The following is a 60,948-nucleotide window of genomic DNA, read 5'->3' as shown; positions in this document are numbered from 1 at the left end:
TAGGGAATCCACATTGTAGGGCAAAGTGATGCCAGCATAGTGCGATGAGCTACTAAGAAGGTTCCTTGGATGCATTACTTGCCATTCTAATGTGCAATAACGATTATCTAGGTTTGTTCTTAATATATTTTTCTTTGTATAGCTGTGTATATATAGAGAGATATAGCTTGCATGGGATGAAGATTCTTCAGAAATGGCTATTTCATCTAGTTCAGGGCTCTGTCAGATTAGTGGCAGATCATTTCAATCCTTTGAGTTTGAATTTATTTACAATATTTTGTGCTTTTGAACTTTTCCTTTTTGAATAATGTCCAAGAGAATTCCCCTACAGATCTACAGCCATGATATTTTGGAAAATGTCATTTTGAGATGAGTAATAAAAGAGTTCTCTGTTTCCTAATACAATTTGATCAATTTGTGGATACTTTTTATTACGGCTCTAGATTAAAAGCTCTTAACAGAATGTCTAGATCACCCACATTGGCAGCTTGAAATAGTTCTGGCTGGTCCATCATAGACAGAGCGATTCGAAGTGCTGCCCAAATATTGCCTGACAGAGCAGGATGGGGAACCTGTTGTTGATTCCTGCTCTTTCTTTGCAAACTGAGAGCAGTGAGAAAATTGCTGACAGCCTCTCTGTAGGGGAGAAGAAAAAAGAAGCAAACAATATAATTTGCTTAACAACTAGAGTCAAACTTTCTAAAGTTCTGTGCTAGACTCAAGTATATTATTTTACAATGCAGTTTAGCAGTCTCTGTGTTATTCTTGCTTGATTTTCTTTAAACAAGTGGACGTGGCTTGTAGTAATGCAGAGCTCAGTCTATTCATACATCTAGGGATATTTTCTTCATTGCTGTGTAGCTTCCCTTCATCTTAACTCTCCTAAGCTGACAGTTGGGACCCTGGCATATCACCCTTGATTCCTGAAGGATGTACTGAAAGTGTTTTTGATGGCATTAGCTACTTGAAGCAGTTTAACTGAAGTTTACCTTCTAAAGACAGGCTCTTCTGTTTTCTTTTAGAAAAGCTCTTAAGCACAGGACTAAGTTTAAGTGTGAGAACAATCCCACTGATTATAGTAAGAGTACCTGCACTTAGAGCTAAAAAAATGCTTAAGCAGCTTGCTGAATGAGGGATTTATTTTCTTTTGATAGAAATTGAGTAGTTCTGTTATGTAGAATATGTGGATATAAGAAAAGCATCATTGCTTTGTTAGTACTTTGTAAAAAATAATTACAAAATTTTACAATAGCTAAGATTATGTAGCTATATTCTTATTTTTCTTTCTTCTTAGATAGCTCCAGCTAGAAAATGAATTTTTCACTTGGTAGTTATGATCCCTGACTTTTTTGTTTACATATTTTTGTAACTTACCTGTATGCCCCTAGGTTTATGCAGCTTATCCCTAAATTGTATCTGGACCTAATGAAGCCAGGTTGTATTTCTAAAGCACGTGTGTAGGCCTCGACAGCTTCTTCGCTTCGATCCCCGTTTGCCAAGGTTGCTCCAAGACGATTCCATAATGTATAGTCCTAGTGAGAAAATGAGTTTTCTACTGTAGGTGTCAAAATGGGACATAACAGTTCACTTTTGCTTGCAAAGTAAGGAGGACTGCAGAAAATAACTGTATCGTATCTTCTCTTAATTGACATGGAATGTGAGGTTCTGACTTAGGCAACTTTATATAACTAGTACAATTAATCAGCACACAGCTAGAAATTGGACGTGTATAAATCTGCTTCTAAATGGGACTGTCTTGTAATTAACATTTCTATTTCAGGTATTAAAATTTTAATGGCTGGAGTGACATCTCATTAATATTAGCCTGATCAAGAGGGGAGAAAGAAAATGGCCTGTAAAGTTAAATTCTTAAAAATGTAAAAGCATAAAATGTACCTCTGGCCGAACAGTTAAAGCAGCACTAAATGCATCTATTGCTCTGTTAAATTCTCCATTCAGGTGGAAAAGAACTCCAAGTCCCGTCTGCAAGTCAGGGTCTATCATATCACCATTCTGGTGAGCAGCCTCCAGGTACAAATCCTTTACTTCTTCAAGTAATGAGCTAGACAAGAGTGAAAAATAATCTTACAGTTCTTTACAAATATTGCAATATTGATTGTATAGCCAGAAATTAAAATCTGTGTAGTGGATGTATCAGAAGTGATATACTCCTAAAATTTTAAAATACCCTTCTTCAACTTCATCATGGCAAAGATTTACTTCCAGGTGCTGTTGTAAACTCACGTGTGGAACAAAAAAGTTCACCTATATAATGAAGAAAACAAGTCTTATGAGAAGCGGTTGAGGGAACTGGGGTTGTTTAGCCTGGAGAAAAGGAGGCTCAGGGAACACCTCATCGCTCTCTACAACTACCTGAAAGGAGGTTGCAGCCAGGTGGGTGTCGGTCTCTTTTCCCAAGTAACAAGTGATAGGACAAGAGGAAGTGGCCTCAAGTTGTGCCAGGGGAGGTTTAGATTGGGCATTAGGAAAAACTTCTTCACTGAAAGGGTTGTCAGACATTGCAACAGGCTGCCCAGAGAAGTGGTGGAGTCACCATCCCTGGAGATATTTAAAAGACATGTAGATGTGGCACGTAGGAACATGGTTTATTGGTGGACTTGGCAGTATTAGGTTTACAGTTGGACTGGATCTTAAAGGTCTTTTCCAACCTAAATGATTATGTGATTCTATGAAGTCAAAGTGCAGCTATGAACCCAAGTGAGATAACATGAAGGCTTATTAAAACTATTAAAATTGGATGAGTTTCTCAGACATCAAAGAGTTCTTTACTGGCAAAAATAGTAGTTATTCTTAAGAGGAATAGATCAAGTGACTAGCCAAGACCCCCGAAGAAACATGCCAAAATTTAAGACTTCTGTACCCACTGTAGGCTTCATAAAACTTTTGAACTGACAACACCAGATGTCAGCGAGATGAGGCTAAAGTAGAATAACACACTTAGCAATTAAGCAGAACTTGCATATTTTATTTTTGCTTATACTAAACTATCCTGTCAACCCAGGGCTTGTTAGTGATAAGGGTAAGATATAAGGCCTGTCTTAAAAATGACAAGCAGTGAGATAGCCCTAGTGTTTTAGTTCTATAAATCACATTTATGCCTTTAATGACTTTATCATGCATCTTACAATTCAGAGATACTTACTTATCGACCTCATGAAATCGTGACAAAAGGCTGCCAACTCATGATTTTTTTTTTTGTTATTTAAAATGGCTGCCAGCTCCCATTACACTATGCAAGGCTGAAATCAGATACAATGATTACACTTTCTCTTTGGTTAGAACCAGGATGGCTCTTGAACAAGCAGATGCTGCCTCCTGGTATTTTCAGTGAACTGAAGCCATGTCCCACTGCAAAATGGCTATCATTCCTGGATTCTAGTGGCTTGGTTGGGAAATAATAAATATGATGAACAGTAGGAAGAACACACACATGTAGAGCAGGATATAGGCCCGGTATGGATTTGGAAGCAGCTGAAGAATGAGGATGCGAGATGTGGGAATATAGAGACAGCAGACAAGGTCAGACAAAAGTGATGGGAGTTGAGGGGAAGCCTCTCTTTTTAGCTGTTTTTTGGGGTTGTTTTTGCTTCTTTGTTTTTTTTAAATTCCAGGAATGATATAAGATATAGCCTTCAGTCGCTAAACCAAAAGTCTCTTGCCACTAGAGACATTGAGTCTTCCATCACAGGGAACAGGCTGGACTTCTCAGAGTAAGGGAACACAGCATGCACCATAATTTCTAGTGATATTAAAATTTCCACCATCAGGATTTATACTGCATTTACCTTTCATCTGATGTCTTAGACATTCTCCTGGTAAGTGCTGGGGACCCTTTTTTGCTTTTCACTATATACTTGTATTTTGGATTTTGCTTTATCCAGTTTCTTAGAGCTTGATAGGCTTCTTGTTGATGGCCAGTGTTAGTATAACTTACAGCCAGCGCCATCAGAGCTTTTAGGTTGTTTGGCTGTAGTTCCAAGCACCTAGGCAGAAAATAAAAATATATTGCGAGGTTTTTTTAGCCCAACACAATTCTTGAATTCTTCCAAAATAATCTGTGTAAAGAAATCACTCACACAAGTAAGATCTACCCAATAATATTTTTAAAGAGGAGACTTTGTCTTATTTTTCTGTGATAAGTACATTATGCATATGTATACACAGACGTATGCATGCACATTGCATGCACATATATGTACATAAATGTATGCATACAAGTTTTGTTTTCATCCTTCTGGTTGTGAGTAAATGTAGGTAGATTCATTTTTATAGTCTCTTTCTAGTAAACAAAGAGAAGCTTTATGTAAATTCAAGCGAACAGTTTAATATGGTTTGCAGCTATATAAAAAAGTATTTTGAAGTCAAAATTTCTTCCATCCCTATGAATCTTCTCAGTCATCCTGAATTCTCAGTTTTTCTTTGATAAAGCTGGTGCCAATCAATGTGAGTAGTGGTTATATACCATTAACTGAAAACAGATTCTAGTCTATTTTGTGAACATCACTGTTGCTTGTTTCAAAACTGCAGGGATGAGCTAGCCCTAAATCAGGCAACCCCTTGAATTTATATCCAGGTAAGTTAATAAATTACACATAAACAAGTTAGAGTATCCTTAGGTGAAATGACTTGATAGTTGACATTGCTAAGGCAATTGAATATGGAGAGGGTACTTGCTTCAAATGGAAACATGAAAACCCATTAGGGAAAGATAGTAATAATGCTGATATTTTGGAACTGACATTTTACATACAAGCATACTGTGATCTTCACATCTCTATCAACCTAAAAATGTTGTCAGTTTAGTGTTCAGCAGCTGAAGAAAGCTCGTTCCAATTAAGAAAACCTCTTCATTAAAGGACAGGCTACAGAAAATATGCCAAGTGGTTAGGTATCAAAAAGGCACTTTATTTGCATTATGCCTAATTCATGTTTATCAGGCTATGTAACTTTCTTCTTGTGGAACTACTTAAATTACTAGATTAAATATTGCACTTATTAAATAAAACAGAAATATCACTGACTAGTCATCCCTCTGAAGTCACTGGGAAGATTTCTATAGCTATGTCAATGCTTTATTTAATTAAATAAATACTTCATATTACAAGGTAAGTATGACATTAAATATACCTAGGCCTCTATTACCTATCAGACCCCTTATTCAGCAATTATCTTCATCTACCTTTGGAGGGCGACAATGGCTGCCTGCTCATTTTCATTCTCTGCCTGTGTTATGCCCAGGAACTGCCAGGCCTGCAAAAATAACAATCATTGTGTTATTTTGTTATATATACACAACTACAAACAGAGTTACAATTAATATCACTGTTAAGCAGCAGGGTGAATAAAAATAGCAGATCTGTCCAGCACCAACTACAGATTTTTCTATGGCGCGCATACCAACAGTATGAATCAATGCACTTTTGTGTATCTTTGGGCCTGATAATATTCATAATCAATGAATGCAAAGGTATTCTGTCAGTGTATGATCACATGCTGATTTCTTAAATTCGAGTTACTCTACATTTTACATGTTCTTCACTGTTTTCCATAAAATTCTAGCAACATTTATTAAGTTGTATAGGTTTAAGGGATTCTAGAGAGTCTGGGAATTCTCCTTGCTTTTCGAAGTACCGCTGCTTAATTTAATGTAGCGGTAGATTCAAAGAGACCTAGATACTTACACTGTAAATATTTTTGATGTTTCACAGAAAACAGACTTTAATATATACTTACTGAAAACATCAACATCGCAGGAATGGATATAACTTAAAACTTTGTCAACATTCTTGTTAAATGAAAAATGTTCACCTTTTCAGTAGGAGTGTTTAAAAGATAGTTTGAAAACATCAGGAAAAGAAGGAAAGGTTTGAAATATTGTCTCTTTTGAATGATTTTAAATGACAGCTTGGAAATTCTACAATTTAAAAAACGGATTCTCATCTTATGAAGGGCTCACCTTTATCTATTTCAAGCTATACACTACTCCAAAACCACCATTAGCGTTCAGTCTGTTTCAGTCCATCATGATTAGCAAAGGTTTGGGCCATGAAATCATTCCATCATTGCATGCTAAAGGGAGTCCCTTTTTCCTTTATCAGTAAAAGGCACATGAGCGAATACCTCTGCATCATTGGGTTCTTGTAGAATAGCAGCCTCCAGGTATAAGATTGTAACTGGCAGGTCGCCTTCTTTCATTTTTTTCAGTCCTTCCTCAAAAGCACCAGGCCAGTCTTTGAAAGGATTCTCAGTATGGAAATAATAACCCTGGAGAAGAGAGATAACAGACCCATGATGAAGCACTGTAGCAAGGAATGGCAACTCTATAAAATTAAATGACTTACTATTTTCCAACTGGATGTAAACATCCTTTGTTCTGTGAAAATGGTATGAGCTCCCCCATGAAATTTCAATGACAAAAAGTGTAAAAAGTTAGCATCACTGGACATTTATGTTTCTGCTCTGTTTATTTTCACTTTATCTCTGAAGTTCTACTTACTGGTACTGATGTTGGGCTCTGCTGCTTCCATCAAAGATAATAGCAACAACTCACACTGACTGCAGTAAAAGCAGAACTGAACCTAGCATGAGCCCAGTACATCCAATTTGATGGTAAAGAGCACACATCAAGCAGTTGGCTCCCTGCAGTGCTTGTAACCTGATGTCTGTTCAGTTAATACCCTGAAATCTTCAATTAACCTTCAAGATATAGAACAGTGTTGCAAGCACCTGAGTTTATTTTAGTGTTTCTTTAAGTTTTGCTTTTTTCTCTCCCTGCCATTGCAGTGTAAAGGGTGTATGCTAATATCAGCTAGATAATATGAATCAAATTAAAACGTACAATGGAGGGAATGAAGAGAGACACAATCTCTATCATTTCTATCCTCAATAGTGTTTGAATGTGCCAGCCCAGATTTTTTTATTTGGTGCTTTTCCTTAAGTGCCTGTCTTCAAAAATGCCCATAATCCAGCAGTTTGCTTTGTGATCCTTTCAGCTGAATTCAGGCAGTGTGCAAGTCTAAGTGTATTCTCAGTATGGTAAGGACTTTTAAATCTACCCTTCTCACAGACACTTAAAAAGGATGAGCTCTTTTTGGGTAAAATTAGCTTCCATGTCCAAAGACTTTTCTTGGGTTCCCTTGAATAGCTGAGGCTCATCTCAAAGTTTCACAGGAAGGATGTACTGTATTAAAAAACTTTGTGTTACCTTCTCAATGGTTGAGATGGTCACCTGCCCTGTTGCTTCCTGGTTCTCTGAAATCCAGTTTCTGCGGGCCATTTCTTCCCATTCTGCTTGCATTTTATCCCAAAACTCTGTGTCTGACTAGAAGAAAAAGAGGAAAAAAAGGGAGGAAAGTTAACAACAAAACTTTAAAATAAAATGGTAAGCTTTTAATTTCTTTCTACCAGTGCTCTGAGTCTGGCAATTTTGCTGAGCAGTATTAATTCCATTAATAAACATAGTGACTCAATACTACAGCTCATATTTGTAATTCCGTATAATTAAATTTCATCTCTTATATTGGAATGCATTTCGTCAACAGAAAACTCTTTATCTCAGAGGCAGCGTATGTTCTATTTGAAGCAGGATTTGCAGCAGCTTACACTGCATCTTATTGATGCTAACAGCAAATTGTTACATAAAATTTGAAGGAAATGAATGCTGCTAGTCCCTGGCAAAAAAAAAAAAAAAAAAAAGAAATCAACTAAGCATACATGCTAAAGAATAACAATAGATAAAACCGTTTAAAAGAGAACAAGCATCCCACTTTGGTACATTCACCATCATTTTCAACTGTGTAAAAGAGTAATGGCAAAGCTTAGACAGAGGGTGTTTGCACAACAGAATTAATACAAATGAGGCTTTTTGCCATAGTGGAGAAATCTTAATATTGCATCATATACTGTGCTAGTGAGAGGAATCTGTAAGAGATTACAAAATTGTACAGTAAGATTAACATTCTGCCTAAAGAAAAGAGGCAAAAATGCATATACAAGAGAAACATAAATGATGAAAAAAGAATGAGATTTAGGATGTGTAATGACCAGAATGAGGGAACCCCTGTGGCTGCTAGAAAATGATGTCAAGAAACAGAAATAGGATTAAAAAAAAAAGGGGGGGGGAGAATCCAAGTTAAGGTGCTATTTTTTACAGCCTCCTGACATCAGTCATAAGCCCTGAATAGCATTTCCATAGCAGAATATATGCTCAGTACTACGAGCCTTTGCAAAGTTCTCCAGTTCCTACAAGGTCATGGCAGAACTTTGGTGAACTGTCACTACCGAGGGCACAGTTTCTCAGCTTATTTATGTCAAAGACAACAGAACAAATAATTCTATTGAGGTTTAGACAGAACTACTTGAAAGTGAGGTGCTAATCAAAATTAATTGAAGCTATTATAAACTGATCCAGATAGTTTTGTCTGAATCTTCATTACAAGACTGACCGCTTTGCTACTGCTCCACAGACAGGCATGATTTGCAAAAATAGAGCTTAGTCTGTGATTGCATGACTTGCTACAACCCTCCTTAAGTGCTTGCTAAAAGGAAAGTACAGACTATTACCATATCTAGAATGAGTCAGCAATAAGAACATTTGAGACTAGGTGTGAAGGACTGGGAGGACTTGCACTGGCTAACATTAAGTGTGGTTGCTGTAAATCATAAGGCTCTTTACAAATCATAGAATGATTGGGGTTGGAAGGGACCTTAAAGATCATCTAGTTCCAAGCCTCCTGCCATGGGCAGGGACACCTTCCACTAGATCAGGTTGCTCAAAGCCCCGTCCAACCTGGCCTTGAACACTTCCAGGACTGGGGCATCCACAACTTCTCTGGGCAACCTGTTCCGGTGCCTCACGACCCTCATGGTGAAGAATTTCTTCCTTATATCAAATCTAAATCTACCCTCTTTCAGATTGAAGCCATTATCCCCTGTCCTATCGCTCCATGCCCTTGTAAAAAGTCCCTCTCCAGCTTTCTTGTAGGCCCCTTCAGGTACTGGAAGGCTGCTATAAGGTCTCCATGGAGCCTTTTTTTCTCCAGGCTGAACAACCCCGACTCTCTCAGCCTGTCGTCATAGGAGAGGTGCTCCAGGTCTCTGATCATCTTTGTGGCCCTCCTCTGGCCTTGCTCCAACAGGTCCGTGTCCTTCTTATGTTGGGAGCCCCAGAGCTGAACGCAGTACTCCAGGTGGGGTCTTACAAGAGCAGAGTAGAAGGGGAGAACCACTTCCCTCAACCTGCTGGTCACACTTCTTTTGATGCAGCCCAGGATATGGTGAAAATGGCAAGGTACATTCCCTCTTTAGAAATATAACAGGCATTTCCCTTCGGCTCTTACTGTAGCATGTGCCTCCTGATATCCAGCACTTTCTTACAGGAGACTCATAATTGTCTGAATTATGCGATTATTTGATCTGTGAAGGTACCTGCTATGTTCCTCTGTGGACTAGGAAATAAACATGAATCGTTTAGTCCTGGAAAGGAGATTTCACTCTTTGTAATAGAATCGAACAGAACATGACAACACTGTGATACAACAACTTCCAACGTTTCAAAATTTGCTTTTATTCCAAATTTGAAGGAAATACAGTCTTTTAAATAGTTGTGAGATTGTGCTGAAATGTCCATTTAGGGTTTGAAAAGGCTTGGATAATGAATCAGATCGCTCCCTCTTTTACTCTTATCAGCCATGACCAGAGGCACTTGAATCCCTTAAACGTTCCTGTTCCACAGATCTCTCTATCAGTGATTTTTGCATTCAGTGCAATTCTGCACTGCATTGAAGAAAAAATTACTTGGCTGTGTTTTTACTAGCAGTAATTTTGAGACTCAGGATTGAGGTAAAGGAGTGGAAATTTTCCTTTCCTACAGATTAATATTAGTAAAACTACTGAAAAGTAATTAGTAATGCCTTTTTAAACAGATTAATTTATAGAACTAATTTTTTTTATATATATATATGATGTTTATGTTAGAATTTTTGCTTGTATTTTTCCCACAAAAACCCCTTATGAATCAATGGTTTGGAAACATACCAAATCACATTTCTGCAGATTGTAAGCAAGCATATAAGTGGCTTTAGGTCTTAAGTTCAAATTCTGCTGCTTGATTACGTACTTATAATTCACACAGAAGTTCACTGTGTGCATATCATGAATTACTATGCACTCATGTAGCCATGCTTGATGTCTACCTGTAGTCAGTCAAAGGTGGGGGGATAATGTAATGGGGAGAAGACCTGCTTTGCTATAATGTCTCAACTCATCATATGCTACTTGGACACAGGCCAGAACCCAACTGTTATTTTGCAACTATAAGCAAAGATTTGCTTGTTTGGGCCAAATGGGCTTAAGTCCCAGCTACAGCTTTCTAAGTACATCCAGCATGTGGGACGTCTGAAACTGGTATGGCAAAACTGCACTGAGCAACTGGATCATGCACAATTATGGCACCTGATAAAGCGCTATAATATTGCTGTGACAAATAACAATGTCAATAGTAGAGCAGTTTAATGTCCTTGAGAAAGAAGACTGTAAATATTACACAGTCTTTGTTAAAGGCCTAAGTCTATTTCAGCTGTTGTTAGTAGCAAATTTTTCATTGACTCAGAAACAGGAGGGTTAAATTAATATTGAGTGTTTCTGAAAATCTGGCTTTGGATCAAGACTCCTAGATCTAATTTTAAGTCTATTTGCTATGTGACTGGTTTCAATTACTTCACTTCCATGTTTTTACTACATTAATGCTGGCGAATTACTTTGGACATACCAAAAGTTTACAGAGCAGTTGAACACATCTAACACATTCTCAGATCATCTGCAGCAGTTAAGTGGAATGACAACCAGGAAGAATGTTCATATCATCTGAGTACTTCCAAGCAGAATATTCTGCATTTTGTCAAAGAGGCTATTTTTACTCTTAGTGTCTAAAAATATGCTGAAGCAGTTAAACAAATGGGAGGCAAAATATTTCCAGGCTGTTTACTTCCTACGATACAGTGAAGGGGGGTGGGAGCTGGAGTGTACTTTCTGAATATTGATGGCTAATTTTTAAACTTACCTAACTTAATAACTCTAAGAATAGAATTTTGCCTGTCCTGTACTGCCAAAAATTAATTTGCAGTGTTCCTTCTTGACAAATGTATAAGAAACAAAGGTTCTGTGGTTGTTCTTTCTTTGAATTACTGTATCAACGTACTCTTCAATGTCAAAGACACAGGAAGTTAAACTTATGTGCTAACTACATAAGATTTCCTTAGCTGATATCTACTCAAAACAAAATCTGAAGTATGCTTTTTAGTAAAGTTTAGAGATAAAAAATGCATATCGAGGCAAAGATTCCCATTGTGATTTGAGAGAGTACCAAATAAAATGCATCTGAATGACTCAAGCTCCTAAATTGCAGTTTAAAATGTGGTTTAGGCAGTCTTAGGCACATCCAAAAGGGATGTCGAAATAGTGAGACAGGAATATCACAGGTACAGGAAGGATTCTAACTGGTATGCATGGGAACCACAAAGCTGATGATTCTGGACTGTTTTCCTAGGCTAGAGTAAATTCATCCCATCTTCTTCCTATGTATTTTGTCACATAATTTAGCTGTAATATGTTCTGATGCTACATAACAGTATATTATACAGCAGATGGCTCGTGTGACATGGCGTAAATACAATGATGCTGAGGAGGACAGCTCAAAATTTCTTTCACGTAAGCTCACAAAACAGCGTGGCATCTGCGGTTTAACCTCTACATCAGGGAAATATGGAATAAGAAAATATCAAAACTGCTTTGTTTCCATCTCTGAGACATTTCTCAGCTGGAAGTTTTTGCATTTTCTTGGTTTCATTTTTATTTATTCTAACTCATTACCAATAGGACGGTGGATGATAAAATAATAATTTTAACAGAATATAGGTACAGGATGGATCTGAATCCCCATGATGGCATTTTAAAAAAATTCAAAAGTACCACTATTTGGTAAAACACAGCTAATCATTAGAAAGATTCCATTAAATCATATTTGGTATGGCACTTGGAAATCATGAAGACTTCAGGCTATTTGTGCTTCCGTCCCGTGTATAGCAAAGGGATGAGGCAAAAATCAAATCCAATTTCCAGAATGACAGAAAAGGTAGCCAAGTCTGCAAGCACCCAATCACTGCAAGTGAATCTGGACCCTCTCTAATAAAAAAGCTAATTTACTTACCTCTTTATTCTTAAAAGATTCCCCAATGGCATAGACATCTTTAAACCTTCTTAAGAAAGAATTACCTCACAGATCTTCATTAATCTCAAAGTTTGACGTCTTAAAACCATTCCCAAAGCTCTAAAGTGAACACTGGGTGGAGGATAAAGTTTGGTGTCTTCATTTGCTGAATTGTTAATTAATTCCTTTCAAACTAGGCCACAAAGAACCTGAGATTTGCTTCCTTTTCTTGATCGATTTTCTGGCTAATCTTACCACTTGGAGCTTTCCCAGTTGAAGAATATTACAGAAACATCCAAAGCCTGAAAGATGAATTTTTGAGCTGTATCTATTCTCTGCTTAAGAAAGCACTAATCTTTCTGAGATGGGCTGCAATTTATTTCAATCACTCTAGCTTCCTTAGCACTTCATTTTAGCTAGGATGAAAATGCAGCTCTTTTCACATGCAAATGGCAATAACTGCTCTATAAGGTTTTGAAGAATCCTTTCCTTTACATTTTAACTACCTGGTCCAAATTTTTATTTTAAGCAAATGAATAACTTAAGACTGCCAGCTACACAGTTAGGGAAACATTTAATTATATTCTTTTTAATAGCTGTTTCTGAGACTACATTAAAGCATTTTAACAACCTGTCTTTGTTGCCTCAGAATGACCTTTTAATGTGGTTTTTTTTTTTTTTTTTTAAATATACTCTCTTCTTTACCTTACTTTGTAAAGTAATTCAATAATTTTTCTAATTTTTCTTTCTCCTGAAGATCTGGGAACTCCCCATCACACATGGTTTCTGGCAATTGCAAGAGTACTGACATCATTTGCTTAACCACTAACCATAACACAGAGATGTTCACCATCAGATTCCCTGTGTCTCAATCACAGATTACAGTACAACATGTGCCACCTTAAGGATCAGTCTGCAGTGCAATTAGGAACATCTAGAGCATTTTAAGCAGTGGCAATCTGAAAGCAAGTCTCTCCTTTCCTGCCTGGAGCAAACACATATGATGTGTGACATCAAAAAACCTATTGTGCGTCACGAGCAGTTGTTTATAAAGAATCTATTTGATCAGGAAAGAACAATGCACTCAGAAAATACAAGAAACATGCATTCAGTGTATAATTTATGAATCAGCTAACTTACTGATTGTGTCCATTTTAGCCTTGTATGCTGATAGAAGAATTTTTTTGTGTGCAGTAAGATCCTAAGAAACCTCGGTAGAAACCATGCAATCTTACCTTAGCATATAATGAAAAAAACCAACAAATCAAATTAATTTCTTAAATAGGAAATTTTGTTTCTAGCTAGAAGCCAGCATATGATTTAGACCTAGTTTTGTTTGTAATCAACCAATCTAGAATAGTTCAACTGCCAACACTGGAATTACAATGGTATAAAACTTGAGTTAGAGGAGTATTAAAATACAGACACTGAAATTTAAATTTAAACACATATATCCCTAAAGCGCTTTAGATGTTTGGAGTCTAATGACTTTTGTCCTCAGTGGAATGCAGCTGTCTTGGGTCTTTGTGGTGATGGGATTTTGAAGGGTTACTGACTGAACCCCTGAGAAGATACGATGCTCAAGATTGATGCTTGTATCTAATTTTTTATTGGATTCTGTTAAAACAAATGTATGCCACCTTGTCTCTAGATAGGATCAGGATTTCAATTGGAACTAGTGGTATAAGGTAACACGAGGCATTTTTCATGTTGGAAAAGTAGTAGTTAGTGAAAGAAACAGAAGCGCAATAGGAGAACTATCCAAATACCTGCACCTTTTCAAACTAAATTGATTTACCAGGAAACAAGAATACTCCTGTGTTTAACATTCTGCCACTAATTATAAAGATACGTTGGTGCATGGTTACTGCTATACATGCAGTTACCCATAACAGCAGGTAATCATTCTGTTTATCAATGATTCTGAATTTCAGTTTCACTGTGGAGAACTGGTTTATGTCTGAGTTTAAATAACTGATTGCAGACATTCAGTTGCTGGGGAAAAATATGCTTCACTCTTATACTTTCACTTTCAAAGTACTTACATTTATGGGGAACTTTTCTTGACCCACTTGCTATAGCAATATAAAATCGAGCTTGAAAAGTTGGTTCAGTCTAATCTTCATTTATAGCTAAGGTTTTGTGGCATTTTTTTAAGAGAGAAACTGCTACTTTAAATGAGCAACTCCAGGGAACTTATCTTTTTTCTGCTTTAAATAATCCAGTTCCAAATTTCTCCTATACTTGTGCTGCAAGATGAATAAGAAATCCATAGAACATTAGCTGAAAATGAAAACATTAACTGAAGTAATACCTCAACAGCTGCCTTTGCTCTTTCAAATTCCTCCTCCAAGGAGTGATTTCTGGAGAGAAGAGGCCCTCCCCAACGCTGCTCCTTAGTTGATCGTGCCTAAAAAATAAAGGAATAAATCAGAAAGGGATGATATACTCTCTGCCACATTTCTGAGTTATGTCCTTAATTGCCTAGAGCTCCAAATGGCCTTTCTGTTGGGCAAAACTAGTTGTCTTCCTGCATGAATTCCTCTGAATTCTCTTACACTGTAGCAGAGATCATTCCTCATGGGAAGCAGAGTAATTTATCTTTTCCAGACTTTTCTTTTCACTCAAGATGCATGAAAGATAGAGACATCCAAGAAAAGACAATGCAAGAGTTGGGCTACAAAGGGAAGAGCTGGCTATTTTGTATAAGACTTTTACCTTAATTGTTCCTACTCCTGCATTATGACTGTGGCAATGCATTCCACTCACTATGCTCCAGGAAGAAAGCATCTCATTTTCGCTGTATATTTTGTGTTTTCCTTTCAGCTTCTGCTTTGGGATCACACTGGAGAGCCTGATTTGCTATGGATTTCACTGGAAGGACAAATTCGTTTTACAATCAGCAGCTCTCTCTTCTGTGCCTTACTATCAGTCAATCCCATTGGAGGTACATAACAAGTTTCTCCCTGTTCTTTTACTAAAACCTTTTTTTTTTTTTTCACAAAAGCATAGTACAAAACCAAACAGTATTCAATGATGGCATAGAAAAGCACAAAGTGGCCTAATCTTGCTAAACAGAGCTCTGACTGCTAATCCCTTTCCTTGCACTTGTCAGAGGTTAAACTCATTAGCCATTTGCCTGACAGTGGTCCCAACTGCATTAATTTATATGATCATATTTCTGATGACCGTACTTGTAATATTCAATTTCAATGTGCCACATTGCTAAAAGACTAATTTTGCTCACTTCAGGCTCATTGGGCTGTATCTGCAAGTGTTGGAATGTGCACTGCTGGGATGAAACATCCAACACATTCCTGGGCGTTCATGTAAGTACTGTGCAATACATGGTCAAACACGTATGTCTGTGTGTGTACACAAGTTTTTTTTACCTAGAAAGATGGCATTCGTTTGCCAGTCTAGCCCTAAAGTTTCTATTTTGTACCTGAGTCTTTGATGTCTCAGGTAGAGACGGATGAGCGAAATGTATATTGGGTTGATGATACACATATGGTTAAAAAAAGAACGATACAGCACAATTTCTGTGAGAAGCACACGGTGGTGGGGCCACTCTGTGCATTCTTCTGTGTTGGCTTTTGGACTTTGCTGCAAGTGACAGGAAGCACAGAGCATGAGGGAAGGTCTACATGAGGATCTATAGTTTCTGTTTTCACATCTACTAGCTCTGGTCCATGTTTGGAAAATATTTTTTTCTTTGGTGAGGCCAGGAAGAGATTTCAGGTTGTCATTGAAAACATAGCAAAACCCAATCCTATATACTAAACAGTTATTTTACTGATTAATAGCATTTAGGGCAGAAGAGTTAACTGGTTCAAATCATCTGTTTGTCTATATATTACCTGACAGTATTTGTCACTCAACATCCACAGAGAATAAATTGAGGTTGTCTGGAATATATGTCTTTGAGGAAGGTGCTTGGATTTAATTTAAAGTTATCAAGAGACCTTCATCTTATTACTTTGCAAATTTGTTTAATTGCCCTCCTTGTTTCTCTTATTAATGATAATTTCTGCTTCCAACTATCACTTCTTATTCTTTTTCTAGTAGTTTAAAGCACTTTTTAGTACCCCTTATTTTCTCTGTGGAAAGAAACTGATGACTTTAATCAGGTTTTAATTGTCTTTTAAATGATATAAAGAGATGGAGATCTTAAATTATCTCATTATGAGGCATTTTATTCAGATTCAACCTTTTTTGTGTCTCTTTTACTCTCCCTCTTTATTTTTTTATAGCTTTATATTTTTTTATAGCCATACAGTCAACCAAAGTGAACCCTATATTCCAGTACCTGTCTTGCTGTTTCTCTGTACAGAAATCTCCCACTAATTATGTCTGCTTCTACACACTCTTCTTGCCACAGTACTGCACAGGGAGCACTCATGTTGACATTCTCGTACACTCTGAGCCATAGATTCTTTTCAAATTGCCTTCCAGCATACTGTTGTAAGAAGAGCCTGCATTCTTGTTCTGAAATGTATGACTTTTCAAGCGACTGTATTGGAATATGTATTTATACAGATGTCTTGGTCTCCAGCTCATTTTTATGACTCTTTTATACACATTTTTTTCAGTCCACTGTTGTATCATATGCAAATTTTATCAGGAATGGCTTGCATATTTATTTTCAGATCAATAATATTGAAGATCATGGTTTCTCTTTGGAATCACAGAAGAACCCCCATGTGATTACAATTCCTAATAACTACTGTTCTTGACAACTTAAGTTAGCCAGTTTTAATTTGTTTAACAGCTGCTTTATTCATACTGCATGGTGCTAATTTTAAAATCAGAATATGGTATGTTAATTCAAACATCTTGCAGAATATCACCCAGCAACTTTTATCAACCCGACCTGTAATCTGATCAAAGAATTAAATTTGGTTTTCTTGACACAAAACTCTGTTGATAGACATTAATTATGTTCCTAGCCTATTCATTATTTACGACTTGGCTCTTGCAAACTATTTGATTACTTCTGGCAAACTATTTGATTACTTCTGCTTTTTAATCTCTTGTTTCCAGTGACTGCAATTTCCTTAGGTCAAGGACAATACTGTAAATAACAATGTTCAGACTGAGTAGTACTGCAGAAAGGGAGAATGAGCTTGTTGGGGCAGTAGAAAGGCGAGGGGAAAGAGGACAAGAAGCACAGAAGTCTCCTCCTCTGCCACATGTCAGAGTATACACATTGTCCCCACATAATCACCACAGAAATATACCTTCTCCTCCATTAAATGCACATCTGCCCTCAACCAGGGGGAAAAAAGAAGTAATTAACAAAACCCACATAAGCTGCATTTACATATAGACAATGCAGAGTCATATTCTGACTTGTGATACCCAGAAGTGAAATACCCCACAAATAACAACCATGCTGCCTTTCGTTAGTACAGGAAGAGAGGGGATGGGAATGGAGTGCCAGCATTGGAGAACTTCTCATCTCCAGCTGGTGATGGGGTGGGACTCTGCAGCTGCCTCCCTTAAGGGGAGCGCAAGGTTGAGGTATGGGTCAGGGTGGAATGGATACATCTGAGGCGCGGACACTCTGCATACATGGTGGTTTGATATGCTCACCACTCTACAATGGAGGTGCTGTAGCTGCTTGCTGGCTGTTGTCTTCAGGGACAAAATCTTCCATTCCAATGTATTTGCACACACTTTCCTGCGCTTGTAGTCTGCTTATGTGCTGTTGGACCTTAACTGTTGGTGAGAGGCTTAAATCATAGTCTTAACTTTTGAGCAGGTCTTCAAATAGTGAGCTAAACCTGTCCCTTCTAACTCTTCATTTCATTAGAGTAACTGGCATATCCAAAGAGAGCTAGGGCCTTTAGTCTTACTGTAGCTATTTGGGAGAAGTGGGGAATAAATTTTGCATTCTAAATATTGTTGCCCCAAACTGCAGATTTCTAAGGTTTACAGGCTTTGCGCTACATCTTTGTCTAAGAGTGCTGACATATTAGAATTAGGTACAGTTTTTTAGCATGTCATGGTTTTTGTGCATGCATTCTGAGTGAGCAATAAAATAATCTAAAATGCCCAGGGAGGTATTCAGAGTTAAAACATGAGCAGACTTTATGCATATACAATTGAACATATTATCTCCCTTTGCAGTTTGTAATTATAAGAGAAGAAATAAACCTTCAAAAAAACCCAAACACTGTAGGATATCTCAGTGCTAATAAAAGCGTAACAAGGAACTTTCCAGAATGGCAGATAAAAGAAAGAGCAAAGACGTTTTGGGCCAATGCAGTTTAAGAGTTAATAATAGGTAACGTATGATGTGAGTAGAATACTGAAAAGCAAGACGGCCACATCCGATGACAGCCACCATGCTATTGCCCCTTCCAAGCATCTTTATTCCTTATTAATTCAAAGCTTGTCTTTGTGATTTTCTATTGGCATAAGTGCTGGTAAACACAGGATTTTGTTAAGAAGATTGCATAATTTTAATGAAAATATGACCTAGTTACTTAGTATTCCACTTTGAGGAACTAAATCTAACATGTCAAAGATGAGTGATGAAGGTGATTGTCTGAGAAATTGCTGATGGAAAACTGCAGGAAGTTTGACAAGATGAAATCTTTAGGGTATGGCAGAATCTGTTGCATATGCAAAGGTTACCCTTAAATGAGGTAGACAAGATCTATAGAGGACAAAGTATGGAAAACATATGCTTTGATAAAAGCTGTAACGTGATTTCTTTTACAAGCAGATTAAGAACTCAGTCAAGACAGATGAGCCTGTTTGCTGGGAACTGACAACTGTGACAGTCCAAGTGTAAGCAGGATGAAGCAGGCAGTAAATGAAAATACTAAATTTCTAAGTAACCAACTAGAATAAGAATGCAATCTCACTTCAGGTCATTTCTCTGCACTACTAATTACCAGTTCAACAACGTTTCAAGACTTGAATGGATCACAAGTTTGATAAAAAGCAGCTTATGATAAAACAAAACAAAACATTAAATATACCAGAACAACAGATAAGAATTTTATACTCTGCTTCTCTTTCAAGTTGGCTGATTCAATGACACATTTTTTTATTTTGAAATAGCAGTCATTTTACAAAATAGTATGGAGTCTCAACTGACCAAACTTATACTGAATTTAAAATGTGGATTTTTGCTTCTGCAGTTATTCTAGTGGAAGATAAACAGGAAACAGACCATATAAAGTAGAAATGTTGTATACTAAATTTGTAAGTGCTTTTACAGAAAGCCACAGCACTTAAATTCTGTGACTGTCTACTTGATTTACATGCATCTCTGTTGAGTACAAACTTCCTGGCATTTAGATCTATTAGGCTGAGGAACAGCCTCCTAAAAAGGGGTTAGAATTACTTAAAGATAATCTGGACACAGCTTGTAAAAACACACTGTCCATCTCAAGTGGATGATATTATGCAATACATCTTTTCCATTACTAAGATGTACAAATCTATTGCACAGAAAGGAAAGACACCATGTATTACAACTAGTGTTAGGCTTTCCAAAGGGGAAAAAAAATCCTGTTTGTAATGTAGAGATGGCAGGGAAGTAAAGGAGACTTCTCCTAACCAAAACACAGGAATGGATCCTGATAACTCGGTTCTATTTCTATTTTCTGCAAAAACTGGTGCATAGTCTCAGGAAAGACATTTGGCATTTTAGTGTCTCATTTTCCATTTTCCAGTGAGGCTATTATTTTCCATTAATTTCCAGATTTTCCATCTGACAGAAAGATTTTGAAGTCCAGGCCTAAAAATAGCTGTGGAAGAGGAGAAAATTATTTTCAACTAAAAGTTAATCCACCAGACAACTCTCTCTTCCCCCTGCCAGTGGCATTGTCTGAACTTGAAATTTTTCAATTAAAAAATAAGAAGCAGGAAAGAAGGTGTATAAGCACATTATCTATGTGAATGCATATATGTTTGCACATATATATGCATACATACATACCTAAAACCATACAACTCTAAGTAATCACTTCCATGAGGTTCCGTACAATATACAGTATGACAGTGGAACTGGGCAAATCTACAAACTTTCAGCCCAGAGCCCTCTGTATTAGAGTTTCTTCTCCAGCAGTAAAAAGCCCTTTGACCACACTGCTTTCCCACCTATGGAGATAAACTGCTAATGAACGTTGGCCTAATGATTCCTTCCTGTATCCCTTAGCCATTTCCCAGTTCTGGGGATTCCTGGTTGACCAAAAGACCTTCAGAATAGATATATTACAGGGAGAGGGAACCACGAGAAGTTTGAATTTCAGAACTGGAGGAAGGAAAAAAAGACAGTGCTGTAAATTGTAGTTTGAAGTCTTTCTCTCTGTACAGGAAGGTCACAGTTCACTGCAGTATTAAACTCTGAATGTTTGAGGTGCTGACATAGTTAAGTTAGTTTCATGACATACTAATTTGAAAGCTGTGTGAAGATTCAGCTGTATGAGTCTTTTAACTGATGATCCTGAAAATACCCCTTAAATAGTTCTTCCAGAATGTGAATGGTTAGCCAGTGGGACAATTCCTACTTGCCTTTTTATTGTTAATAAATCTACCAAATCCTCTTACCTGTGTTGCAGGTGCAAGTTCTAATTCTGACGTTGAATCAGAGTCCAAGGCACTCTTGACATTAGTCAGCTCAGACTGTGATCTGTTTTCTGTGGACCTAGAAATAATGCATTTACATACTCATCACTGCACACTAAGACATGCTGCCTTATGTCTTTCAGGTTCATAAGCACATACTGATTCATTAGGTTACTTCTTTTAACTGTCTTGTTTAACTTGCAGTTATCAAAAGTGCCTGAACTCTTCTCAGTGTTCCAACTCTTATGCTTTTCAGTCACATGCAGACAATGGTTAATACAACAGAACAGAGTCAGGCCTGATTCACCAGTAGAGCCCTGGGTATATATTGGCATGAAACTAGTATAATGGAATGAAGATTTTGCTTCTATTTCATAGCCAGGCAAAATGAGGTTAGGCAATGACACAAGACTGTACCTGCAGTCAGTGTCTAAGTATCAACCATCACATTACAAGACTTCACCTTGGCATACGTGCATTTTTGTGCTGCAATATCCTAATATTCTTTCTTCCTAAAAAAGGAAATCCTGGTGAGCAAAATGAAGTTAACTGAGCAAAGCTTGTGTAAAGCTCGGAGTTAATGAAACACACAGATAAAGGGCAGGTTAAGATAGAGGATAAGCATCATTTGGTCAAAAACTGCTTCTAGCATATGAAAATGCTAATTATGGTTATGCATAATGTAATGAATGAGTGTTGCTTACATATCAAGAAGGCAGCAGAATTAATCTACATGAACCGTTCCCAAAGGCAAAGTCCAATTCTTCCCTCATTTACATCCCCTGCAATTTTAGTTGAACTGTGTGAAAGAGATACTACTTGGCTTGGATATTTTATCTTGCCTCTTCCAGTTATACACAGAAATTCTACCCTCTTGGTAGCAAAACCAAAATACACTGGATATCCTGTGACTGTCAAATCCCTGCCAAGTATCAGTTTTTACTCATTTTACTCACATGTTTGTCATTGGTTTTGGATCACTGCATGCCTCTGTAGAATTCTCACCACCATTTATTTAGTAATTGCACCTGTTACTTTTCATAACATTAAAAATTGCTGGCAAAATGTCATTTTATAATGTACTTGCTTATGATACGTTGTCCAAAATGTCTGCCTGAACACATTTAATGTAGTAATATCAGATTTAGTAATATGACTTGTCATCAAGCGAGCATTTCTGTCCATTAAGAGAGCTGGACTGGAAATATTTTTGTAAGGGAAGAAAGAGTTGTACCATAAAAGCTCTTTTGATGGAGCTCTAGATGATGATGGTGTTCGCTCCGTAGAAGTGTGGACCTTGCTACTCCTGTCTCCATGAAAATTGACGTCATCCCATTTCTCTAGCTGTGTCTGAATATCAACTGAAAAATAAGAAAAGAAAATATGAATCTTAAAGAAACTACTGCAGAAAATTTTATCTCCTCTGTTAAATGTAGGTTATAGAGAAAATGGTGCCTTCAAAGACTATATTTTAGTTAAGGTCCAATATACAGAAATGTTGTGCACCTTTCTAGCTGATATTCTGTGAAAATATTTGGGAATTCACAATGTTTTTCTAAACATATTAGCATTCATAGTCAGACTGTCAGAGGAACTCTCAACTTAAAATCAGTGATTTGTATGTAATTTAGGTCTGTTGATAAAATTATATTAAGTATTTGGTAGTTTTGGATATTTTTAATTTCCTAATTGTAGTCAAATGGTAAAAATAAAACTTCTTTTAGTAACTGCCATTTAAAAATTACTGTGTAGGCAACTGATATTATTCAGTCATATGTCAGACTTGCTTTGCAAAAATCAAATGTTCAGCTCCTGTTTGAAGATATAGTTCTCTAAATGAATTTCTGTGCTGATGAATGGAAAATTTGCTACCTTGGTATAAATTACATTTACCTTGCAAATTTCTCAGTTGCGGTGCAAGTAATTTAGTTTGGATGGAACTAAATTAAATTCACCTTTTCCAAAGCTCATCTATAGATCATGCTTGGCAGGATATTGAGTTGTGTTTGGGATTTTTTTTCAATCTGTATAAATATAGCTCTTTTGTCAAGAATGGATTTTTTTTTCTCTTATATGCATAGATAAAGCAGTATTTACAAATATCATGTGCATTTCTGACATCTGCAGTTCTGAGAAGGACATCCAGTATGGGCTGCCTCTGATTTGTGTCCTTTACCCATTTCTCATGACACCCCTATAGATTTTTCTGCCATTTTACTGACCCTGACTAAATTCTTTTTTGAAAGAATCCTTTCAAAACTTTATTTGCACATTTAATAACAACTTAATAGGTATCATGGCAAAGGCAAAAGCAAAATGCGTTTACAGGGACAAAGCGTTTCAAGTAGTTTATAACGTGGAACAAAAGTTACACTCCCTGCTAAAATGCGGTGCAACAAAAATCCTGGTGTTGCTCGTTATTTTGTGATAGCAGCAAGGAGAAACTTGTGCTAAGCAAGGCTATGTAGCACTGATAAAATAGCTACACTTACCTAAATCTAGTGAAGACTTGTCTGAAACTCTGACAGCCTGGACTTTCTGCTCAGTATCCACACTGATAAGGTCAGAATTGTCTGTCTTCTTTCTGTGGGTTGAAGCTTTTAAGCCTTCACTTCTTGATGGATTCTCTGATTTCTTTGCTTTGTTTTGGGTTTGTAAGACAGGTTCACTAAGATCCAAAAGATCCAGACCTGTTGATAATACTTAGAGACAAAATGCTAGAATTTAATGTTGTTTTAATTCAAATAGCTCATTTTAAAAAATTTTGTTTTAATTGGAAAAAGAATTACTAATGTATTTGTATTTGACTAGAGTAGATGTATATTTCCTGGATGATGGGCAGCATATTCAAATATGACTAGGGATTAAACAGGATGCAGTTTAAAAAAGCTTGATTTGCATAAAAGGATTTTCCTCCCAAAATCTTAAAGACATCTTAGGTCTTACTCCACAGATTTTCTTATGTTGTGAGGGTTCCCTGCACAATTGAGCTTTTAGATAAGATTTGGTTTAATCTTTCGATTTATCAAGTACTGGTAACAGCTGCTTAGGGCACTACTGTTGTGCCACATGCCATTACGGAAAAAGCTGAACAGTAGACAGCTTCTTGGGTCATAAAGGAATAATGATATGTTCAGTAATGGTTTCTACTGATGTTCCTGTTTGTCTTTTGGGGTATAACTATCGACTACAATTCTAAATTCTACTGCTATACCTATTAGGAACTATATCAGTAAAAAAGGCATGCTCAGTTTCAGTTCTTCATTTAAAAGTTGCTTAGAGTAACATTTAAAATTCTTTAGCACATAAAAGATAGAAAAACTCCCTCTTTATCATCGTTTTATGGGGCAGGTGTTTTTGACAGATCAATTTGTATTGCAGTGCTTTATCTGTGTTCTTGGTAAATCACTGAATTTCATCAATCTTCATAGAATTTTTTATTTTGTTATTAAATCTAATTAACCCCCCCAAGGCAGATATAGGATCTGAGGATACTTACTTTTTTACAACAAACACCAGTCTTAAACAACCTGAAATATTTCTATTCACCCCTGTAATATCTTTAGCTATATATAAAAGGGAAGAATATTATTTACAATTGTTATTTAATTCAGTGTTCCAGTTTTTGTTATTAGAACTTGCATATTGCTTTAGACACATACTAATTAGATGAGAACATAATCACCCAGCTGTCAATTAGTCATTTTAATAATTTGCATGTATATATAAATTTTAATTAAATGGCTTCTAACAAGCCAAGTCATTTTATGAGACAGCAATAGAACGTAGTAGTGCTATGCTGATTGTATTGTATCTCAGTTGATCTGCTCAACTGCTTTGATTACCTTTGCACAAATACTGAATAGGAGGAGGCCAGTTTCTAAAAACACTTCCAAAGGACAATATCCTTCAAATACAGTTCAATATAATTCAAAAGGCTTTCAGAATTCACTCTTACTTTTTATTATCTGCTCTACTACCTCACCACAACACAAAGGAGCTAAGAAATCTGTTAAATACTTTCACTAATAAAGTGTCCGAACTCAGCCTGGATAAACTTTTTTGATATCTTTTCCCTTTTCTCTGACATCCCATCCAAGTTTTTATTGAAGAAAATCCTTCTAGAGTAAGGAATGCGTTTGGTTAAAACTAGACTAAACATGGCTTACCTATAGGTTAAAATTTTGCAAAAACAAAGATTGAGAATTGGTCAAACTGACACGTACTTTTTGTTGAACTTCAACAAGTTCCCCTTAATTCAACCCCAGAGATCTGCTAGAATACATGTGATTTGGATCACATCAGATTTGCCCTCAAATGTAACGAACAAAGTTTTTTCTACTAATAGATCAGGCAATTATAACTCATAATTTTGTGCAAATAGTAACAAATCAAGAAATCACTTGACAAAAATGTACCATAATTAAGATGAAACTAAAATTATCTCTCTAGTGAGAAGTAAGGAACTTTGTTTACCTGCAGTATTTGATGTTACAGGCCTTGCAACAGCTTCTGGTTTAGTTTCACAGAGAAAGTCATCAATGGAGGGGCTCAGAAGGGGTCTGCTTTCTTGTTGCTCATTCACCAGCTAGCAACAAAAGAACCCAGGGTCACAGAGTGTTGTCGGCATGCAGAATTTAGAGAAATAAAATATATTCTCACAATATCATGCACTTTATTTTTGATTGTGAGAGTAAGGGATTGCAATTAGAAGATGTACAAATAGCTCTGGGCTTAAAATAAAAAAAAATTTAGTCACTCTTCTGGGGCAAAATTATATTCCAGTTTTACAAATTGCACAAAAATAAAGCAGCAAGGTGATTTTTCCATAGCAATTATTGCATACTATTGCTTATAGGGCTAAAATATACAAGGCCTGATATATCTCCCTTCAAATCAGTGGGTGAAGTTGGCCTCCTCTATCACCAGCAGACTAAGCAGGGATATTTTAGTATTGGGAAGTGGTCTTTTTTTTCACCAGTAACACGCTTCCCCACAGAACTTGCACAATACCATTTCATCTAGCAAATGTGCATTAGCCCATTAAACAATAACCCGCTGAGACAGAAAACACTTCTCTGCAATACAAAGACATATGAATGACAGCGGATGGAGCCTGGTGAATGTATGAACTTCCTGCATGAGTTTTGACTGTGCGAAGACTCTTAATACAGTTTTTATTTATGAGCGGTTTTCCCTTTTTATTGTAATTGCATGAATGCATTGGTTTTCTGCTACCTAAAAGAAATCTCTATATTACAGGTTACTTCATGTATTAGGGATTAAAAAGACAAAACAGTAAAACAGTCTCATAAATAAAAGTCTTCTCTCTGCAATCTATCTCTGATTGGAGGATCAAGACCTAAGCTGAGCTGGATGGATGTCTGATGGTGTGGCCTGCATTTACTTTATCTTTGATAATGTGAAAACATGTTTTCCCTCTGACTGTTGCTTTCATCTGGAGCTATTTCAGCTTTACTTTTATCATCTCTGCTCTCCTTCTCTCTGTCCTGTTCTCACTCTTTTTCTGTTGTTGAATTTTCAAAATTTTCTCTCATATATATTTGAACTTTCAAATTTAGGATGGCGAAAATGGTATTTACTCATCCTCATTTTATATTTGTTATATATTTTATATACATTTTATATATTGTTATATATTTTATATACATTTTATATACTGGCATTTAGCTACTCCAATAGCAGGATTGCCTCTAAAGTTATTACAGCAAAACAGCTTAGATTCACTGTTGTTCGGTACTTGATTTTTGTGTTACAAAGTTGCAAGAAAATACTGGAGCTATTGAAATAAAAAGTCCATTATTTTGATGGGTGAAATACTTAAGCTGGTACCTAATGCTGACTGACTGTATAATACATGCACTTATTCATTTGCCCAGGACCTTAGAGTTTTGCACTGAAATACCAATTTACATGAGTGAAATGGAAGATAGATGAGTGATTGCTCGCCCAATTGTGCAAATATGGGCACTTAATTTAGAAATCTGGCAATAATACTGTCCCAAACTAATTCTGCATATGCTAAACCCAGACTGCAGATGCAGCTTACAGAGGACTTGATCATGTGTTTTTTAACTCTCCAAATTGATTGTCCAGGTTGCTGTCTCATTCAACACACAGAAGTTAGTTGCTTTATTTGGTAAATCTTAACACTTTATTGGAAATTGCATTTATACCAGCTGCAAACCTTTGATTTCCATTAAACGTGGCTCTACAGTACCCACATTATCTCCAGGTCTATACTTCTACCTAATACTGATATTTAAGACTTAAGAGGACTTTATTTTTCTGTTTATGATTTGGTGACACTCCTTACTAATTTCTTTTGGTGAAAAAATGAAGGTGGATGCCTAGTTAATTCTTGTCCAAATTACTTTTAATATTTTTAACGTTTCTTTATGATCAACTCCAGATATCAGCAAAAATTGCTTGAATACATTTTCCTGTTTACATTTACACATCCCATACTAGGAACTAGCATCAGTAACAGCTGCTGCACTTTTGCAACAAGTTGCATGTTCGGGTGAACACAGCATCCAGCAGGAAGATTATCAAAGCCTCTGGATCAGCTGGATCTTCAATGATCTATTCTGTGAAATACTAACAGCATAAAGAAAAGTCCTACACCATTTGGAGGAGGACAGGAGGGAAGAAAGAAGGCGTTCTATAGGAATCACTGTAAATGTAAAAACTTCATAGGAAATATTCTGTTTCTGTATCTATAAGAGTGTATCAATAGGTACATTATGGCGTAAGATTTGGGTGCTTATCAAGTTTCTCATTACATTCCATGGAAATTTTCTTTAATAGGAAAGAATGGGAGAAGGAGGGAATTAAGAAGGATTATGAGAACCAAGACAGCCAAGATCACTCACTGGCAACAGTGAAGACTAGAAAATCTGAAGACCAACTGGAAAGGCAATTTATTGCCCAAACCTGTTGTGGGGATAGGAGGATAAACTCCGGGAAGAGCAGCAGTAATGCTGAGAATCAGAATCGTGGAGGGGAAGAGGACTAGAATCAACAAAGCTCTGAATTTCTTCAGGCTTCAAGTGAAGTATGAAGTAGCAGATGTCTGGCAAATATTTTTTCTTTTCAAATCAGATCCCTAGAAATTTCTTTATTATGTTGTTTATATAAGGAAGACCTGCTCAGCATCAGGCCTTCATTAGTTTGCTACCAACAGCATGTTGTTTAAAGTCCCTTGATAAAATTGTACCACCAAACTGAAAGACTGATGGTAACATCCACTTCTTCATAATCAGTTTTGCCAGCAAACACCAAGATTTAATTTTACTAAGTTGTGTCTTCTTTCAGCTGCATTTGCAGCATTTCTGTTTAATTAGGAAACAAATAGGTTCCTCTTCTCTGACTCTCTTACTTTGTGAACATATACACTAAATTCATCAGACGTGGGCCACCCAAATGATCAAAGGAATAAAGAACACATTTTACAGGGAGACTGAAAGAGTTTGACTTGCTTAGGCTAATGAAATGAAGATTGAGTAGGAATATAATTATTCTTCATGTATACGTAAAGGGAGAGTGGTTAGATGACATTGGAGGAGGAAAGTTATTTCAGCTATAGAGAAAGGCTGGCACGACAACAAAGATATCTAAACTGGCCATGAATAGATTTGGTCTTGGAATGAAAAGAATCTTTCTAACTATCACAGCAGTGACGTGTACGGACAGTATATTTTTAGGGTAGGGGGACAAAAAGCCTAATTATTTAAAATGGCTTTTGAGAATCTTTCTGCATGGCTGTTTATGATGTGATTGCTTTTGAGAAGTGGACTGTAGCCCAGAAGATCCCTCTCAGTCCTGTGTCCTATGGTCCCATGACTAAGGACTGGAAGCTGTAGGACTGTCTTATTAAAAGGATTGTTCCTGTGAAAAATCATGTTTTCAACTGAAATATTTGAGTCAAACCAGATAGCAAATACATGATCAAGTCTACTAATTCTCAGTAAATACAAACTACATATGTACAGCAATAGAACATATTAGAAAAAAATATGTTTTTGACATGAAGCAGACATTTCATGATGAATAAAACCTTCACAGGTTAAAGAGTGCCATGAGCTGATATTTTTGCTGTAGTTAAGCAGGCAGTGGCGTAGGTTTCTGACTTTACTGGGGATGCAATGCCAATTGGTGAGCCCTCGGCCTCAGACTTTGAATTTCATTTTGCTGCCTCATATATTGTACCAAATATATCCCTAGTTTCACTCTGATCAAGTTATTAGAGTTATATCAGGCATGAATTTGGAGCAGCGCTATAAAACATTCATGAGATGAAAACTATTATCTATATTAAAGTAATAATTTATGGTTCTCAAGCACCTTTCAGGGTGAATATCACAGAATGCTTTAAAACATTCATGAATCAAGCCTGGCACCACCGCAGAGTTGAGAAGTATTATCTCTATGCTGCAGATGAGAGAAGCAAAGCGAAATTAAGAAAGCTGCCCAACGTCACCCGGCCCTGGAGGAAACGGTGTTGGGAGCAGGAGCCAGGCGGCTGGAGCTGCACCGCCGCACAGTGTCTGTGTGTGCAGTATTTGTACACACGCCAAGTGATATAGACAGCCTGTGGAACTGTTGATTTCTGAGTAGTAATTTAGCCAGTGGGTGCCATAAATTCTCATAATGTCTCTAAGAACTTAATTTTCTTTATAAAATTTATTGTAATTACAGAAAGAGCCCACGCATGCCTTTAACTGAAGGATATCTAAAATCAGTGGAGAGTGATATTCCCTACTACTAATCCATCTGAAGAGATTCATCCCTAGTATAAAATACTCCTTCTAAATTCCAATGAATTTTCTGTGACTGAGTTCTGCTGTTAGACAGCACAACAGAAAAAGCTACTTTTTCTCACCCCAGTGCTGCTATTGGAATTTTTAGTTCCACAAATACATGGGGTTTTTTTGGTGCTTTGGGAGACACATTGGGAGAGTCAAAAGTGTCATCTGATGGCTGGTATCAGCCCCACTGCTTAAATATACTCCAAGCGAGGATTATTTAGCAATCTGAGACAAGGCACAGAGGCAGGGTCAGGCGGTGGCAGCTGCTGTGCTGGAGGCCATGTCTGCCATATTTCCTCTCAGCACAGGCTGGGCAGTCCAGCAGCCCAGAGCACTAAGGGCAATCACCCAGTCTCCATCTCCTGTGCCTTGTCACCTGCCCCATCCCCAGCTGTCTGCATTTATTCAGCTGATGTAGTTTATTACTTTTAGCTGCCCTTGCTGATGAATTTTCCTTTCCCCAGGACTCTGGCCTGGCTAGTGGTTTCCGTGCTGCCCCTAGAGCTGCTGTGAGATGAGGAGGAGGTGGCAGTGGCAGCTCATGGCCGTTCCTTCTCTAGATGATCCTCAGGCCTGAAGGGTAGGTGGTAGCCTAATGAATGGTGCTGGTTTGGGGTCAAAAATATCAAACCCTAGGTGGGTCTGGGTGTGGGTGTGCTGGGGCAGGAGGGGAGGCATTGCTGTGGAAGAGGTGCAGCGCTGGCATCCTGAAAGGGAGCAGTAGCCATGAGAGGGATTTTTTCCTTCTAGCCAATACCCAGCCTCATCTCAGCTTCCCTCAGTCACCCACCCAGCTCCTCTTCCTCTGCTGTGCCATTGCCCCTAAATTCTCCCAGGCCTTATTTTCTCCCCTTGCCTCCATGGAAGTGCCCTTCCTGGTAAAACGCCTCCCTGAAGCCTCGGCCCCAGGGCCTCTCCTCAGGTCTGGCGCTGCCCTAGGGAGCCTGTGTGGGGCACGGTGAGCGCCCGGCTGCTACCGCGGTGGCAGCTCTGCTCTCCTGTAAAAACTTGTTTTCTGCTCATCTTCAGGGCCTTTGGCTTATGGTTTTAATGCGGGTGCCTCTCGCAATGCTGGTATCGGTGGTGGTGTGTTTTACTACGCCAGAGACAATGTGCGATTATGTATATATACAGCAACTGCTGTGGCTTTGGTTTTGCTTTGCTCCTAGTGTCCATCTTGCGTTGTAGTAAGCATTATGAAATACCTAGGGAGTAGCCCGATTTCAAATAAAAAAAGAAAAAAGGGGTGGGGTGGGCAGTTGACAGGGCTCTCTATTGTGAAAACTTTCCACAGAGCACCTTAGTTCGGCCTTAAGGCCGAGGGAGCTGGAGCACACCTGGTGCTCAGGGGAACGTCTGAGAGGACAAACTTCTTACCTATTGTCACATTTACAGTTAATAATGTTCACCTGCACAACCTGCCCTGCTCATGGCTACGAGCGCTTTGCCTGCTTTCTCTTCCTGGACTGCTGGGCTTACGCTGTGGGAGTGCGCGGAGGCTGTTAGTAAGGTAAGGTCCTGACATCCCGTTTTATACACTCTCTTACTACATTCTTGATCTGTTTGTAAAGTGCAATGCATGCTGTTTTGTTTCTTTTTTTAATGTTAGTAGGACGTAACATAATGCTGGTCTTCAAGATAAATTATTTGGAATCTAAAGCGGGGGGGTTCCAGTCAGGCATAGGCAGCTAATTAGCACCTATGTTTTGAGCACATAGTGAACTAGTTCTCTTAAATTAAGTGCCTAAATTCCTTCCCTGTTCAACAGGGAGAGATAAATGTCTAGAAAAGCAACTCCAGAGGGAGATCCTGCCTAATTTAGGCTGTCCCTCATGAGGCTCTCAAAGGCACCTAGCTTTCCCACTGGCTATATATGGAATTTATTTTAGAAGGACTGGTTCAAGAGGCACCTAAAATTTAGGTGTAATTAGCTACCCAAGTTAGTTGGATTGGATTCTACCTATTTTGTCACCTGAGGCTGATTGAATTACTCAAGGCACTAATTTAGGAAGCCCCAAACTACTAATGGGTAATCCCCTGTACAGTTCAGCAGCTAAGCTGCTCCTGGGCACTTACGCGTCTTGCTGTACTGCCCGCTCAGTGTGCTGGTGGGAGTGTGGTTGGGCTGCTGACTGCATCAGTGAAATAATCTGACCTCAGACCTGAGCTCAGGGTGTGGTAATGAACATGTGGTAATAAGCATGGCAGAAAGCAGGAACCTTTTAACTCAGATTTTCTATTGGGGAAATTGTATTTCTGAACTTTACTCTGAGAAACTTGTCTGCTGCTTGGGTGAGACTGGACAAATAGGTGAACGAGTTAGATTAATTTGAATCGTTTGTAAGTGTTATACTGTTCTTTTAACTTAACCAAAGGCATCTACTAAGGCATCAACTAACTTCAATCACTAATTACTTGTACGATACAAAGCAATGGTTTCTTGACAGATAGGTTCTCTTCACACATCTGGCACATCGTGATCTTTGGTGGCACTCACTAGAGTAAAAGGAAACAAGTGAATTAATTTTTAATTTTAGCTTTTTCTAAAAACTGATAAATGGGAACCACAACTAGAAATTGAGGTTACTGTTCTCTAGAGCATAACTGGCAGTACTGGCCTGACAGTTGGGTCTGTGGATCATTATCTTGGCAGGGTAAGAACTGGAAGACCTCCTTTTCTGCTTGCTGAGGGAGCTTTGGAAAGGGAACTCCTGACAAAATTACTAGTCTCGTGCTAAAAGTTCAAATTGCATGAGTTATGTTTTTCTTCACCCACTCTTCCAGCATGTTCATAAATATTTCACAATCAAAATTATCACCTCACATGCTTTATTTACTATTGCATAGAAAGTGTGATCACTACTTGACTTTTTGCATCATCCTTGTGCCAAGGTCATGCTAATCTTTTCTCTATCACTCTAGCGTGAATTTATGTCCCAACAAAACTAACATGCCAGCCAAATATTTGATTTTCACAAGAACAGAGAATCAATTCACAGGGCACACAGTATAATTGACTTTCATCTAATGTGAATTGCAGCAAGCTCTAAAACTGAGACAAACTCATTTCACCCTCCTGCAAAGAGCAGTTTGGTGTTGCTGCCTCTCTGAAGACTAGTCTTGCTCAGCAGGTGATAACTGGTGCTCTGTTGCTAAGTAGTAGGAAGTGTGTGGAGTGGCCTGTGAATGAGAGGTGACAGTATCTTACCTGAAATCACACAAGCCAAGTGACCCCCTGGGACTTATTGCAAACAACTGACAGAGGGCTTGTGTGAAGTCAGAAGCTGTGGGAGGATTACTAGAGACACCTTATTGGGTATTTAAATTCATATGCCAGCTGTGTTGTTTAAAACCTGTGCTTGATGTCTACATTGGTAAACGATAACATGCTTATGTTGTGTCTTCATAAACAACAGTGGCATTGCTGGGTGATAACTCTTGCTGTGATCGCTGTGTCACAGTAGCATCCTATCTGTGTTCGGAAGTGCTGACTTACACGAGTTATAGTGTGTTGCTGCAAGGTAGAACTAAATATCTCGCAGTTCACCATCTCCTTCCCTCTGTTCCTCTTGGTGTGGCTGAAGGAAACTAAACATGGGAATTGTAGTTGTATCTGGCTCCTGTGTTTTGGCCTTGCTCCAGCAAAGCACTTAAGCATGTCCTGCAAAACTCAAGGTTAAGCATGTGCTTAACTGTCTTGCTGGATCAGAGCCATGGGGGAAGGGGAGAAAAGTTACTTTTGTTGTCATATTTTGACTGTAACTGACAATTTGGCCTTTACTACTCATAAAAATGTGATTTACAGTAAATCTGTCCGTTGCATTAATATCTGCATGCTCTCTGCACTTTTTAAGTAAAGGAAGCTGTTTACTCAAATGGAGTGCCTCCCTTTTCTGGGTGTTAGATGACTTTATTTTCTCTCACTTGGCTCTGCATTGTCTTTGTGGTGTTACTCTGCAGATTTGTGTTTTAGCCTCTCCCCCATATCATTATCTGAACTGGAGAACTACTCTACAATGGTGATCAAAGACAAAATTAACTGATCGTCATAGATGCTTAGAGATACTTAAAGTAATACAGTCACTAAGAAGTTACAGAATGTTCCTTTAAAGAAATTATTTCTGTAATGTTAGTTTATGGAAGTACCTAGCCTGCTAGTTAACTGAGGGATTAACAAATTTGACCTGTTAAGTACAGGTTGAGAAAGTCCTGTAGAACAGGAAAGCTACAGAATGCAAAGTTATCTGTTGAGAAAGCCCTGAAGAAATTCATACTGTGGGAGACCTGGAGAGGCACAGATGTTGTGATTGGGAACAAATGGCAACTCGTGATGCTAGATTCTGGTTTCTGTATCATTCATTGAAATTACTTTTTGTATGGCAACTCCAGCTATGAAGAGGAAGTCAAGACTTTCAGAACAACAGTTCTCAAATGCTTTTAAAATAAGGTCCAGAGGACAGAAATTAGGAGTCTTGTTTCACTCACATTGCGGGTATTACATTTGTACTCTTGCAGCATCTCTGGGGGCAGCTATGATGATTGCTTACAAAATACTAGAAAATTAGTGTTTTTCATTAGCTGAAAGTAAAGAAGGCTGCCAGCACATGGAACTGAGCTGCATGTACAAATCCTTTGTGAACCACCAGTGATCCATAGATAAGTTCAAGAGTGTCAGCAGTAGTGGATTGTATACAGCCTCATGCACTATTCTGGGTATGGTACATGATCAAATGTCAATTTAGATGAAAGATGCACAACTGCTGCTTTTTTAAGACCAAATCTTCATGCTGTAGCAGCATGAAGACTGTAAAGATGAAGATGAGAGAATTAACAATATCAAATATATAATGATTTATCACAGAATTTAGTTTTTGTAAAGCTTATGCTGTTTCTACTTGTCTTCAACTGTGTTGAAAATGCCCTTTGTTCATTTCCCATGCAACAAAATTAATCTTTTACTGTACCCTTGCTGTATCTTTGCGTATAGGCGGTAGTTCCTTTGAAATCACACAGATTTTTCTTGTCCTTTCTGTGGATTTTTCTTTTAAAACAGAGTTCTGTAGCATACCTAGAATAAGGCTGTGGTTTTGCATGCATTACTGCGGGCAGTCATAGGAAGCAAGTCATAATTTCTTGTTAAGTTATACAGCCTTTCTCTGTAGGGGTCTGTCGTGGCATGTGTGTTTGCTTTGAAATGTTTTTTGCAGATTGAAAAGCTTGATACTTGAAAGCTGTTTGTGGATTTTTTTGGGCTTGCGATTCAGTAGAACAGTTTCCCTGTACAAACAGCAAGTTCATTGAGTATAGAACAACAGTAGTACATGGCCTGCAACTCTTTAACAGGATAGTATATTTTTACTTAGAGTATTCATGAAGAACCAACAAATTCCTGAAAATTAATTCCTATGCATAATTCATATTAAAAAAACAGGGTTAAACTGGCATAATATATTATTCACAAAAAATTTTGTCCAACTCTTTCTGGGCTTATGGAATGGGAAGGCATTTTAAAATGTATGAAATGGTATAGTTAATTTTTTATTTTATGAAAAAATTACACCATCAATTCCCATGGTAATTTCAAATTAAAACTGTTATTTCATGGAAATTGTATTTAATTTATGTGACAGAGAAATCTGTATAACTTTAGGCAAGCAGCCAATTTATGACTTTTAAGCATATTGTCAAGGCAATTTTATTATACTCATGAGACTATTTCTGCTGAAATTATGCATACTGCCCTAAAAGCAGTAATAGTGTTGAGCAGTATTTAACTTAGAGGTAAAGAATCAATCAATATTTGTACTGCTAAGCATGCATTTATGAATTTTGTATTTTTTTACTCTTCTTGTATTTAGCCTGTTTTAATAATAGATGAAAAAGAGTTATCAGTAGGACTTAAGAAGTGTCCCCTGCTAAACTACTCAAAAAATTTTATAACAAATCAAATGAGACTTGAGATGTATGGAAAATACTGCTAATGAATTTATCATAACTCCTTTAAAAAGAATATAAAAATATGATCTCAGGTCTAGTCCACCTAAGATCAGTGAGGAAATTGCCACTGTTCTCAGAGCAGATTGGAAGGTACAGTGAATTATTGCAGTCACAACTTTATTATTGTCATTACCTAAAACTGCCATGATTTTTGCCTTTTTTTACATTAATGCATCAGTTAGTTAAAATGGAGCTAATTCTGGTTTAGATTGATATGAAAGAGAATAGAAGCTAATTACATTAACTTTAACTTTCTGCCATTCTATTATAATGTTATTTAGTAAACATTTATGGAGTGGGCTGTAAGTCAATGCAAGTCTAATGCAAAGAAGCTTAGAATGAATGTGATTGATTCAAAAGGAACTGTTAAATTTTATATGGAAAACTGTGATTATGCAATCAAATTCATGTAGTGAGTCCTTGATACACATGTCAGAAAATCTACTAACAACATTGAGAGCTGAATAGTAGCTATCTTTACTCTGTTTTCTTTATAAAGTTGAAAGGAAGCATTCAAAAGATCTTTGGTCAGAGTTAAAAAAAACCAAAACACAAAACAACCCCAAACAAGCAAAACAAAAAACCCAAAACACCAGAACAAAACAAAAAGCCTAACCAAGAAAAAAAGAATCAGTAGAATTTAGGCAGTGGAAGCTTTTTGAGTATTTTACTTGCTCAAGAGCTTATGAGTATAAATGTGCTTGGATCAACAAGTGGCATGCAAATGAAGTTCACGTTAAAAAAAAAAAAATTCTTACTCTGAAAACTAATTAATACCTCATAGAGAGACTATAAAAAAGGTCTTAAGCATCTGGTGGAATTAATCAGGGTGTAGTCATATGAAACATATCTATTTTCTTGATAACTTGTGCTGTAGCCTGCATTTTTCATAGGATAGGATGAATTTCAGCATGTCTCCTATAATGTAATTTCAACTTTTTGAAGTTTCCTCTTTCCAGTTCAAATTCTAAAACTAAGTGTTCTGTAGGTTAACTTTTTAAATTATAAGCAGTCAATATCACAATTGTACTCTGAGCAATGTCTGTGTAGTTCTTGTAAATTCTAATTAGACACCTCCCATGTTTTTCAGTTATAAACAGAATTGGGGAGAGCTTTCAATATATATTTTTCATTTCTTATTGGTGAATTTTTCATGGACTTCCATTTTTGTTCCATATAATACCAGAGTATATTTGCCCCAGGATCATCTTGGACATGAATCACCTCCTGCAGGTGTTATTTCTTTCTATTACATTTATAGGGAACCTACCATCACTAGCTTTCCAATTTATGTACTCTAATGAAGAATCTAAATTATGTGTGATGGATCTGGGACAAATAACTTCTGTGACACTGAGATTTGTTTGTTTAAAATCAGGCTGGCAAGGCACTTAAGCATGCACTTTTTTAGGGCTCACTACAGCAGTTAGTCATATTTTAAAGTATAAGTGTGGATCTAAGTACTTTATTGAATCGTATCCTTTGAAGTTAAATGACCTGTAGTAAATTGGGAATTTCATAGCTGACTGTACAACTAAACTTTGACTCCAGGGGATATTTAGGTTTAAATTTCTCATTAGAAAGTAATTCTGAAGTGAGCTTTTTTCTCCTGAAAATGCAAAGAAACTGAAGAGGTTAAACAAAAATTTTATTTTGGAATTTTAATCAAACTTTTATGCATGATTTTTCTCATTTATTTCTCTGCTTCAGTTAGAAGTATATTGGCTCATAGCTTAACTTCCAGTTAATCTTTGAACCTTCAAGCAAACTTTCTTTCACTTTTTCTAGGTTCTATTAATATAAAAAACCCCCTTTTTTTAATTTGTTCCAGTCTCTTCTGAATTATCTTTAAAATGATAAAGGGAGACAGCAACATGCAATAGAGTTATGTTCTACAAAATCCCATTAGTACTGGAAGCTCACTCTCTGTTGATGCTTGAAGTATTACATTTGGCAACTACCGAATGCTTTCTCAAACCAATAGTGACTTTCACTGAAAATAATTGAGACAGAATCACAAAAAAAATACTGAAAGGCCTACTCAATTACCAAGAATACCCCTCTGCTTATTGTAGTACACTCATTACTGCTGGAATGACGGTCAAGATTCCCAGCTGCCATATATTGGCATAGCCCCACTGGAGTCTGCAGTTTTTGGTTCACATTATTTAAAGGTTTGCCTCCAGATCTGATGATATGAAATAATACCTGATGATATAAAAGAATCTTTCAGTTGGAAAGTTCATCAAAATTTAATTCACAGTGAGTATTTATCAACAAGTAAGTGTCATATATTATCAGCAGTGCTTTGCTAGGAATGTAACAATAAAATGTGAATGTTTTTCTGACTTGTTCTGTGTTGGATAAGTTTTAACATTTTCCAAAGGAAGAGAGCAAAGCAGCAGCTCTTAATATAAATTCAGGGGCCTCCCTACATTATCACTATTTCTCTCAAAATGAGGATTTAGAATCTCTTCTTTGTATCTCAGATTCCCCTTATGCTTCCTGTGGAGTCTGCTTCCGTAGTCAGGCATGGTTAATCTTCCATTCACCAAAGATTTTTGGAAATGGGAGATTTCACTTTTTTTTTTTACTTTTAGAAAAGCCACTACTCCTCTATCTAGGCTTGATCCTTGCATTTTACTTGCAGGTTTCTTGCTTAGTTAGTTGTAGGGATGGAGCAACATAGATACCTAATGCAAATAATGACTTCCTAAGATACGCTTGTGCCTGTACTGGATTTGGTTGTGGTGATAAATTTGGAAAGGCCAGGCCTTGTTCTCATGACCCAGTGTGATTTGGCTTGGGAAACTTGTCTGCAGCCAATTTGGAACTGGTGTGTTTCACCCTGTGAGCAGCAACCACATCCATCTGTTTCATCATGTGAAGAGCAGAGACAAACACTTTGGGGGTGGTGGTTAAATGTATGCCGCAATGTAGCAGCACGTTATTTTGAATGAATGGTTTGAACGAGAGGTTTACATGGACACGCTAAAGAGGCAGCATCTCAAAACAACATTACAGCCAGACAGTCAGGATACAAATGATGTATGTAATATGGTCACATAACTGCACGTCACACATACATGATGCAGAGATGGCTATGGAAAATACTCACTTTTTCACTTGATTCTGCTTCCTTTTGGCTTCTGCACCCCTTTGGTGCATAGCAGGGAAGTAGGTATTTGTGTTTAGTGGAAGAAATTACACTAACAGACACAAGCATTTTACTCATAAATTTATCATAGACTATTGCTGAGTAGACTGACAGACAACCACTACAAATGGTGCATTAAACATTTAATGAACCCAGGCTGAACTCCTGGCCCTGTTGAAGCCAATGGAAGTTTTGCATTCTTTTTTGGGGGGGAATGGGGGTGGGAAGAGGGGGCAGTGTTTTATGTAGGTTTCTAATTGTTTGTTAATCACTTAGTAGAAAATTAGAAGTGATGCCTTAAAGAGAGCATCCTTTTCCTTTGTGCAATTACTTCATAGACATTAGAGTTCACCACAAGCGAAATACGGTGTTCAACAGGGGCTGAGGAGGAGATTGCCAGACCTGGTTTCCAAAGTAGCAGATGATTATTTCTATAAAGCGCATTAGTGCAGTGCATCTGTGATGCTCTGTAGAAGTATGTGCTGGCCTTGTGTCCATCTTAAATACTTTCAAAAAGTACAGTAGCTGTTATGCTAAAACGTGAAAGGCTCTCACGTAAGAACAGCTTTGTGGTAAGGTTACTTCCATTAAGCCTCCTGATGAATAGGAACGGTTTGTGTGTACTAAATATTAACAGTAAACTAAATGTACTTGCTTGGGAAACAAATTCATGTATGTGAGCAACAGGAGGGAATAAAATCCACTCTTGTAGTGAGATGGAAGTGCTGTGTGTTATGGTAGTGTTCAGTCACTGTCTTCGAGAAACTAACGAAAGCACCGAAGGCTCGATGGGTGCTCCAAGGTGTAAGGTTTAGTGTGCTGACATTATGTCCTTCCTCCGACTGAAGCTGTAGAAATGAAGGCAATGGGGTGTGCAAAGTAATATATTCTGACCTGGACCAGGAGTAGAATCCTGGTGAGAGCTTAGGGATGGGATCTGAGATACCGAAAATGATACTACTGTGAAATGGTGGTTTCTTATTTTGTGTATGCATTGAATATGAATACTTTATACATGCATTCCCAATGAATATTTGTGGTGTGAATATTGATGGTGTGAATTATAATTGAAATTTTCAATTGGCTTTAAATGACTTTCTGGTAACTGACATATACTGTACTTTCTACAGATCACTTTATTTGGGGGAAAAATGCATTTTTGTTTGACTTTTCATGTCAAAACATCTCAACCCCCAAGCGATGACATGATTTACCCCACGCTATTGTTCCCCGTGTCAGTGGGGAAACGTGATTAGGTGGGTGTGAGGTCCTCTAGCAGACGGGTTCCACCCGCTCCGCTAAAGCGGACGTGGCGCCGAGGGGCGGTTAAGGAGCGGGTGAGGTTCCCTCGGGCTGCGTGCGCTGTGCTTCGCGTGGGGCTTTGGCCTCTCCCGTGCGGCCGGGCCACGACTCGCGCTGTGTCCGCGGCCTCCTCAGAGCCCCGCGCTCCGCCCACCTGTGATGTCATAGTAAGGAGGGGCTTTTCTTCTGCAGACTCCTCCCTCGGAATCTCCTTCATCACCATGGCAACAGCCTTATCTGCCGCCCTAGAGCCTTTCCCCTACAACAGTGAAATCAACAATGGCGCGAGTCAGCAGCGAGCCTGGCAACAACCGCTTCCCAACAACACACCCCAGAACCATCCAGCCGTTAAACTGCCGGCGTTTACGGCTGGAAGCGAAGCTTGGTTGAAAGTAGAATACACAAACGCTGTTTAGAAATAATAATCAATTATCTGTGAACCCGTTAGTTAGCGATGCGGTTGGGGTCTAGCCGTAGACTTGTGACTCGTAAGAGTTGCCCCAATGAAGTCAACGGGATTACGGCACTGCCTCGCTTGGGCAAGGCTGATGGGAGACGCTCCAGTGTGAACGGAAGGATTTTGGACCTTTTGCAGGACAGGATCTCCATGGGAGTAAGTCTGGAGGATCAGCCCCTTGATTTAATTTTAGATACCCAAAAGTTTATATCCGAAATACCTGGGTTTTGCTTAAAAATAGCATCAAGCTGATTTTGCAAACAAAGCACAGATCCTTGTAATTCACTGAGGCAAACTCTCCCTGAAATTTGGATGTGTAACCTGTAGGGCTGGGCCCGCAGTGTTTACAGCTCTATAACCTTTCAAAAAGCAATTTACATCTTATAAACAGTCTGGTTTTTTGCTAACAATATACGGAGCCAAATTCTGCCATCATAGGCATTGCTACAGTTCTCCCAAAAATGGTCATCGTTGTTGAACTTACTGTAAGGACTTTTTTTTAAAACTTCACTTCTCTTAAAATTCACTTAATACATTGTAAATATTCAAGACAAAGTTAAAATATTAAAATATTTTAGCCAAACAAAAAATGTGCTAACATTATGTGCCATGCTCTCTTTGAAGCCATACTCTTTATTTTAAAAGGGTATTTATCTTCTTGAATTCACATGGATTTCTGTATTTTGATCTTTGCTCTTGCAAGTGACAGAAATTCTGAGTGTACACATAAAGCATAGCAGCGGAACTGTATTATGCTATTGACCCTGGGCATGTCCTTACTATTATACTTGAAAAGCTCCCATTGATTTCCAGGCAAGTTTTAGCTGTGCAAAGACTGCAGGATCTGGCTCCATAAAAGCAGTATTTTACATGAGACTTAAATATATTTAAATACTTAAAAGTCTGTTAACAGAAGGGGTTCTTTACTACCATATTGTATACTAGAATTACTTTCACTAGCACTGTATTCTGTGTCCAATAAAATATCCAACACTGTTGCTTACACGGAACTACAGGTTGTTTCAGAAACACTTCATCGATTGCAGGTAAAAACATTACATACCATTGTGGTTTTTGAACAGATTTTATTAATTGTCAGGTCAACCTTAGGTTAGCTTGCTTGTGCAACACACCACAGTTACCCTACAGAGGGTTCTTTGCATGCTGCAAGAAATTCTCAGAGCAGAAGTGTCATAAATGATAAGCATGCTGGATTTGCGATGCCTTTGATATCCAAAGAACTGCAAAGTCATTGTAAAATTTAATATATTTAATTCAATGAGAATTACTTCTAATTGGTAAGCATATCAAAGGTTCTTGGCCAATTACGTATTTACTCTGTTCATGATTCATATGACATATTCCAGGTCTATGAAGCTTGCTTCTAGTATGACGCGTGGAACTATTGTTAGCTAGCACTGATAACATGCTACTTGATCTTATGAAATGTAGTCCTTTTGTGCTGGGTGCTAGAACAAAATAGTTTATCAGCTAGAAAGGATGCATTGGAAAGCATGCAGTGCTTTTTATTTCTTGCAGAGTAAAAACCCACCAAAGCAAAGGTCAGGTCACTTTTTTGAAGACAGAGCCACTTTTTCTTCAAGGTTTCACCTACTGCCTGAAAAGAGTCATGATACTTGTATTAGTGCCGGCTGTTAACCTTTCATAAACATAACTCTGCAAAACCCTGGGAGTGGTCGACACCATGTATGAAATCTGTCTCATCAGTTTGAAGTGGCTATAGTACAATGTAGGATAGTAATCTGATGAATACCTCTCTGCTTGTATATTTGTTAGTCAAAGCAAGTGGTTTGATACTATTTTTTTAATTAGGTCTTTCTTTTAGCTTTCCTAAAAGACTACATGTAAGTCAGGTTAATTTCTTTCTGGCTACTCAGCCTGTGGTATGAAAAACAGTATTCTGAAACTAGAAGTTAGTAGGCAATTTCCTGGATACCAAAGAGAAAGGCACTGCAGTGAAATAGCTTAAATTCTCAGATTCTGGTGGAGAGATACACAGGTGACCAATTCATTGGAAAAAACAGTTTTTTATTCTGGTGACTAGAAACGGATTTTGTTGTCCAATGTAATGTATGTAAGCTTGAAAATTTTGGTCTCTGTATTCGCTATAGTGAATACTATATATTCAGTTAGGCAGAAGAATTGGAAAGGAATAAAACCAGTTTTTCTGTGACCAGGACAACCTTGTTACTGTTGTGAACTGCAGCTGAAATGACAATCTCTAGCACATTTATTACAATAACCGTTGAAGGATTATTCTTTAAAACAAAAGTGCTATTTACTTGGCCTCCTTCAATATTAAGTAGTTTTTCTTAGTTTTTTGGTTTGCTGTATGTACTTATCTGTTACAGTAGCTTATTACTTAAACCCTGTAATTCTGTAACAGCTAGTTTTACACTTGCAAGGTCTTTAAAATGAACAGTTTCTTGATAGTGCAGATTTGCAAGGTAGGTTATTTTCTCATGTAAACAGCAGTTTAATAATTTAGTAAATAAGTTTCATCATACCCTATTTGTCTGCAGTATATAGACGGAAAAAATTGTGATGCAGAGCATGACAACCTATGTACAAATCAAGACAAATGTGAATTGATGTAGGAAAACTGTATTATTTGTTTTCATGGAACATACTGCTTAAGAAAAACTGAGAAACATGCCAGTATTTCATTATTTGATATACTTAAAATGGAATGGTTCCTTTAGGTGATGTCTCTAGAGCAAAAAAAGGAGTAGAGTTCAGAGTATTCCCATCATGCTAAATATTTATAATAGAGTTACATTTGAAACTTAATAATGGTTTATCTAGGTTTATCCTTTGGGATCAGATAATGGATAGTAATAGACGTTTCCAAAGGAGTATGCTGGTTTGGCAGGATTTTGTAAGGAAATACTCTTTTTTTTTTTTTTTTTTTTTTGCAGCTGGTGTTTCTGAATAGTTCAAAATTAAATTTTGTACAACTCATAATATTTAGATGTGGTACTTAGTAGTGTGTATTTAATTAAGCTATTGTAAGAGCATATTAATGTAAATTTCTAGGACAACATACAGCTTTGGTTTTTTAAATCAGTGATGCATATAGCTTTGTAACTGCGCTCATGTGCAATAAAGCTTTTCTTTAAATACATGGGACTAATAGATCACTTTCAAGTTGTGATGGGCAGATCAGTTTGAATACATGGTCATACTGGAAACATTACTGTTTGAAATACTAAATAATTCTGTAATTCTTTTCTTCGTTACAGTTGTTTGCAAATTAGTTCTCGTATATGAAAAGCCAATGGCTGATGCCTTGTAAATATTTAACATTCTGACAATAGTATTTAAACTAATGATTAATTACAGAAATTCTTTGTCATTGTCATCTATGCAATAAAAGGATTTTATCTAAATCCATAACATAATTAGAAGTTTGCTTTTGACAAATATTTAAGGTACTTGAGTCCCAAATTCACTTTTCAGGAATATTTATACCTCTTATTCTTGTGAGAAAGTGAACAGAAAGAAATTGAGTGATCAGATTTTTTTTTAAATATGTATAAATGGAGAAAGAAATTCTGCCTTTATATAAACCTGTGCTGTTCCATTTGTTTTCCAAATATCCTACCAAGCTGTTTCAGCTTTACTTGACACACTACGATGCATCGCTATTCACTGAGATACTGGAAATCACCTCAGCATGGGCATGTTTAAATTTAAGCTTTTGTAAAATAGAAGTTTGAACACAGCTTCCCTTGTAAAGAAATCTGATAGAAAAAAAGTGATATTCAGACAGTACTAGTACAGGTATGATATGATTACTGATTTCATGTGGCATCTCTCCTTTCTAGCTGAGGAGAAACAGAATAACAACTTGCTGTATTTATGAATATAATGCCAAAAAAGTGACCAGCTATCCTGAACTTTTCACATCAGGCTATTGAATTGAAGTGTGTTTAAGACCAAAACAACAAAAAAGCACCAAGTACTTTTCAGTCCAGAATATCTTGAAGTACTGATCTGCTCTTTTTATAGCTTTAATAGGTTGGGGAGGGGTTTTATAAAGCAAACTTTATGAAAGATGCATTAGTGGTAACTTTAAGTTATAGCAGCTGTAGTCCTTCTATGTTAGGAGAAAGAACAGATAGAGCTACTGTACGTATTGAACTTAGGATGCTTGGCTGCTGTCCAGATCTCCAGGCAGCTGATATATTAGTCTTACAGTACCAATTAAGCAGCCTATTCAAAATGGCTTTATGCACCACAAATCTTTGTGTTTTGTGCAATTTAAAAATAAAAATGAAGGGACAAACTTGGCTTTACTGTTTAAAATTATGCAGTGCTAACATTTTTACCTCTCAAAATGAGCACACACAGCTATGCAATGGTATCATGAGAGTTCTAGTGTCCACAATATGACTGTGAGCTCTTGATTTCATGTAGGATCTGTGTTTATTACTTTGGTTTTTTTCCTTCTCAGGCTTTTCTGTTCATGTTTTCTCCATACGTCTGTCTTTTCACCATCTATGTTTCTCTACTGTTTTCTAGTGGTGTTATATCTTGCATCTTATATATCATTAAAAATAATGAGAAACCATATGTTGAGGCAGTTTTATGAACAAATACAAGATGGATATTTAAACAGAAAATTCTATTTCATCAAATCTCTTGGTAGTTTTTTATTATGAGCTTAACAAAGTGAGGTAGATATCTAAGGTAAATGGGAATATAATTCCTTTCGGCAGTGCTCAGTTGACTGTGGTGTGGAGACATGTGAACAAGCTATATGTCCTGAACTGGAAGCAGTATTGTCAGGGTAGACCAGGTTTCAGGACCTGAGCTAGTATTTCCGTATTATACTTGCATCGTTTGGAACCTCTTACTAGCTTACTTAAAGCTTACTAAGCTTTCTGTTAGTAATGGTCCAACCTCTCTTGACTCATGACCTTTAATAGTTAATTCTTATGAGATAATGGTGAAATACAGGTAGTGTTGGCTGCAGAGAAGGAATCAGTATAGGATGGCTTGCCTAGGTAGTAATTTACAGTAAAGCAGCGAAATCCATATTGGCTGAGTTCAAAGTGTACTACTTATCTTTCATTCCTTTTGTTTTTCATTCTTATATTGATGGAATAACAGATTTCAGTATTAATATGGGAAGACTTTTCCTGTACTGCATACAAGAAAATTGGCGAAGAAAGAGATAATAGCTGATAAAAGGTAATCGGCACAAACATTCCCGTTTACCTTCATTGGCTTGTATCTTATGTCAGTTTAAATGTCAATACTGTGGTTAAATTGCATTCCAGTCTGAGGAAAAATTTGCGTTGAAATGGCATTGTGAGGTTTTCTGTTTATTGACCACCAGTAACTGTTGCATTATGTGTGCTCTGTTTAGAAGGTGTCTCGTTCTGATGCCTATAGATTCATTCTGAAAGCCAAGTGGGACTGGTTCCAAAGCATCTCCGGTGCAAGCTCTGCAAGACCCATTTTGCTCTCAAGAACTTATGCAAAGCTATTGTACTTAATGCATCTGAACACATGTTATGACTGGAAATTAATAAACAATTCTGTCAAATCTAACTCATTCTCTATAAAATAGTATGGTTCCTGCAGGCTAATAGGAGGAAGATGCAGTGAAACTCAGTTGTTTTTTTTACTCTTAAGTCAAGAAGTTTTATTTGGAATATACATAGGGAGTGTATTGTTTGAGCAAGGTAACACTTTCTAATCTTGGAACAATAATGTTGACCTAACTGTAAATAGTAAATCCAGCCTGGAATATAGAGCAAGGTTGGTAAGAAGAGTGAGGTCTGGGACAGAACTAACTACGTAAAGGCTGTTTAAGGTTCTGGTCCTTTTATGAACAAGTTATATTAAGTAGCTGCTTGTGATAGCAGGTTTGGGCAAGACGTTTTGCAGTCCTTTTCCTTCTGAGTAAACATCATCTTTTAATAAGGCCATTGTGAATGTGTAGAAACCATTTTTTAGCACTTATTTGATTGACGACTTGATAATTTGGAATTGCGGTATCAAAGGGCCGAGTCTTTTGACTGCACAATGGTATTTGACTTCAAAATTTTGGGGACTAGCAGTAGAATTTCTTTCATCTCTGCTTAGTCTGTGTCAAGGAACATTGTGAAATCATTGGATTTAGCAACTGGCAATTTCAAATTTGTTTAATACTAATTCTCTGCTGAAGACTACCAAAGTATTTTCTCTCTCTAAATTGGGGTTTATTTTATGTTGACTTCAGTATTATGAGCCCCAATCATAACACACATAGTAACAAACTAATTCTGTTGTTATTATGGTAATGCATGTGCTGAACTAGAATAAGGGATTCCTCTAGTAATACTTCAAGTGACATTCGAGGAGCTCAGGTCACTTTCAAAATAAACAGATTGGTGACTAATGTATCATCCATTGTTTAAATGTGCGTTTACTGCACACATGATGTGTAAACTATATATTTTGTTCATGCGCTTCCTCCCAGTACATAACGTATGGTTCTCTAAAGTGGTAGGGGTTCCTCACCTCTGAAAGCTGCTACACAATTTTTAGCGTGTTTTGTTTCATGGAATGTTCAGAGAACTCGGACTAACAGTCTGTGGCAAATGTAGTGAGATGAAAGGCTATACAGTCAGTCCGACTTGCTACTTTGATACACTTATTACTGATAAAACAAGTTCTCCTGATATGACTTCCAGTTTTGTGCACTTCTCTGCATGTTATCTTTAGTAGAGTTTCCCAGGATGTAGTTCATGTTGAAGGGCTACAGCAGCGGTAGACACCAAGGATAAGGTTAGGAGCACAGAGAGCTCCTGGAACAGATGTCTGGCAGACAGGATCTGCCAGATGATCTTAAAGGTCTTTTCACACCTAAATGATTCTATGATGTGTGTGTAATTTAGATCTTGCTTTCATGCTGCAGGAGTGAAGGTAATTTAATTCCAATGGCATTTATTCACATATACGAATAGTTGGGCATTACATTTTATCTGCTGTTTTCAAATGCTAATTTAAATTCCACTTCCTAATGAAGAAACAATACCGCCTGAGTTATGTGCGTGTGCTGGAACTGTGGTAGTTAATAAAAAATTCACATCAGTGAGCAAGCAGTGAAATCTATGCCTTAAAGCATCTGGTGCACAAATATTGTTTAATAATTAGCAGCGTTTCAGCATATAAGAAACTAGGCAGGAGATAATTTTGAATGCTATTCCATGTGCTTGTCTTCAGATGGGAGATGGGAACATACTCTAGCAAATTTTCTTTATATTGCTCTGCTGGTTCACAAACGCAGATGCTTCAGCTGACACAAGTTGGTCAGCAGATCATAAAGACCAAATGGAAGAATTTTTGATAAATCCATAAGATTTCTTATCAGCATACAGAAGTATGCCCTCTTCTGCATACTCTTCTTAATATGCCATAAGAATTACTTAAAGATGTACGTAGGCATGAAGTATTGGCCTGTCATTTGCACTGTTGCCCCTCCCGCCACCACCTTCTAGGTAAGTTTAGTTCATTTCTGGAGTAATTTGAGGGCTAGAAATTTGATCATCAGTAAAACTTATTATGAATTTTGACTTAAAACAGACAGTAAAAATTTCAGCATTTGATTTTAAAACTGTATCTAAGAATGATATAGTTAGTAAATGTTTTCTCTTTAAAAATCTAGAACTTGGTATTTTTGGTAGTAGAAGTTGAAATTATACTTCAATTCTTTTATTGCCTCCCCCAGACACAGAGGATGTTAATCCAGAATGATGAGTAAACCATTTAATACAGCTGAAATAAATTTGGATTATGTAATCTGTGGACATGTAGAACTTTTGTATTAGTGCTAATGCTGTTCAAGATGTAATGCTACAGCTAGACCAAACACAGAATTGATGGTAAGTTGAGTAAACAAGACAGAAAACCATATAAATAGCTTGTGCTTTTTTAAAAAAGAATTGTTTAGGAAAAACAATGAAAATAAACTGAGAGGTGGTATTTTTTTATGTGGAAAAATCAGAGGCTTATCAAAGGACAGGAATACAGAATAGTCTTCACAGGAAATTCAGAATATAGAACATTGTTCTGAGCTAACTGATGATTACAAGACAACTGTTTCTGAGCCTGTCTCATAAAATGTTTTGTAGGTGCAGCAATAGGGTAACCCTCAGTGACATTAACAGCTATTCATATTTAACCTCAGACAATGGCTTGAGCTACAAAGCTTGAGACAAGCATTTAACTTTTTGCATGCTTGTCACAAATGTTTATAGATGTTGGGAATCTTGATTTTGACAGTTTTGCTTGGATCTGCTTTTGCATTATCTCTGCCTTTAACTCTGTTGCTGTTATAGAGAGGTTCCTGTATGCTCAGGTGTGGTGGGTGTCCTGACAGTCAAAACATTAGTTTATTGATATTAATACAGCAAAGGCAGTGTTGACCAGAGCAAAATGTGGAGTGAGTCATGGCATAGCTTAAATGTTCCTGTTTATTTTTCAAAAAACCCCCAGATCTAGCTGTTCCCAAAAACTGTTGTGCCTTAACTGTTGTATCTTTAATGTTTCTCAATAAAAAAATGCATTTAGATGTGGCAACATAGGAGTATTTTGGCCTCAGGTAAAAGGACATCTCCGAGTACCTAGTAGCAGTCTGTTTTCAGTCTCAGGCTCCAGCTTTTGCAGAGAAAAAAGTGGATGATCTCTGGGGAGAGATCAGTCTGTGGGTTGGTTCTCTCTTTTATTACTTTTTCACTAGGGACCAATGAGACTCTGAAAAGTGTATGACAATACTTTTAAGTATGCATAAAAGACAATTAGAAGTATAACTGTGCCTGGAATATGATGCAAGTTCTTTTGAAAAAGAAAGTGATGCAGGTTCTGATGTTAAAATGGTATAATCTGTGCTCTCCCTGCCTGGAACATAGGAGAAACATGTATTTTTTCCCAGTGTTTGCAAGCTTAAGTACTTTGTTCTTCTTGTTCTAGATATCATTATAAAACCATTCACTTCACAGTTGTAGCCAAAAAAGGAATTAGCTCCCATTAGCACAATATTCTTGTTTGTGGATACTTTGTCTAGATTGGGCAGAGACTCATTAGACATTTAGAATGAGAAAAAGAGAGGCAAAGAGATAAACATAATTTAAAAGAAAAAGAAATCTCTTGTAGACCTAAAAGAAGGCTCTGCATGTGTATTAATCCAATCATATCCTATAGTTACAATTCTACAAGATTCTTAAGATTATTTAAGTCCTGAAACTGTGGGGGTTTTTCACAGAAAAGAACTGGCACACCTGTAGAGAATATAACAGTAATTTTTATCCACAGTGCTGGGTGGACATAGTGGTTGTCTGTTGTTTTTTTTTTTTTAATCTGGCAATGTAAAAGCCAGAGGAAGTCTATGTTGCTTACTGTTGCTGTAAGGATGGTTTTACTCTTGTTTCAAAAGCCCTTAAGGAAAGTGGTATTATTTAGGAAAGGTGAAATTATGTTGAATAAGGGCAGCTGTTCAGATGCCCTGTTACTTCAGTCAGATAAAATTCTGCATACTGTTTTGAATAATAAAATATGTTTTCAAATAAGTGAATTGGTATATGTCTCTTGCTAGGTGCCTAATTTCAGAACCATTTTAAACTTGTATTTCTTTTAGATTGACTGTTATTTTTATTGTTCTGATTTTGTTTACTGCGGAAGACAGCTTGGGCAGAGAAGACAGTTTGTAATGTATTCTCATCAGTATTAACTCTTACTGAAGATTAGGATGAAAATCTCAGGATTTGAGTTCTATAAATCTGCAGTAAACATTATGTGATCAAAATCCATCCCTTCAGTTTAATTCTTTCATGTTAGATTCTTTCGTGATTTGTGTATAATAATTGTGGGAAAAGATTTAATGCTGTTCAGGATTTTTGTTTTTCTTTGGCTCTTCCGTTAAATGCCTTGCTCAAATGCTATGCAAAAAGATTGGAAAATTTTCTTAACATGAAATACTAAAATATATTTAATCCCAACATAACAATATATGTGATTCTACTACATAAGAGGGTAGAAAGATGGTGAGGCAGAGACTGAATGGAACAAAAAAGTAAAAAAGGATAGATGGAGGGTTATGATCTGGATTTGTTTTGAGGCAGTGTGGTGTTGCTTTCTCATCAGGCCTCTCATTAGACCTGTACATATTAAATAATAAAAATATATCATACTAGATGGCAGGTTTGAAAACAACAGATCAGGATAGTTTATGATTGAAAAATACTTTTAGGACTTTTTTGCTTGACCTATTTGAGTCCTCTCCAGCCACCATTCTAAATGCTGCCAGGATAGTTTTAGCACTTTCCGTAATATAAACATTTGATACCCTCCAATTTATTGTGTAATTTTTCTGTAACAACCTTGAGTCCTTTCTACAATGAATGGAGACTAAAGTAGAGCTGTTATAGCACTTTGGTAATAAAGGGGCTTTATGCTGTATCCTTGACCCAAAATTCTTCATTCTGTGTCTCTTGTGCTGTGTGTTCTTGGTAACAAAGGTTTCTGAGTCTTAGTGTACTTACCCACTAGAATAAAACTCTATTTTTAACACAGTGTAGTAGAATATGTTTACCCCCTTATTTTTATTTCTTAAAAATAGCAGGTTGCCGTTTGTCAGACAATAGCAATAGTAGATGAGGCAGTGGAGTAACAGTGTGACTGCAAAATAACTTAATGACCCTGACCTGGAGATGGCCTCTGCACACAGTTTCAGCTTTGGAATGATCTCATCTGAAGCACTGAAGTATGTTAATGCTGCAAAAGCAGCATTAACAGCATCGTATAAGCCCATTTAGAGAGGATTATGCTACTGGCCCTTCATTTAGCCCCTCATTTATCACACAGTTTGGAAACCTTCAGGAAGCAAGTTCTTAAAATTGAGGTATTATGAGTGTACTCTTAAAAGATACTCTTAATTCTTTGATGTGTACTATTAGCGTGGAGAACGGACTTTTCTACTTTAATACTGCAAAAATGTTGTAATTACAAAAATGAAAAAATGTAGGTGCGCTAGTAGATAATTAATTCTAGACTTAATCAGAAGTTCAACAGCCTTGGACAATTAAAAGCTCATTCTTCTATCTTTACTGTTTAAGATATTTTTTAGCATAATGGACCATATCAATTACATTTGTATAAATGTGATCTTTCGTATATGTTTGCAAGTATTTTGTATTCTTCTTGGCTTCAGTGGATTTAATTTCTTTTTATATCAATGACAGTGATTAGAATTTGGCTTGTTCTACAAGGAGCTGAAAGCATTATCTCTCTTTCTAATAGCCAGCACGTCACTGATATCAGATATGCTTTGTATTGTTCTGTTTAAACAGGCATTCATCCTCTCCTATATCAAGTTACTGTAATCCAATCAAAAGCACTATCTTTCATAATTTTTTTTTTACCTCTTATTTTTGCATACTTGTAAACTAAAAGCATCTGTTAAAGAAAAAAAATGTACTTATTCTTCACTTCATGCATACTTTTAAATTGTATGCTTTAACGTTATTATTAATGTTTATAAAGCACACCATGTTTTGGAGTCCACATGTGCTTAGGTTGTCAGGTTCCTCATTAGAGAAGTAAGGTCTCTTTTTTTTTTTTTCCCCCCCCGCCCTGTTACTCAACAGTATTTCAAAATTCAGTTATTTCCTATCAGTTTGGGGATGTCTGCAATTCTTCAGTATAACTAAAAAGGTGGTGAGTCCACACTTCTTATAGCAACTATTTAAACCAGGTTGGTTTGGCTGGTAGAGTAGTAATTTGCTTAAAAACTCTGTGAGTACGTACAACATGGTATCAGTGACCAGGTAGTAAAAATAAGCTGGTAATGGTGAATACCTCTTACAGAGAGGTTCCTGATTCTCAAAACATCTTAATTAGGATCTTATATGCAAAGAATTGTTAAATCATCCATTATGCTTGCTGTGAAGCTGCTTTAGCACTTACTTTCTTGGGATGTAAATGATACTGCTTGTATTTCAAAATTGGCTTCTGGTAGATAGAAAATCCCTTGGATGTACTATCGTGCTAATTAGTGGATTCTGCCTCTTCAGCTGGGATGTCAAATCTAGTGCCAGTCTGTCCTATGTAGTTATAGCTAAACTAAATCTTCCCTGTAGTTCAGGGCATAGTAACCTAAAGCTGTGGAGGTTAAGTTGCCTGACAATAGCATGACAGCTATTGTCAGAAATATTTCTCCTCAGAGGTTCTATAAAAAAAATCTGTATTAATCTTTGTAGTCCAGTGCTATACGCTGCTTGTGTCCCCTTCCACAAGAACGCATTCATCTAGCAGGGTCTGTTCTTGAACATCACAATAAATCTTGATCAAGTGAAAGAGCAGGGATCAGTTAGCCACATTCTGAAGTGCTTGCAGACAGCCTCAATAAATGTGCTTATTATCACAGCATTAACAAGCTGGTATCTGAGAGAAAGGGGTGCAGCAGCTTGCTCGTGTTTGCCATTTGTACTGAGTAATAGGCGGGGATGTAACTGACAAACACGTGGAAGGCACAGGTATTTCTGGGACCCCAGCATGGGTGAGATAGGGGATAGGCCTGGATGAAGAGGATAAGCGGTGGAGTTTCAAATATATGTATCTATATGTATCTTGACTTTGCTTTTTACTCACTGAGGAGAGCAACTGAGCCACCACGGGAAAAGAAATACTAGTTTGCTGTTGGTGTAGTCCAGCAGTAATTCACTATATTGTCTCCTGGTGGGTTTAGGAAGAGGGTAGAGTGGCCTTAGATAGCTTTTTCTAGTGGCAATGCCCTGACTGTCTGAAATCGGTCTGTCAGGCAGCACTCTGAATTTTGTATTCACTGAAACACACTGCTGTTCCATTTCACTCTGAAAAACCTGTAAATAAGGAAGTCTTGATCCAAACTTGACTCTTTCCCATTAAGCTTCAGACACTTCATGTTAATGAAACCCCAGTGAAATGATGTGAAAGCTGGCATTGTCAACGCAGATCCATAAAAATTACTTGAATAAATACATAGGCATATGCTTAGACTAGCAAGGACTGGAAGATTTTTTTCAGTCCAGATAACATGAGCATAATTGAGGGAAAAAAGAAGCAGATGGTGATAGCGGTGAGAGGCCCAGTGACATGTGCTTCAACCCAAAGTTTGCTACAGGAGAGTTACTGAGGTGGGATAACATACCAGAGCAACTGCCAAATCTCAGGCTCTAAGCAACACGCTTATTAACTAATTAAACTTGCATATTTGTGAAGAGAGTGAATTGAATCATTCCTTCATATGGAGAGATGTTTGTAAGTAGAAACTTGAACTGTGTGTCTTGGTCCCAAGGAATCACTGCCAGAGAGCATCCGGCAGAGATGAGGGAATGAGGATTTCCAGGAGTGAGGCAGCCTGTGGTATTGGCATAGTATAGCTACTGCATTGTCAGGGTAAGGACGAATTACCTATAATTATGTAAAATGCCTGGTAGAATCGGAAAATACCAGTGTTTTCCTGTAAGGGAGGGTGTTACCTGGGCCACAAATGAGCTGCCTTCTTTGAAACCCTGCCAAGCTGTGGCTGATCTATAAAATCTGAGCTAAGAGTGTACACAGCATGGCCAGGATTTTCTTTTTTCCCCCTTCTGTTCACACCTTAAAAAAAGTGCCCTTGGAGTCATTAGCAGCCAATAAAAAATTCAAGCAGCTGATTCATGGCCAGTGAAGTGGAAAGGATAGCTTAGAGCTATTTTCACATACTCCTTTCTGAATTGCACTGTCCTCTCATCAGCTACACTTGAGTTTTTTCACACATTTTGTCTCATTTCATTAATAGAGTAAGTTTCTTTGGTCAGTAACAGTGCCAATGATTGAAGACAGCTTGGCTAAGGTAGACTGAGAACTTGTTCTTATTTCCTAGTACATGAAAGACCATCTTCTTTCAAATGTTACTGTGTTATCCTGAAAGTGTTGAAAAAAAAACCCTATGTCTTTCATGCCCCTGCGCTCTCAAGTAGAGGAATAACTCCTTGTATGCCTGCTGAGGCTGTTGCTATTTTCTCCAAAGGTTTTCTTTTGGTGTTGGCATTTTTGTCGAATGCTGACCTTTTATTTCTTTATTGCCTGTGACAATATAGTTTAGATTTTACTTTTCAAGAGTGAGAACTCAACAATATTAACTGTGTATTATTTCTGCGTATGAGCTTTTTTATTTATTTTTGCGTCTGTAAACACCCTGACAATACCAGAGGTTGTAGGTGAGATTTTAGAAACTCTTCAAGATCTGCTTGCAAATGTAAAAATATGCATGTTAGTTTTCATATATATACATTGCTGGAAATCAATTAATAAAAATGAGACATTGTCTTCTGTGCAAAAGTGAGCTTTTTGAGAGTAAATGTAGATCAGAGACACATGCAGTGAATAGAAGCATTGTATTTTGGGCTGCATTTTGAAAATTCAGTCTGAAGTTTCCTTGTTTATTTGTGAATCAAAGCTATGTGCACAATTGGTTTCTTGGGCACAAGAGAAGGATCAAGAACAAAATACACGTTTTTGTTTGTCTTGTAGCTGCCTAATTTAGAACTCTTATTACCAAGTGCGACTTGTTTATGATTATTTCAAGTTAGCTATTTAGGTATGATAAGAAGTATTACAGATATCACCTCATCAGCAAATTATAGATGACTTTCAATTTTTACAAATACTGTAGGAGCTAAGAAAAGGAGGACTTTCTTTGCAAGGTTTTTTAGAACCATTAAGAAAGTAGCTTTAAATTTACCACATGATGTAGTAATTCCTAATAATTCATAGCTTTTAAGGTTATAATATTCCATGTGTGCACCTTAGTTGACCTCATATATAACTGATATAAAAAAGGCTTTGTTTTGTACATCACTTGTATCTCACAGGGAATATCCTCAAAAAATATATATCTTTTTATAATGAAAAAAGTAAATTGATGGAATTTGTAATACTCTTCTCATGAAGCTCTCTAGTGCTGCTCTTAAGTGAGAGGAGTGTGTTTGTTGACTACCTGCCCTCTCAGTTCACAGAAAAAGCAAGCTCAGATTGAGAGACTGAGTTGCTCCCTACTCCTGCCTCTTGAGATGCATCCACAAAAACCATTCTGCTATTGACTTCATCATGTCTGTGCCTCCCTTCTCCAGTGGGAGTAGATGGTGCAGAATACTCCCACAGGCAGTGGCTTCAGCAGCCTGTTCAAGTGGCATTACTTGATATGGAGGGGAATGTTTTATTTTGGAAAGCTGCTACCTTTCTTCTCCAGGGTCCACACTTCCGGTCAGATGTGATGTTGTGCAGAGAGGATTTCATTAATTTTCAGTTCTGTTCTGCATCTGCCTTCAATGGCCTTAGGGTTCTCTGCTGGCCTTCCTCTTTTTTTGCTGTTACTTTCCTACTCTTTGTAGTACAGCCCAAAAGGTAGCAGAGAGCCTGGTATCACAGTAGTGTTCTATTCTATGCAATTGTTGAATTTCAGGTAATCCCTTGCTATCTGTTTCAAGTTATGATTTCTATAAACCCTCCTCTGAAATAATCTATAAAATAGTAATGAAGACTAGTTTTTGACCCTTAATTTTACTTTACAATAAATATATCAACACTTGAAATTCATCCTCTGAGAATTACATGTTCAGTGAGTCAGAAATGCTGTTGCAGAACTAAAATTAGGTATTTCTGTTTCACTTTTTGACTAACAGGAGATTTGTCCTGATGTATATTGCCCATTATTCTATTTGTTATACTGAATATCATATCTAGAAACAATAGGTAGTGTTTGTAAAGCAGGATGTGAAATACTCTCTGATGAAACTGCTGAGTTAGAATTACACTGTGGACCAATAAAGCACAGCTGTGGCTTCTTAGGGACGCATATTATGTTGCAGTAGCTATTGTACGATGTTGATATTTTTCCTAACTTGTTTATATATTGATTCAATATCATTATTTAGAAAAACATGTGAATGGCCTGGAATATTGAGCACCTTACAAAGATGATCTGAATAAAGTAATGTCCAAACATAGATTTAGCAGGAGAACTGGTGGGACCTCTGCTCAGTTAGCACCAACAGCAGAGTACGTGCTATGGGAATACCCTTGTAAAAGTTCTGCTCGTATCCAGATTGCATCTGCCTCTTCATTGGCTGACTGGAAAAATCACAATGACAAAATTCTTGTTCTTTGACCCACAACTCAGTGACTGTCAATGCAATGCAAAATTATGAAAATATTAAACTTTGAATCAAATGGGATGTTTTACTAAGTCCAAGTCTTCTAGTTACTGAGGTGGCAAAAAACATATAGGTCAGAAGAAAATCAGTAGCTGAACATCTGGGACTGATATCTCCAAATATTTTTCACGGAAGACTGGCACCAAAAGCTGTGGGTGCTAATAAACCTATGGATGATACAAAGCTTGAAGGCATCATTAATACAGAGGCTTATCAGAATAATAGAACTAGGATGAAAGGTCCTTCTAATAATAAGGAACTTCTGCTGCCACCTGGGAGTCTATCATTTGGAAATAACCAAAAAGAAAAAACACCAAGTAGTCACAAGACTACTGCAAGCTAGTAATATTATGCATATGTATTCCAGTTCAAGACAGGAAATGTTTCTGTTGTACAAACTTCTAGGTCCTCATCTAAATACCATAGTAGTCACATTTGAGAATGGTTGATTGACATTAAAAGATGCACAAAAGGGCCAATTGAAAGCTTTTATTAAAAAAAAAAAAGGCTGTCTTTTTAGCAGAATAAAAGATGGATAGTGAGTAGACTGAGGTTGGAAATGAAAAGTTTCTGAAGCTGTCTAAAAAGTAATGGGGGAAAATATTTAAGATGGATCTCTGCATACAGAAAGCACAGTGACCTATTATTGGTCTCTATACTAAGGGACTGGACATTCATGTGAATCCATGTTCCTGGGTTTCTAGCTTTATTTTTAACATAAGTGCATGTCAGTTTTGAACAGAATGCCATTTCAAAATAAGGATCCAAAATTATCAACAAATTTTCAAACTAAGATTCTTATTTCTTTCTTATTGGGTAAATACACCATGCTGACTCTTCTTTTTTTTTTCAGTGAATGACATATTGGCTAAGAAATCCTGTCCCAACTTTAGTTCTGCGTTTTTGTTCTCTTTCAGCAGGATACTTGCATGTTGCAAAAACAGCAGGCTTCCTACATTTAGGAATCTATAAAAAGATTCTCTTACTGATTCATCTTCTAAATGTTTCCATGACATAATTTTGATGTTAAAACAAATATGGAAATGTACTTTATGGCACATATGAATCATGTGACAAAACTTTTTTGACAAACTAATAAAACAGCTGTTGTGGGGTGACTGTATTTGTGTCTTGGTGAAGCTCACCAGAGCAGGTAAATGCACCCTGAGAGATTACCTATTCCTTGAATGCAGTGCTGACATTTCTAATACTATCTCTCCTTTTTATAAAACCTGAACACAGGAACAACTAAGCTACAATAGTCTCTTTGAGAGAGAAGATCTTTTTTATTATTCAGAAAGCAAATATTATATTATTCCTCAGGCCCCAGCTTGTGATTCAGTTATGCAGGTTATGAAACTCAGTCTTTTGTGCTGAGGTATACCTGAATTCATAGTGTTAATGAATAGGGGTCTCTGTAAACAAGACGACTAGTTAGGCTTGATCCTATCCAAACTTTTACCTTTATTGCACATTCATTTGATGTGTACTGCAGCTATCGCCAGCCAGACCATATCTGCTATATTTTTCCTGAAAAATCTATGTTCATTGAATGTTTATAAAAACTGCATGCAGCTAAGTCATATTGGTCAATCCCTCTCAGTGAAAAGAAATGTGGACATTTAAAACCAACTTACATATGTTCAATCAATAGGATTTTTTTGTTTTGTCATTTTTTTTTTTACAACGCTAATTCAGAACTTGCTGCGTTAGACATGTCTTTTTTTCCTTGTTGATCTTGTTATTTCCATGGGTGAATTCCAAAAGAAAAAAAAAAATATCTCCTTTCTCAATTATTCATTTTGTAAGAACTACCTAAAGTTAGCAGCAAGTGGAATAAAACCAGCAGGACTAGAGGGGATGTAAAGGAAATCCTGAATTTCATGGCAAGGCTCAGTGCTCAACAGGAAATCTTTGCAATGCAGTTCTCATCTCTGTAGTAGAACAGAACAACTTCTGAGAGTTTGATGTTTTTCTCCCTGGGGTCCTGGTGGGTGGATGGATGTGAGGAAAGACTTCTATAAAGGAGTATTCACTTCTTAACAGTTGTTCAGAATTGTGAACCAAGGCTGGAGGCCATATAGCAGCATACTGGCTAAGAGGATACCAGTATGAAAGACAAATCGAAAGAAATAAGGGAATGTGGCACAAAGGGTAATGAATAAGCACAGCTGTCCCTCACCACTTTAAAGATAAAATATTTTCCCATAGTCCGGTTTTCTAAACTAGTTTTGGCTATCAAAGCCGAAATCAAAGATGAGATTGTCTTTAAACTTTTTGCAGTAATAATGTTTCATATATGAAACAATTCAAGTAAGAGTGGAGAGCAACTAAAGTCATACAGGTGCTTTGTCCCATCTAGCTTGCTGGGAATTTATGCTGTAAAATAAGCTATTGAAAAATAATACTGTTTTTGCTCAGAGAAATCCAGAACAGTTATTAGCTTTTGTACTGTAAAACTAGCAATTATCAAAATGGCTAGAAGCCAGTTTAAAATGTTCCAAGTACTCCTATTGTAAGGTTTTATACTGCTGCCCATCCATATTGGTATTGCTATATTACAAGCCCATAAGAACATGAATACAGCATGTTCTGTAACACTTTCCTAAAGCCAAACTGTTGGTAGCTCACAGCAGGAATAGGTAGTTTTGCATATCCCCTCCACTTTTATTAAGGTCCGAGTAACACAATTATAAAAACAGAAACTATATCCTGGATGCTAGTTGTAGCTATATGTGACGCTTGTACTAAGATAAAAGCTTATCTAAGAGATAAATCTAGCAATCTATTTTAACATGTATAAAGACTAAATCTCACGCATTTAAATACTAAATATAATGCCCTATCTGTCGTTAGGGATGTGACACAGGCTAGCATTTGTTATCTCCCCCTAAGGGGGCATTAACCTAGTGCAATTTAGACAGTGGTTATGGCCTGACCCTGTAAGATGTTAAATGCTCACAATCCCATTGCTTTCTCCAGCTATAAGGGGTACTCAGTAAATCCCGTAAGCAGGAATTACATTTAGAAAAATAAGTCCTTCTCTTGCTGCAATCAGTTGAGTTCCCGAATTAGTGGAAGCATTCAGAATCCATTAAAAATAAACATTGAAATTCAGCCTAAAGTTTTTATTCAGTCAGCACAAAACCGTGTCTGATTTGAAATTTCTAACTTAGACTAAGCTTGGTTCCAAGCAGCAAATGAAGCTCATAATTGTATTGTATGAATGATAGGGAGTTATGGTCATGAAACATCTTGACTATTTAGAAATAGGAGAGCCTGGAGGTAGCCCCAGGCAGTATGCACAGCCACAGGCAAGCTACAGAACTCCTGGATAGTAAATATTCCTTATCGGTTATTCTTTGCACAGATTAAAAAAATAAATAATTGTTGACAAAATTCACAATCCTACTGTCAGTTTCACCATATCTCCCTGTTCTACATACCATCAGGGATTAAGTGTATTTATAGAGAAATATTGGTTTCAGGAGAATAGAGACAGCTGTTGATGTGAAAAGTGCTGAGGCCAGACAGAAGAAGAGAGAACACAGGTAATGAAAAATGTCAGAAGTAAAGAGAAGGAAAAGACTGAGATCATCAGCCCTCATGAATTATGCCATGGGCTGAGCTCAGCCAAGGGTTTATAGGAGGCAAAGGTGTTAGACAAGATGAAGTGAGGTTATAAACGTGTACCATACATTGAAAGTTTCTCTGCTTATATACTCACATATCTGTAGCACTGAATTTTTTTAGAGCGTTTGTGATTAAAGGCTCAGAGGGAAAAAACCAGTTCTCCTGTGGACTTTGACAGCCTAATCTTTCCAAAGAGTCTGCCACAGAACTTGCAGCACAAAGAGCTTGAAATGCATGGGAGCAATCAAGAGCTACAGCAACTGAAGCTTGGGAACTGTATCTGCATTATAACTAATTCATCATGGCAATGCACTTCTATTATTTGCATTTATAGGTAATGATTAACATCTGGGGATTTCAGAAGACTTCCACTCAAGTTAGAGCAGTCTCACAGCAGCTGAGAAATCTGAACACTTGCACAGCACGTTGCTCTAACTGTACCATCTTACACTTGCTACTTGTCCTATGTACTTACTTAGAGGGAAGGTGGAATAGGGCTGGCTGGCTTTGGA

At 37.2% G+C, this 60,948-nt stretch overlaps 1 protein-coding gene and 1 non-coding gene across 4 annotated transcripts; both read right to left on the bottom strand.

Moving 5' to 3' along the window:
* Positions 1 to 431: 431 nt before the first annotated feature.
* On the bottom strand, positions 432 to 42,171 carry PEX5L (peroxisomal biogenesis factor 5 like). Of its 3 annotated transcripts, XM_059822453.1 has the most exons (15): positions 42,109 to 42,171; positions 40,254 to 40,358; positions 38,759 to 38,797; positions 25,289 to 25,400; positions 23,305 to 23,514; positions 22,047 to 22,173; positions 20,795 to 20,891; positions 14,541 to 14,636; positions 7,226 to 7,342; positions 6,142 to 6,285; positions 5,201 to 5,271; positions 3,807 to 4,004; positions 1,897 to 2,062; positions 1,375 to 1,532; positions 432 to 636 (listed from the first exon to the last, which is right to left on the bottom strand). In XM_059822453.1, exons 2-15 carry the CDS (start codon positions 40,320 to 40,322, stop codon positions 432 to 434), a joined length of 1,809 nt encoding a protein of 602 aa, XP_059678436.1. In that variant the 5' UTR covers positions 40,323 to 40,358; positions 42,109 to 42,171. The 3 variants fall into 3 exon arrangements, with proteins under 3 accessions (XP_059678436.1, XP_059678437.1, XP_059678438.1); XM_059822454.1 differs by lacking the exon at positions 38,759 to 38,797; XM_059822455.1 differs by lacking the exons at positions 23,305 to 23,514; positions 38,759 to 38,797 and having other exon boundaries at positions 42,109 to 42,165.
* Positions 32,489 to 32,593, bottom strand: LOC132317779 (U6 spliceosomal RNA). The gene has a single exon (XR_009484180.1). It is a non-coding gene; the product is annotated as a U6 spliceosomal RNA (small nuclear RNA).
* Positions 42,172 to 60,948: the final 18,777 nt, after the last annotated feature.

This window comes from Gavia stellata, chromosome 11 (genome assembly GCF_030936135.1).
Source record: "Gavia stellata isolate bGavSte3 chromosome 11, bGavSte3.hap2, whole genome shotgun sequence".
Lineage (NCBI taxonomy): Eukaryota > Metazoa > Chordata > Aves > Gaviiformes > Gaviidae > Gavia > Gavia stellata.
This window is presented reverse-complemented; position numbering and strand designations above follow the sequence as displayed.

What these genes read in the sequence shown, in the direction of transcription:
- PEX5L (XM_059822453.1), bottom strand. Translation starts at nt 40,322, where the DNA reads ATGGTGATGAAGGAGATTCCGAGGGAGGAGTCTGCAGAAGAAAAGCCC. An exon ending in CCATCTCAACCATTGAGAAG is followed by an intron (nt 6,286 to 7,225) that starts GTAACACAAAGT and finishes TCTCTTCTCCAG; the next exon opens with GGTTATTATTTCCATACTGA. An exon ending in TCTAAGACATCAGATGAAAG is followed by an intron (nt 2,063 to 3,806) that starts GTAAATGCAGTA and finishes ACTCTTGTCTAG; the next exon opens with CTCATTACTTGAAGAAGTAA.